The sequence below is a fragment of the Drosophila elegans genome, unplaced genomic scaffold, assembly GCF_018152505.1.
Source record: "Drosophila elegans isolate 14027-0461.03 unplaced genomic scaffold, ASM1815250v1 contig_208, whole genome shotgun sequence".
Classification (NCBI taxonomy): Eukaryota; Metazoa; Arthropoda; class Insecta; order Diptera; family Drosophilidae; genus Drosophila; species Drosophila elegans.
The window spans coordinates 21,664,898-21,725,845 of NW_024545578.1; the positions used below are offsets into that span (position 1 = coordinate 21,664,898).

Genomic DNA, 60,948 nt, shown 5'->3' on the forward strand with positions numbered 1-60,948 from the left:
ATCGCTGTGAGGATTTGAGTCGCTGTGTGATCTGTGCGCTTGGAATGCTGCTGAGCAACTGATGCTGGACTCTGCGCAGCCCAGGATATTTATACGAAACTGTGGAAAACTCAGCAGGATGGGCGTTTTTTATGATCACACAACAGGCCAAAAAACTTAATCTGCCGGATTATGCAACCCTATGCGTTCATTTTCATTTTTTTCGCGCTGTCCAGTCATAAAATTCAGGTAGATTTTCTTTTTTATACGAAGTCATTACGACGCGAGCTGCGAAAATAGTGTTCCCTAAAAAAATGCAGCAGTCCAGACCTTGACGTTCGGCCATAAAAACTCACGCCGATTTTTCCCGAGTCAACAAAAAATTAGAAATTCGGTTTATGAAAACTGTGTTTTTTTTTTTTTTTTTGGTCCGAGGCCTCGGGTCGCAAAAAAATAGGGAAAGATGGAAATGCGGCCGCGAGTTTTTCGCGAGAAACAGTAAAAAATCAAAGTAGTGCACAAGGGATCGTAAAATTCGCCGACGGCCGCGACCCAAAAACAAAAACCGTGAATTGACTTCGATCTCGGAGGCTGTCTCCCTCGCTCAGAACTTACCTTCTTGTTTTTTTTGCTGCTGTTGTTGTTGTTGTTGTTCTTGTTGTTGTTTTGCTATTTGGCTGGGCACTGCGTTTTATGACGACTTTTTAATTGCAGCGATTCGCGATCGTTTCTGCTGCACGTTTTCTCACTTCGTCTGTTACCGCAAGCACTTTTTAGATCAGTCTATGTTTTGGGGGCTTTCAACACTATGATTATGTTTTTCGGATACGTTATGGGATCTGGATCTGGATCTGGATGTGATCTGATCGGTCTCCGACGCAACGCGGTTTGGGAACTCTCGATGTGTGTAACTGACACTTCGGCCACTAGCTGACGACTGATTTCTGGCTGAGAGGTTCGACTGGCAAGAAGCGTTTCTGTGTTTCGCCTACTGGCCGAACTCTTTGGCTTTGGCTTTGGCTTATGTACTCATGCACTCATGCACTCACACCGAAGTAGATTTACCAGTTTTCAGCTCCAGCTCTCTGATAAATCACGGCCAAAACCACCACCTTTAAAACTCGGATCGAGTGAGAGAGCGATCCAGCACGCACACAAACTCACACTTCCGACTCAATTCGGGCTCGAGTGAAATGTTAGCAGAATGTTAGCCCTCTGTTAGTGAATGAGGCAAAAACACTCACTCACTTGAGATCTCACTCGCTCTATGACTCGATTTCGAGTCCCCTGTAATCCGGCCGATTTGCATTGCCCTGATATTGTTCGTTATTCGGTTATTTATTGAAGAAACTCGCGTGCTAAGGGCGGCTGAATTTCTCACTCACTCACAAACAATGCACACACACACACACCAACTCGAGCCATTGACTTCATTTTCAACAGTTGCTCATTTTATTTGGCATGGGCGGAGCCTTTTTGGCCGCTCGAAATCGAAATGGTTGCAGGTTAATTCGCTTGGAGGTCTCTAGTAAAACACCCGTCGGCTTGTGAATTGAATTACCATCGACTTTTGATTGTAAAATCGATCTAAACTTGCTTAATTCCCACATGCGCTCTGATTCATACTTCTGCCAACTAAACTTCTACATCAAATTAACTAATGAAATTATATAGTCCTAAGCAAACTAATTGAGCAATAAACAAAACCATAAAATGTTAAGTACGTTACACAAATTGATTTCTAAGACTTTTCACAGGGTTATTACCCGGATATCACAGCGTTGTGATTCATATATAATCTAAGTAAGCTTGCCCAACATCTTCTAAAATACTGAATGTATAGGTCATAAAAATTTAAATACTTTATTTGTGTTATTTTGCCTTAACACATATTTGCCATTAAATTACATAATATAAGTATATATTACAAGTACAAACACACAAAACAGGTAATACTTGCTCTTAAAGTATTTTTAGCTCCTATAATATTAGCTAACATACAGAGATGTTCAATAAAACACCAATATAAATCGATTTTAATTCCAACCCTTTTAAAGTCAATTTCCAACATAATTTCCCCTTTACCCAAACAATGGGCCTTATGGCGGCACTTAACTCTTTTTATGAATATTTATTGTTGTTTGCTCAGAGCCAAAAGGATGTTAGAGGCTACCTGTTTAACCCTTTTATACCGCTAACCTAGGTGCTTAACCCTTTTATGGATCTGCATTGTCCCGAAAGGGTTGTTCAACCAAAAGACAAGAACCTTGACTTTTCGACTACGAAGTGTGGCGTATTACAAAGTATAATATTTCAAGCGATATGCTAAACTATGTTTAAGGTATACTTTTAAAAAAAAACCTCGTTAGCGGACTTCCCAGAAGATTCCGCATTTGACTTTCATTTGTTGCATCAGGCAAAGGTTTTCCAAGTAAAAACGTGGAAATCAGACAAAAGGCTTGTAAAAAAGTCAAAAAGCAACTAGAACCATCCTTCGATTTCTGCACCTCATTTTTCCCTCAGCAACCCACCCAACTTTTTTTTCTAATCGATTCATTTTTATAGCCCTCCGTTTTTTCTATTTTCTCACACCATAAAAAAAGACGCGTTGCCGAAAATTCTTTTAAAAAATGCTTTTCAAGCGTTTTCGCGAATTTCCGCACAAGCAAATGGGTAATTTTCCCGGGTAATTAGTTAGCCCGAAAGGAGAGGAAAAAATAAGGACAATGTGACTTTAATCCGGTTTAATCCCCGGCTTAAGTTTTTTGCCGCCCGCCAACGCGTTCGCATCTTTGAGAAACAATAATAAAAAAAAAACCGAGCCGAGCCGAGTGTCGCGTCCGCCGTCATAATTATGATCCTAGGATAATCTGCAGCTTAGGTAAGCTGATCCCGCGATTAGGTAACGCAATCGCAGGCTTAGGTACCCACAAGAATTGGCCTAAAAAACTCAGCCTGCCTCGTTTGCCACGTCTGCGCGTTTTTGGGCCGTGCGAGTGTCATAAAGTCAGGCCGGCTGGCCGACCGTCCGGTCGTAACCATAAAAAGTCGAGCAGCCGATGGTCGTAACCCGAGCCAAAGCAGAGCACCACCCAGCCTTCCACCCATCCGCATTTTTTAAGCGGAAAAGGGATAAAACGGTTGCCGTTTTGGCATATGTGCTCACCTTGAGCCGTGGGCCCGAACCAGAACCAGGACCTCATATAAAAAAGTCAATTGCAGCGGACGAGTTGCGTAAAAAAGTGACAAAATTTCCAGGGAAATCGCCTCAAGGTCGCCATTTCGGGAGGTTCTCCAAAAAAAAATGGTCGATCGGTAAAAAACACAATAAAAAAAGTAACGCACAGTTTTGTGCTGACTTTTTGACTTTTCAACTTTATTTTAATTGCCCAATGTCGTAAAAAGGCAGAAGCTGTCGGAAATGCTAGCTACTAAATTGTGCCTAGGTATAACCCCTTCGGATTCGCTTGGTTCCGGCTATATGGCTATATGGTGATTTGGTGATATGGCAGCAGATATCAGCAGCCTCAAAATGTCAGGGAAGTCAAGAGCCCCGTTCGCATTTACATAGTTTTGATTGCATCATTTTGGCCAAATGACTGTATAACCAGCACATATCAATCAAATCGACCCCAGACTCCGTCCGAACTTGTTCGGATTCAGTTTTCGGACTCGTGTTCGCTCTCAAAAGTAATTTGCATATTTTTGATTTAACAGCTCGGACTTAGCATTTTGTTTTGCCTTCATTGTTATTGTAATTATGTGCGAGAAATTTGCATTTTCGATATATCCTACGCGCCACGCTGAGTCTGTCTGGCCTGGTCCACAAAGATAAGATTGAGCTGGATTCCGCTAAATATTTTATGGCCAACATTACAATTAGTAAATTAATGGCTTACGGGCCACAGATTTAGGCATAATACCTCAGATAAACCAATGAATCACATCACATCACGTTGGATAACAACGCCATCGAGCCCTGGACTGAGATCCGAGATGTGTTCATTATCTGCGATGACTGTTCAGGTTTCATTATTTAGTAAAAATAGCTTTGATGACCGGCGACGGACGACGGACGGCAGGAGGATCTCAACTTTTAGTTATATAAAATTGAAGGCGGAAAATATTTATCGTTCACAACAGCTTTTCTATCTTACATGGGTGTAAATTAAGAATTGTTCGACATAGGCACTATTATTATCTAGTCTTGTTTGGAATGTGCTGGATTTTCATTGTGAAACGATTTTGATCTAGGGAATTCGTAAAGTGGGATTCAAGGGCGCTTAGATTTCTTTTCAATTATTTAAAACAATTTTCTGTGCTATTAAATAAATACATTTTAAAATATTTCACATCACATATATTTAAGAAATTTTTAAGGTAATTTATTTTTTTTACACTATGACTAATTAATATCCTTATTTAAATATATTGCTATTTTAGAGTTTTTTTCAAAATGCATCAACAAACAAATTTACAAAAATATGATTTATCAATTTTTCTGTTTGTTTTAGGATCAGATTAAAATATTTAATACCTTTAAGTCACCTTACATCATAAATATTTTGTTTTTACTATTATTAAAAACTAAAATGTAAAAGAAGTAATTGATGTTTTTGTATAACGAATTCTTTTAATTGACTTTAGAATGTATTTTACTTGTTGTTATGTACAACATTCCTTACAGGTCATGAAATAGTTCCACTCAGCTGAGCCCACAAATCTACGCATTGAGCATTTTATAATATATTAGATTTACTTTTTGCGAACATTTGCGAAAAATTACTAATTCAGCTGGGGGGAGGGGCAATGAAAAGTCAATAAAACTTGTTTGGCTAATTTCTCATGGCATCTGGAAGTTCTCGATGTCTTTGATATGTGGTTGGTTCGGTTTCGGCTGACAAATGTCTTATGTTTAATTGTGTTTCGGTAATGTCTTCATTACGCTTTCGTTGTTCCTCTCACCTAAAACTCGTTTCAATGGCTTAGCTGGCTTTATATTTGATATATGGCCAGCGATTATTGATTCTCTCGGCGGGAATTCAGCTACGTAGTCGCTTATCACTGGATCGGACAATTGATATTGTATTGGAATTATGAAATTATGCAAATGCCGAAATATGATTATTGATGGCAGCACAAAACGCGAACACAGCCGTGTCAAAGGGGTTGAAATGGCACCTAAGACATTTGGCAAATATGAGATTTATAATCGAGTGTGACAGCATAAATAATAATTACGCTGCAATTATGACAGTAGGCTCTGCACGACACTGTGCGACGGAATTCGACGGGATAGTTCGATCTAAGCCTTTGGCCAAATCTGCGAGTTTTCCGTTAAAGGTTGGAGTTTCCCTCAGCTCGCTGTCTGTTGATGGTTGCTGGTTGCTGGCTTGGACCAACGCCAAACTTCCCACGGATCACAGTCCGGAGATCTAAGATCGCTAACGATATGTTAATATGTGGCCGAGGTACCCACATGTTTGAGATTAGACTTCTGCTCCGGGACTGGGCAAAACCAACCTAAACCAGCGGAAGTCGGAGCTGCGGTTTGGCAATCGAATTTCCAGCCAGGCGGGAAACGCGGCAAATTTTCCAAAGCGTTTCGCGGTTTTTCACACAGTCTTCCTGGCCGGCTGATCTCAATTAAATCCGCCTGTCTAACCGGCGACTCGGGACTTGTTTGATCGGATCCTGGCTTTGGAATTTTCACAGATTGCACAAGTCGGCGGGACGGTGACGAAGGATCTCGCCGACTGACTGCCTGGCAAAACAAGGACCAGTAAGCCTGGCCTAATGCTCGATAATCTATCTAAGCCACGAGCAAGTTAAGCTAACTGGGAAAAAACGCCGTCAATGGACAGCCTGGCGGGGAATTCCCCTTCTTCACTGAGCATCTTGATCTCGAGCGATCGGTCCTACGAACTCGATCTTACTGCGAACCGAGATTAGCCAACATGACTTTGGTTATACCCATGTTGGTCTATAAGATCATAATTATCACGGCGAAAGTAAGGTGCTGAAAGGAAAAAATAATCATGGTCTTCTTACGAATCGTTGTTATCCCAAAGCAATTATGTAACTTTGACATGAAAAATATTAAATGAGACGGGAAACTATCCGATATTGTATTGAACACAAAAATCAGTCTAAATTATAATAAAAGTGTTTGGATCTTTAAAACTTGTTTATTACGATAGCATAGTTAATCTGGTTAAATTTTGAGTGTCAGAAACCTCGTTTAAAGTAATAAAACTGCAAGTATATTTTTAATAAGAGTGGCATGAAAATAAAAACCAGGCAGTATTATAGTAATACTAAATTATATAACCCCTATACTTTTATTCCAAAACGGAAGTCTAAAGCCTTATTATTAAACCACATCAGTTTAATTTTGATATCTTTGTGATATTAGATCTCATCTTTTTAAGAAAATTTTCAAGCCCGAAAGTTTTAAAATTATGTAACAATAGTTTAGTTTCTATGACAAATTTTTATTTGTGTGAACTTGTTACAAATTTCTATAAATACAAAGCTCAGTAAAATATATGATTTTCATTTAAGCATTCAGTTTACGAACTTTTTCCGGCACTAATTTTCTATTTCTTGCACGATCAGTTCGATCATCAAACCCAACTTTGTTTCCCAGGCAATTGCAACAAGTCCACGGCCCACACACATTAGTTTCCTGGAAACATATTTCATTGATTATAAATATGATTTCTCTTATCGATTTTAATGATCGCCCATAAAAATTCTGACCGGATGCGCCCGCTTCCACCCCCTCTAAATCTTTTTCATTCTTGGCTTCACTGAAAGAAACTAATGATATGAGTAAAATAAAAAATCTAAAAAAAAAATGTAATACGTTTAATTTAGAAAATACTATCTAGTTAATTTAATATACCTTCGTTTTAAGTATAACTAATTTTATATTAAAGAATGTATTATTCAGGAAGTTTCTACTTTAAGTTTGGTCGCTGTCATTTCTGCCTGGAATATTTTGTACATTTTCTCTCGGTGTAGGGAGTATTCTGGCGTTCAGTGGCAACAAGTGCAGCAAACGCCCCAAAAGCGACGGCAGCGCCAGTTGTCAACGTCATCGTTAGCTTTAAGGCTGAGTACAAAAAGTACTCAGTTATGCAAAGCGCATTTATGCAACGATACCCACCAGGGGGTGGGAAAGGGAAAGGGTTGGGGAAGGGAAAGGAAAAGGAGAAGCAGAAGGGCAACCAACGATCGTCGACCATTGACCATCGAACGATCATTTCGAATACGCCTTGGCATTCAGAACGCGCTGCATTTCCTGCCCGCCAACGGGTCAAAAAACTCGCCCACACTTCATAGACCCGGCTGAAAACTGCTGAATGAAATTTAATAATGCACCAAAAAAAAAATCTTGTTTATTACAGGATACATTTAGAAGTGGATGTAATTTGGCTTATTTTTAATTGAGGCACGTATGTATGTATCCACTTGATTGAAATCAAATGAATTTTATATTATACCCAGTTAATTATTTCAATTTGTTTAGAAACCTAATACATTCTTTAATGGTGTATATATACATATATATATATGTTAAAATGCGATTGAATTAATTTAAAGATTAAATATTAGAAACTTAACCAAGAACAAAATATTTACTGGCAAGGCTCAACACATTTATTTAATTATGAACAAATACCTATTAAACATTTTACTTTTTAAAAGGTTAAAAATAAAATTATTTAAAGAGGTTTCAAAAGTAAAACACCATAATTAAAAAAGATTATTTTGTAATAATAGCGTTATTTCAGATCATCCTATGCCTTTAATTTTACCTTTAATTTTTTTCCAAGTGCTTGCATTCAAGTTGGGTCTAACTGTTGTACTGTTAATTAATTGAATGCCCTTTGGCCGATTTAAAATGCACCGCATCGACCCGTGATCGGCCATAAAGACGTCTGGCTGGCGCCGGTGGTCAGAATTTAGGGGTTTACGTTTGCCCTTCGATTTCCCAAGACGGCAAAAGGCAGCCCAAGACCGACTCCCAGTCCCACTTCATTCATGCTGATCTGTTACATTTCCAATTAGCTGCACGTTCGCTATGCTAATGACTGCATTTTTCCACCTTATCATGTCCTTCCGCCAGCTTTTCTGGCTTCGTCTTGGCTTTGCAGCGGCACTTTTGAGACGGCTTTTTTGACAAACTCACATGTCATTTGATTTTATGTTCACACGGGACAATTTATATGCTAATTTGCAGTGCGCATCAAAGGCGAGCCGTTGACGCTTGCCTCTGATGAAGGTGTTAGAGAAGTAATTACGCTGCATTTAAATGCTCAATTAGTGCGGAGACAGCGATGCAGTCGTTGTCTTTCGAGCCCCAGTAAAGCCCCCCCCTTTGGTGGTTCTTTTTCTGCACCACCCTCCCATTTTTCCCCCCACCTTGATTGGTGGAACCGCGCACATGTCACAAACGAGCGCATCAAATCTCAAACGCTTAAAATGTCGTTCCTTTTGCGGCTCACCATCGTTATCCACCCACCGTTGTGGTTCTACGGATTGCATAGATCATGGTTAAGCAGGAATAGAATAAAGAAGTTTGTGGTCGTTCGGTGAGGCTGGAACTAATAAACAAGAAATGGATTCCGAAAACTCCTAATCAGGATACGCCGGAACTGTAATATAATTTAAAAAAATTATGTTCCATAACCAACTAAACATTCAAAAGAACATACAACCAAATATATTGTTTACAGCTTACAATACAATACAGATAAGTAAAGTTTACAAAAATTGGCAACACTAAAAAAAAGGTGAAGGGCCACGAATATTAAAAATAGAATAATTTTAGTTCTAGGAATACATTATTTTTAAAAACTTGTAAGTTTTTATTTTAATAACACACAATTTTCGATTCAAATCAAATCTCATAGAAAATTAACGAGATTTGTAAATAAATATTTGTATAAATAATTCAAAAATAACTTTTTATTTGATCAAAAAAGCTTACTTTATAAACTTTTGCCTTATTGTCTAAGACAATACAAATTTTCCTAAAAGTAATATTTCCAAAAAGTAATCCTCCTTTAAGTTTTTAAAAAAATATTTTGCTTATTTTTCAAATATAATAAATTATAATGAACGATCTTTTTGACCACAGCCTGTCAAGGGAAAGTTGCAATCAGCTCTACCCACGCCTCACTTTCTCTACTCTGAATCCCTTATCTAACCAGCTGCATTTGGCTATTTCGACCATTTGGCGAACTCTTTCCTTGCAGTAACTTTCCAGGTCACTTAGTCGTTAAAAAACACACAGAAAACACTCGTATCTGAGAGATTCAACACTAAGTGATCTCACCTCGTCCACATCCTCTTCCCCTGCGAAATGCTTTTGTCAGCGACTTTCCCAAGACGCCAACTGGTCGTATTCGATCCGATCGAAGAGTAAACTCCTAAATTATAATAAACGTGTAATCGTAATGTGTGCTTATGAACATAATCTTCGGGTGATTTCGCATGAATTAGCGATGCTTAATGTCAAATCGAAACAATATCAGTGCAGTTCAAAAGCATCGCAGCTCGCCGGTCCCCAAACTGGTATCTCTGCCGTCGTAAAAACCGAGAAAAAGGAGGAAACCAATCTGAGTCAGCGATTGATTCAAATGTGCATGCGAACGCATTTCGCAAATGCCAAACACACATAAAATCCAGAGTTGACTCTCTGTAAATGGTTCACCACGAACATCCACTGGCCATCGATGGGTGCTAGGCAGAACACGAATGGATTCTGAGAATTGAACTGGGATTTCAAGTGCACAGAAATATAATTTGCATTATTTATACTCCTTAACAAAATCCCACAAAAATTTACTTGTCTTTTTTAACTGTAAGATTTCTTTGAATATTTTTATCTAAAATACCATATAAAATAATCATATTGCATTGTTTTTAAATGGTAATGAAATTGTGTAATTGTGTAATGCAAAAGACTTATTTCAAGGCGTCAAATATCAAAATAGAGTTCTGCACATACTACTAATTTAAGCGGAAACAAAAGTGTTTAAGGCTACTATTATTATTTTTGTAATACATCTTCCAAGGATAATTGCAAAAGTAAAACAAACATTTTAGCTACGATTGGTAAACTTTTTTCTGGTTTTCTTTGTGTGTCAGTTAACTTATTTTGGTTTCAAAAATTATTTATATAATTGTAGGTTAATTTAATTTTGACACACTAATTTTAATTAAAAGTTGCATTTACAGTCAAACAATTATCTTCTCTTAAGAATGCCATAAAAAACTCGAACACTAAATTAATTTAAGTATCGAATTGCCATAAATTCATCGAGTTTTTGCCAGTGTTTGGCCACCTGGGAATGGGAACTCAGCGGAGACTTTTGCACTTGTTCTGGCAGCAGCGGGCAAATAAAAACCAAATTTGCATAGCATTTTGTACACGGGACTGGCCCTGATAAACTGGGCTGCTCCAGGCAGGTGGCCCGAGCCCCCAGTGCACCGATCCTCCCAAAAGCATCCACTAAAGAGGAACATTTTGATGATCGCGTTGGACTTTTACGACACACTTTGTGGCTATTTATGCGGTGCATCTATAACCGTCTTGGGTGGTATATCGAGCATTTCGGACCGCCACTCATTAGCCGCGCTGGCCATAAATATTTTGATTTGTGGCAAACGCAGTTTTCCACAGCAACCAATGCAGACACAACTCGCAGATGCGATGCATCCGCAACTGGAGTGACGTTTTAATGAGCCAAGCCGGCAAAGAGCCGAGCAATAAGAAGTCGAACCCAGTTGAACTTTGACTCGGCTCAAGTGTTTAATGGCTTTCCAACGGCTGGCGGGGTGTTCCAGATGCAAAGTGGAATGCAAATCTTGTGAAAGCGATCGCGGCAAATTGAAAATCATATTTGTCTTGCCCGGCACTGCCTCTCTTTCTCCGGCAGCATTACAATCAAAATGTGGAACAAGTTCAGTCGAAAGGCCCTTAGGGGCCCATGCCCAAAACGATCCGTAAAAAGGCAGTTACACATCGAGAAAATGTTGAACTCCTTAATTACGAAAAAAAACCTATTTAAATAAGTTTGATCATAAATACTTTGGATGCAATAATTTTAAAATAACTAAACCTTTTGCTTTTAATGGGAAAAAACAATAAAAATAGAATTTTTGAAATACTTTTCTTAATCCCTAGAGCTGTGATTATTATTAAATAAAAATATGAAGCAAAAATATTAATTAAAAAATTAAATCTAACAATACTCTGATGAAAACAAACCAAATAACAACGAAATCGAATAAGTATTTAAATATTTTTGGCCCACAATCCTAATCCAACTTTACTTTCAAATTTCATTTAAGTTTGAATCAGTTTTTTATGGAATTTGGAAAATTATTGGGCAATAATGTAATATCATCGAAGAGGTTATTGGAATGCTATAATTAGTCGATTACATTTAAACGGACTATTTACTTTTTTGCCAATCGATTTCGATTAAATCATTAATGTAAGCAAAATATTTGCATTATAATAAATATAAAGGGACAACCGAAAATTTAAATGTTACAACTATTTTTAATACAATTTTCACACAATCTGTTTAGAATAAAGGTGTTAAATTTGTGTTAAATAATAGTTGTAATTATAATTCTTCTAAGCATTTACTTTTGAGTGTAAAAATTCAAAGCCAGGCCAAGGCGAGTCATAGTCGCAGGCTATCATCAAGCAGCCGGCCAACATCGATCTGGCCAAAAAGCAAAAGCAAAACTTAGAGGCAAAGGCAAAGGTAAACCGCACCCGCACCACCAGAGCAAGAGCAAAAGCAAAAGCAGCACCACCGAGAGCACCACTCGTGATCATTGTTTGATGTCTGCTGGATTGTGCCATTTGTGCCGTGTGGGTGTGGGTGTCTGTGGGAGTTGAATGATCTTCGCCCGAGCGCTTTCCCATGCCCACAATCCCCATCCCCATCCCCATCCCCATCCCCATCGTCATCGCCATCGCCTATGCCCAATTCGAATCCTACTTTCGGGCAGTTTTTGGAGCGAAAAGATCGGCAATTAATGATCTCGAATGTGGTTTATCTGGAGGCTGTCAAATACTATATAGTATAGCATATCCGACTGCCGCGAGATCATCTTCGTGTGTGAAGGCATTCCGAGCCGAAAGGTTTGTCAGCTCGTTGGCCTCGTGGTCACCTGGGCTTAAATTGAACCCCGAGCCGCAGACCCAATCCCAATCCCAAACCGAAACCCAAACCGAAACACCGAAACACCGAATCCCGAAACGATAGCCACGATTCGATAAGTTTTTCTCACACACGAACAAAGGCAGCGAACAAAGGGAAAAGTGGAAAGTCAGAGGCGATTGCAAAGATCGCAGCGATCAAATATGTTATGGAAAATTGAGCACATACCGCAGATCGAACGAGAGGAAGAAGAAGGCACTTCCATTGGCGAACATTGGCTCACTTTGATTTGTTTATTTCGATGCCACACGATATACAGTGAAGCCTCTCCAAAACGAACCTGCAGCGAACCTTTTCACTAAATAAACATAAACATTAAAGTAAACTTTTGTTACATGATTTTTAAACTATTAGGTATGACAAATGAGTAAAGATAAAGATGATAAAGATTAGTAATAAATTAATATTACGAAGGTATCGAAATTAAATTCATGGGGTTAATAATTAGTCCTTCGACTACAGTTTTAGACTACCCGGAATAGAAATAAAACTAAACAGTATAGGGTTTATATTGTTTAGCATTGAATAAAGAGTTATGAATAAAATTCTGTGAGGTGTATCTTTAAGACACACTTATTAAAACTAAACTTTCAGTTTTTTTTGGGTGCACCCGTTTTCTGACAATATTCGGCACGGTTAGTTAAGAATTCAACAGAAATTTAAAGAGTAACATTTAACGCATAACATTTTTTTTTAATATTTTTAATATTTGTTAAATTTTAATGTAACAAAATGTTTGTTATAAATTCAGATTCAGGGTGAACCTTAGTCCCACTTCAGTTATCCAAAAGTTTATCTAATTTATGGCGCTTGCTTATATTTAAATATTTTTGCAAACCGATAACTATAGATGTTTCTTTCTAGAATATTAATATTTACAAACATGTTTGACTGTACCTTTATTCGCAGCCCCATTCCAATGGCACACAGCTCCCTGGGCAGCAGTTTTCCGCTTGCTCCGGCTGCTTTTCTTGGCCACATCTTGACCTTTCACTGGCTCCGATTTGCCGGAAGCGCTCACCCAAAATATATCACCAAGCGAATATCTACAAAATGATGATTGGCGCAGCTTCAGCGTTTGTGGAGCTCCAACAATGAGAGGGCACAGCTTTTGTGGACTGGACTTGGGAAATTGTAAACAATATCTGTAAAAATAAAAACGCCCAACGCCGCCGAATGCACCGAATGCTAAAAAAAAAAATGTATAAAAATGCCCATTGTTGTCTTGCAAATGTAATGCAGTCGGAGTCAGTCAGTCAAATAGCCCGGAGGCACTACCTCGACTCCTCCGATTTCGGGGAGCATATTTCGGATCCGCAACCTTAGGAAGCTAGAGTTGGGTTTTCGAGGTTGGGCCCCCATCGAACTTGAGCGCTGCCCACGGAGGGTCAGATGCGGTGAACTAGTTAAATCATTTGAATAATCACCGGAGATCGATTTGGAATTGAATTTGGGTTGCATTGGCATTGTTTAACATCCTCATGGCTGTGGTAGCCCAACAGAAGGTGACCCCAATAATGGACCAAAGAGTGCAGATATATTTTGTTAAAGTGAAGTCATAATACAAGGGCCTTCCTATTTTGAATTTTTTGGCATGAAACTCAATTGTATATGTTGTGCAACATTTTTTACAGTTTTTGTAGGCAACAACATGAAAATAAAATATTTTATATTCATTAAATTAAGACTCGATCGTTTTAAACTAAACGTAAGATTATTTAAACTAACCAGTTATTATTTTATAAATATTACATAACTTCTATAATCATTAATAAATCAAACTGATATTAGAACCTTAAAAAATATTGATTAAACCTTCATTGGTTACAAAAATATTGGTATATAAAGCGTATGACCAAGGCAGTTTGTTTTAAGCAGCATAACTTTATTTTCCTATATGGAAGCAATAAAAAAAAAATAGAATTCTTAGAAGTTGTTAGAGCTTCTTACACACCAACTAGCCAAATCAGAATAGAGCAATCAACCCACCCATTTGTCACCTATCTGGCTTTTAAGAACCCACTTCTCACACGTTCCGATATGATCAAAGTGAAATTCCAACGGATGATAGACAAGTTATGGCCTAACCATAAAATGCCATAAATTACTCTATTCCGATCCCAAGTCGGGCTATCGTCGCGAGCAATCTCAATCTCCGCCAGTGTGTCCGGGCAGAATGCATCAACGTGCACTCCTTACAAATTATGTTTAATTAAAATTTCTGTATTAAATATGACACAATGCTCCGAATTCCAATGCGAAACGTCTGCCCAATACCCAATACCCAATGCCCAATGAGGAGCGACTGCGAATGCGGACTGTAATTATTATATAGCACCCAAGATCCGATCCATTCAACGGTCGAGTGCAGCATTTATGATTTTATTTTATTTATAAAATGCCCAGCGATCGCTGGCTGCGACCGATGATGATATTTACAATTTTCCTGCAGCCTGTTTATATCATTTTTTTCCCTGACATTTTTTTGTTGCCCGCTTACATTTGTCGCATAGCTGGCGGATCTTGGCCAGGCCAAAAGCGTCCTTTGTCCGCTGGCCTTTGCCTTTTGGCGGGGCTCGAAGGTTTCGCGCCCGGCGCAACAGCATCGGATGTCCATATCTGGTGTTATGACAAATGCTGTATGTAATTATTGGTCGGCCCATTCGCCCAGTGTGTGTATTCTGTAGCATCGATCTTCCTCTGCCCGGGCAGCCGCAAAAAGATATCAAAAATGTCGCATATTAATAACGCTCTCCATTGGCGGACGCAGGACACGAAAAGCGTTTTGTGCCTTAATTAACCCTTTTTAAATTGGGCATAATTAGGGTGGAGCAGGGGCACTAAAAAAAAAAGGTTATTGCATTTTTAGAATAATAAATAATGACTTGTTAAGTTGAGCCCTGTAATTTAGAATTTAGGTTTCTTTATATTGAAAACAAAACTTAGAAACTTAAGTCGATCTAAATCGAGATTAAAAAATCGCGCGTCGCACAATTCAATTAATAAGATTTTTATACCCTTGCAGAGGGTATTATAATTTCAGTCAGAAGTTTGCAACGCAGTGAAGGAGACATCTCCGACCCTATAAAGTATATATATTCTTGATCAGCATCACTAGGCGAGTCGATCTAGCCATGTCCGTCTGTCCGTCCGTCTGTCCGTCTGTCCGTCCGTTTATATGCAAACTAGTCTCTCAGTTTTAAAGCTATCTGCATGAAACTTTCCCAAAAGCTGTCTTTCTATTGCAGTTAGTATATAAGTCGGAACGAGCCGGATCGGACGACTATAGCATATAGCTCCCATAGGAACAATCGGAAAAATAAATGAAAAAAAATTATAACTTTGCTGTTTTTTAATTTTTTGTTTAGTTCTTCGACATTTAGTAATGGTTAAATATTTCCGATTTACGGTTTAAATTTCATCAAAAGCGGACGACTATAGCATATAGCTCCCATAGGAACAATCGGAAAAATAAATGAAAAAAAATTATAACTTTGCTGTTTTTTAATTTTTCGTTTAGTTCTTCGACATTTAGTAATGGTTAAATATTTCCGATTTACGTTTTAAATTTCATCAAAATCGGACGACTATAGCATATAGCTCCCATAGGAACAATCGGAAAAATAAATGAAAAAAAATTATTACTTTTCTGTTTTTTAATTTTTTGTTTAGTTCTTCGACATTTAGTAATGGTTAAATATTTTCGATTTACGGTTTAAATTTCATCAAAATCGGACGACTATAGCATATAGCTCCCATAGGAACAATCGGAAAAATAAATGAAAAAAAATTATTACTTTTCTGTTTTTTAATTTTTTGTTTAGTTCTTCGACATTTAGTAATGGTTAAATATTTCCGATTTACGTTTTAAATTTCATCAAAATCGGACGACTATAGCATATAGCTCCCATAGGAACAATCGGAAAAATAAATGAAAAAAAATTATTACTTTTCTGTTTTTTAATTTTTTGTTTAGTTCTTCGACATTTAGTAATGGTTAAATATTTTCGATTTACGGTTTAAATTTCATCAAAGTCGGACGACTATATCATATAGGTCCCATAGGAACAATCGGAGAAATAAATGAAAAAAATTATAACTTTTCTGTTTTTTAATTTTTTGTTTAGTTCTTCGACATATGGCAATGTTTAATTATTTCAGAATTATGGTTTAAATTTTATCAAAATCGGACGTCTATATCATATAGCTCCCATAGAACTAATAAAAATATATAAAATAACTATCTAATAATTGAGCTGCAAATCATCATAGCTTCACTGTTTTTCAGTATATACTCAAGTAAATCATAATTTAAATGTTTTCAAAAGTATTTAATTCATGCAATAGCTGCAAGGGTATATGAACTTCGGCTTGCCGAAGTTTACTTTCTTTCTTGTTATTATTACAATTGGCTTTTTTCTAGTAAGTTGTAAATGTAGTTTTAAAAAATACAAAATTTAATCCAGATTAATCAAGGTTGTTTAAAAATTAAATTTACTATCAGCAACATTTGTATACTTTTCTGACAAAAATGTTGTTCTAAATATTAAATTCTATATGTAACCAACTATAAAAATTAAAGGACGGCTTATTACTTGCTGTGTTATTAATAACTTTTTTACAGTGCCTCTGCATCCATCATCTCATCATTATATCATTCACATTCGTTAATATTTTTGAAATATTTTCGCGTAATTTGTTGATATCAATTTACACAGAGCCGCTCTTTAGTCTTGCCCATAATTATATCATTTCGATTGATCAATGCGCCTCGCTCCTCTGGCAGCCCTATAAATTTGTATCCAGAGCTATTATGGAATGCCACAGATACCGGACAGATTTCTCATTGTTCCCAATATATATGAGTTATTTAGTTGCTGGCAGTGTAGGGCCCAGCTCATTACTGGGCTCCAGTTAGAAGACTTTGAGAATTGGAACCCCATACAGCCCAGCGGGTGTGCCTTGTACAATATATAATTAAATATCTCTCCTCCGATTTCCCCCTCCCCATCCCAATATGTATCGTTCTTGTTCCCTTGGCAGCAGACAGGTGCAGGTGAGTTTTGTAACTTGACGATGATAAATGTGTCGCATGAGCCAGACATAAATGGTTTGATTTGGTGGCTGCTGGTTGGTGGCAGCCCCAACTCGTTCTCGTTCCTCCCATTCCATCAGAGATCGGCGCATCATCGCCTTTGGAGCATTGGAACGCCTCGATACCGATACCGAGAGTATTTAAAGCAACTTTCACACTACACTCAATTGTCTGTTTTAGGGCCAAAATGCCCTAAAAGGCCAAAACACGCGCAGACTCAACAGGCCAGCCGAGCAGTGCAAAAAACTAAGAAAAATTATAAAATCAAGTCGGTTTCTTGAGTCCTTAAAAGCTATAGATGGAGTGGTCAGATACCCTTCAAGTTTGATTAAAGAACCAATAAAACTAAAGATACAACAGTTGAAGTTTAATATAGTTACAAAAATAAACAGAACTTTAAATGTAAATGTAAATAAAATGTTTTGCAAAGCATATTTCTATAAAATAGTATTAAAGACTAGGATATTTTCAATAAAAACATGTTTTAATTATATAGGGTATCATAAAGCAAACCTCAGTATTTTGTCATAGTATTTATTTGTATGCTGCACAAATTTGGACATATGTTGCATACCAAAAACGCACAACGTAAAAGGATACTTTTTGCCCCGATTCCGAACCCGATTCTCAACCCGATTCCAATCCCATCTCGAGTCCCGGCAAACGCCAATAATTTATAAAGCGGACAATAAAATGTTATCAAACAAAAAAGTATATACAAACAAGCTGGGCAATATGGGGTATGGGGTATGGGGAATCGGGAAGTCGGAGGCAAAAGAGGAGGGACAATCGAGAGTCGACAGGCTGAACTAAATGCCGCACGCCTGCGCATTCTGAACACACTGAACTCTGCGAAATAAAAAAATAAGTAAAGAAGAAGAAAACGAGGAGGGTCCTCCTTGGCTCCGATGATATATGAAATCATATAACAGCAATCGGCAGGCCACAACAACAGGAACCACAGATCGCATAAAGTGTGTGTAGTTTATTAAGCGCGCCGAGAAAATGACACAACAACCACATTGGCCTCCTCAGTTGTTGATTTTCGCCGTATAATTTATGGGCCTTCAGCGAGTTGGCTTAGAGAATTTGCCACAGTTTATTTATGTGGCAGACAAGCCGAGCAAGAGATCCAATGCTTTAATAGAAATGGAAATGAAGTCAACTCCATCAGCTTTGATGTGCAAAACAATCGAAAGAATCGGAGCCTAAAGAAGATTGATATTTACTGGGGCAGAAGATGGACTTTAAATGGCCAATAGCATTAATTGATTATTTAAATTTAGTCAAGACAAGAACTTATTTTATCAAAAAAAAAAATGGAGACATTTATTTTTTTATTTTGCATTATTGAAATTAGAACTTTACCAAATATAAACCAATTTATTTAATTTCTTTGATAGAAACGAACGTATAATAATTAATTTAAATATTTTTTATTTTTTAAAACGTTAAGAATCATTTTAAATTAAAAATTTAAGAACCAACACGTTTTGGTCTCAGAAACGATTCGATTTATTTTACCCGCCATAAATCACTGTTCTATTAAAATATCGTAAATCAAATCCATAAAATTTACAATATTTCAATCAGTTGCTGATCATCAAAAAGCTGCTCCCTCCTTCACTTTTGCATTCCAATAAAGCGACTTCGTCACATGATATCTGATACAAAGCAAAAACAAAAGAAGAGAATAAATAAATGAGCCTCAGCCACATTTAAATAATTCGACGAGGCATTCAATCTATATTAAAAGCGAAAATTGATCATAAAATTTGCAAGGCACGTTTCGAAATTAAATCATTTTAGTTGAGCATGAGCGAAGGTTTCGTGCAGTATAAACAAAGCAGAGAACACAAAAAAGCATCAAAGCTACGGCAATCTCGACTTTTAAATGATTTTTATAACACTTCTACGGCGGTTTTTCAATAAAACAACAAAAATTCGATGAATTTTATGGCGTGGCAAAAATTTAATGACATCAATCGAACTCCCTCCCCATTGTTTCGCTTTTCTAATATACAAAAAGGCTTTAATGGATTTTTTGTTCGCCTCGGCTCGGTTTGAATCGGTTTTGTTTTTCGTTTTGCTTAAACATATAAACGGGACCATAAAAACAACAACAAGCAGAGACTCCCTGAAAGCGTGTTAAAAGTAGACTAATGGGTTTTAATTTAAGCCAACGAACCTTGTAAAATGCCAAGCTTTTCTTCCCCAATGAGCGGGGAAAAAAAGTCAACCGAATAATTGAATAATTGCATGCCGGCCAGCGAGTGAGTGTGTTTGATGAACTTTCTCCGACATCCATTCAAAATTAAATCACTTTACGCACTTTAGGCTCCGCCTTTCCAGAGCCTCGATAGCGCAGCTCTCAGATTTTTATCTCCGTCCAAAGCGGCGCCTTAAACAAACAACAATTTGCCCGTTTTTTGTCTATACACAAACGCATGTATCTTGAAGATACATTTGCGTGCCAATGGCGTAATTTACCACTTAACATATCAATTGTGCGGCTATTAATCAAACAACAGACGAGTCGGGGCTTGGGGCCCCTGACTCTGGATTCCTGCTTTGATTTGTACGCATCGGTTGTCAAACAACTGAGACAAAAGCTGAAAAGATATATAAAACTCCACGCACACATATAGACTGAAAAAAAATGTGCCATCTATCTAGGAATTTTTAAGGAATTTCTATGTAAAATAATTACTTTTTAACTTTAAAAAAGAATTTTTGTTTTGGATTTGAACACTGGTTTAGAGATTTCCAAAATTTAACTCGGTTTAGGATTAAAAAGATATATTTATTAAGTGTTAATTATAAAAAGTTTGTTTTAATCAAATATGTTTAACTTTTTAAATAGTAAGTTGCGGCGCTTTTTCAGAAAATAACCAATCTTATCGTCTTTAGATTTTTTTAAGTGCACAACCAGAGATTTTTTATATCTTAAATGTCCATCAAAGTCCACAAGCAGCGAGTCAAATCATAATAGGAGCATAAAGAGTAGAATTTTTAACACCTCACTCCTCCGCACTCGAGCTCTTTTGTTCTGCGCCCTGGACACAGTGGCCCCCCCTCGTCTCATTTTTATTTCACTTACATGGTTTTATTCAGCCCGGTCCATCTCATTGGCAGTTGGACATGCCATCAGAGGGCGATCGATAAACGCTGTGGCATTCCTTCGGTATGCGCTCCGAAAACTATTCCATTGAGGCTGTCAGATGACGCCGTCTAATTGCTTTTGTTTGCTCCACTAAGGTGCCTAACGAACTCGAGTGCACGGGGCCACAGAAATATAACAACTCAATTCGAAAAGCGAAACAAATATCTCGAACTCCTTCAGCTGATAGCTGGCGATGAGGCTGGAGATTGGCGGGAAAACACTTAAGCGCCAAAGTGTATCTTTGATCTTTCGGAGATGAAGAACTGACCCCACTCGACTGCCGTTGATGTTGACGCTCGATTTTTGGGGCAGAGGGTTTTCGATTCGATTTTGTAGTGCCGTTTTATTTGCCTGGTAGTTCTAAGGCCAGATGAGTCAGTGGTTTCTTGGATACGCAGTGAAATCTTCAGGCGCTTACAGTCAATCGATTTCAATCTTCATTATTTAAAGGTTTGTATAAATATATTTGAATACTTAATAAAAATATTAAAATATATGTAGGAAGAGTTTAAATAACTTTTAAGAGAATATATAATTTTCTATAAATAAACTTCAACTAGAGGGTAGGCTATCTCTGTATTTATAAGAAGCTAACTTCGGTGATTTTCATTTAAATTAATAATTAATACTCTCCAGAAACCATATGGTTATTTCTGTTTGTTAAGAAATTATTAAATTAAAAATCTTTCTTGTATATATAATAATTAAAGAAAATTTTGTGTAGATATGAACGCACAGTAGGACAGCCGGATATGGCTAGATCGTCTTGCATTATATATATATATATATATATATATTATATATATTAAACTTTATACCAAATTAGTATGCCTTCTGCAAGGGGTGCTTTGGCTTACATAGGATTTGCTGCGACATCTAGCGGCTTATAACTGAACTTGCGAATTCTACATGCCTTTTACACACTAATTCTACACGCTTCCTAAATGTTGCATACTTTCAGCTGCTGCTTGAAATGTTGCCTCTGTTACTTGGCCCAAAAACTGAAACTGCACGCTAATTGGCTGTTAACGGAACTATGAGTTGCTATACAATTTAAAATAAAAATAATAATAAAGAAATTACAAAATATAAATCCAGTTAACAATCCCGTAGAAATAAAAAACCACTTTATTTTCTGGCCACTTATATATTTTCAATGCGGTTTCGTGTTAGCAAAATTTGTCATTCGGGTTATTGTTATTATTGACTTATGCTTATGGAAAATTCCAACATTCTGCACACTTTGTATTTGTTATTTTTAAAGCAACAACAATCTTGAAATATGTTCAGTTATTGTTTGTATATTTTGTTTTCTGGGCAGTAGGATTAAAAATTTGCAAATTTATACATACGTACGCGCACTCTAAAAACAATAAAGTAACAATTGTCTTAGGACACATACAATTTGTCTATTTCTCATATGTATATTTCTTCTTGTATATTTATACGTTGTTATATATATGTTATTTATAATAGCCATATTATTAGTTAGAAGTAAGCATACTATCTGTACAAGATTTTCCTTTTGGTTTTATTGAGTTAAGAGTTGAGAAAGAGGATGATCCCAATGGCCCAATGAAGCCTCAATCCTTTAAGATGATTCTGAAAATAAATCAATTCATTAGAAAAAGTCAATAATATGTTGTTTTGTTTAATATTTTTCTAAATATTTAAAGAAATTAAGGGAATCCTTATAAAAATTAAAACCACCAAAAGGAGTACAAGTCGATGGTTTCACTTATATTTGAAATGCAAGCGATTTGATTTCAAAATATAAATACAAGTCGCAACAAGATTTACATTCTTAAATAAAACTTTTCAGATTATATCAATTTTAAATGTAAGATAAACGGTATCAACAGATTTTGAATAGATATATCTTAAACTATAAAAGCTAATAGAATGTCAATTTAATTTTTATGAAATTATTAAACCATTTTTTTATTTTTAAATTAAAATTCATTGAAAGCCAATTTTGTTCATTTTGACATTTTTGACTTTTTTATAGAAATATTTCTATATATGCTTTTCATTAAGCCACGATTATATTTTTTTTATAGGATTTTAGGTATTGTAATCTTAGTTTAAAACCATATACATTAATATTGCGAATTCTTGGGTTCTAGCTTCAATTTTATCCTTTTGAAACCGTAAATTATTTAAAGAAATTGATGATATATTCTTGAACAGTTGCTAGCCTGAAATTGGCTCTTTTATGGAAATTGATTAACTAAATTTTCACATTAAACGATGTAAAAATTATATGCAAACATTTTTTTTTAGTTATAACAATAATTTATTTAATAGATATTAAAACTTTTGACTTAATTCATAAAATACTCACATGCGTTTTCTTAACGATTTTCGCTTTCTGCGCAGCTTTTTGTATGTGAATTTGCTCGGTGAGATTTTGTAGTCTTCATCGAATTCGAGTTCGAGCTTAACTAGATTTTGCAAGTTCAGCTGGCAGTCCTGTGGCGGAATAGAATGGTATTAGTAAAGGCATTTACTGAGTACTATTTGTAGCAACCTCAAGGTTCTTGAAATGCCAACTGGAGTCGCCGGGGGATCCCCCATCGCTGGTCAGTTCGCTGAGACAGGTGCGCATTGTTGGCCAGCACTGGCAGCGTTTGTTTGTGATCTCGCAGCCCGTCTGCAAAACAATCGAATCGCTGTCGGAACAATTATCGTGATGACTGTAGGTCAGGGCGGTCAGGTGTTGCAGATCTGTTAAAAAAACAAATAAAGCAAATAGAGTTATTAACACCAAAGCTATGAGGAGCGGAAAACTGTTGGTGCGCGTTAATTCACATATTAAATGTTCATTAAGACCCAAAATGAACTTTGATTCTGTGCGCATTTAAAGAGATTATGATGATGTTTACTTTAAATTAGTGGGGGCCTATATAAGCCGACTCCTTTTGCATTTTCATGTTTAGTTTGGCATAATGTTCATTCGGTTTTCGTTTTTGGTTATATTTCTTCCTCTACAACTCGGATCCGCAAAGGTTTGTTCTTTTAATCTGAAACCACAATATGTACAAATTTTATCTGCCAGAGTAACTATGACATTGTTATCAAAACTCTGGACTGCGCAGCTATATCTAAGAAATACGTTAATGAAGTCAATTGTCAACTTTTGCGAAAGCGGATTGCCATAATATCGGCCCGATTTAGTATGAACCAAACCATTGATCACTTCGACATTCATGCCACGTTCGACTTGATCAAAAAGGATAAAAGTCGCATGAGCGTGGCCGATCTTAAGATGGATGGGTGCAGGTACCTAGGCTCGATGTATCAAAACAATATCGTTGGCAAATTGTTCAAAAGACTTAAAAGTGTCAGTAACTTGCCAAGCCAATGTCCTGTGATGAAGGTGAGTAATATATTAACAGGTTCCCCAAATAACTGAAGTGGAACTTCTTGAATTTTAATCAAAACAAAAACTACTTCAAACCAGTTAATAAAATGGTTATCAATAGCATATAATTTGTAAAAAGCTATTTGTTAAAACTCATGTTTTGATAAAATTGTATCCAAGTTTTTAGTTTAATTCTAAATTTTTTAGATTTTTGCTATCAGCTTAAGCAAAATATTGAATTTAAGTTGATTTTGCACAGAAGAGTGATTATTTTATTAGATTACTTTTATTTAAATTTTGTTTCGCAAAATTAATTTATAAATAACCAGAGATAACTTGGGTTTTAAAAAAAGGCTTTAAAGATTTTTAAAAGTATGCAAAAATATATTTTAAAGTAAAAAGCTCATTAAATTCAAGAAAAATCAGAAGCACTCGGGTTTCAATTAAAATGCAATTGTTATTTCATCATATCAGCTGGAAGAGTTTGTCATCAAAATTATCTTATTCAAAAGCAACTTGCTTTAGTTTATCAATCTTATTAAAACTGAGAAAACATAAATATGTTTCGATGACAACAAACGGAGAACGCAATTCAATGAAATAGAACTTCCGTTTGTTTTTTAGTCAGTAGCTCAGCTCGATGGCAAAACTTTGCCCCTCCCCAGTGTGAGGAAGATAAATATTTTCCATTGGGAAACAACTTTCAATAAATAAAAGCAAATATTTGTCAACATTTCATGTTGTGGCACTCTCGACGAGCAAAACTAGTTAAATTTGAACAACATTCTGCAGTTATTTCATTTTCATTTCCCATTTTCATTGGAAATTGCCGTACGGCCGGGACGTATTAATTCCCCAAACACGATTACACACAAAAACCAAATTGATGCCATCAAATTATGCAGGGGAAACTGTACGAGATCCGCAACTACACATTTATTTCGGACGAATTCCCACCAGGAGCTCCGGAGGCCAAATGGCAAGTGCGAATCAAATTGCTGAAGCGCTCCGAACTGGTTTCAAACATTTTCATCGAGGGCTCTGTGGTCTATAATACGTGATGTTAATGCATAATGGATGCGACTAAATACAAATGCTCCATAACCATAACCCGCTCGCTGGTGTTTCTCTCCCTTTTTTTTTTATGTATGCACTGGAAAAAAATAGATGTTCACCAACAAAGTACACGAGAGAACATCTTATCTATATATATAAAATATCAATTGTTGTTACTTTCACTAAACTTTAACATTATTAAATATTTAATATTCTTCTATTTTGCTAACAACAATTTTTGTTTATGTTAAGATTATTTCATTTATTAAATAAAATTCTTTTCTAGTAATTTATTTTTGGTAAGTAACGACTTTTATATATGAATACCAAAGTCGATTTAAGAATAAACAAGTTTTTTAAAAGTAATACTATATTAGAAAATACACGAAATATCCGCCAGAATAAGAACTATGAACAGTTCTAGTAAGTATTTTTCTTAACAATGTCTAGGCCTTTTTTTAGATTTTTAATTTGTAGGTTTTTTCCATGTGTATTTGGTGCGTTTACATATCTATTGACTTTTACTTACAAAAAAATTTTGTTTATGTTAAGATAACTTAATATACTATATAAAATCTTTTTTGGTATTATTTTTTGTAACGACTTATGTATGACTATTTAAAAAACACAATATCGAAATTGGTTAAAAAAAACAAGTAATTTTAAAATTTAATTTAAAAAAGGATTATGAACAGTCCTAGTTATATTCTGACAATGTCTGAATTTAAAAAGGCTTTCCATTCAATTTAAGATTTCGAATTTGTAGATTTTCTTCACTGTGTATTTAGTGGGTTCCACATATCTATCGACTTACCCATGCACACGCCCAATCCGCTGCTAATGGGCAGCTTGGTCACACACTGCAGGGGCGGCTCACATTGACCGGAAAATCCGCCTGGTCCGCCGCAGGACTCACCCAAAGTTTTGGCGCATATGCGACAACATCTGCGAATAGTTGGACGTATATGACATTAATATATGAGCATAATCCGTGCAATAGAGATGGATGAATCCCAGTAGTAATTGATTCGATTCCGTCTTGGATTCGATAAGCGTTAACAATTAGTTAACACACTGTATTGTGATGTGGGGGAGTAAGGGTGCCTGATGTGAATTCCTAAGCAGTACGTGACTCACGATGTGAATTGGATTGGAATTTAGAGGAGACACTCTGATGCCTGACTCTCTTAATTATATCATGGCCAATTATTGAGGTCATAGTGTGGTTACGAATTGTTGACCCATTCTGTCTGATTTAAATACTAACGCATCACAGCAATGATAATGTTGCCGACTATGCGCTATTAAATTGGATTAAAACACGTGACAATTATATTAAAATACAAAAAGAATTCCTTCATTAAAATCAATAATTATATTAATTTCAAAACGTGATTGCTACTTATCAATTGTGTGGGAATTTTAATTTATTTTTTTTACTAACATTTTTTCTTTTCAGCTGTTTGCTAGCCGATTCACCTTTACATTACAATTAGTTAATTAAAAAATAAATTTCATCATAAATAATAAGTTTTATCTATGCAATCAAAATTGTTATTATAAGCTATTAAATTTTAAGTGTATTTTGATGCTTAATTTAAGCAAACATAAAAACGATGATAAGCACAAACATTTTTGATAATTGCATTGATGACTCGCCAAAGCTTTGTTATTATGCACTAATGTTTCGGCAACCACTAAACCAAGCACGCTAAAATAATAGAAGCCTATTTCGTTTGATGATTAAACAAACAAAAGAACTTAACCTAGTTTGAATTTTAGCAGTTTGTTTTTGCAATTGATATTCTTGAAACAGTCACATTTAATGCCGAAATTTTCTATTAAGAGATAAATTAACATATGTAGAAACTTAGAAAAAAGGTATATCATGGAAATTAAATACAAATTAAAATATTTTGTATATTTCTTATATTTATTTATTTAACTTAAATTCAATAAATACTACATACATGTAGCGTACTCAAAAAGAAAGAAAATCTAATAAAATGATTTTAATACCAAACTTTGATGCACATACACCTGCGGTCATGAAAATATTAGTTTTTTAGCTTATGGAAATAGCAATTGAAACTACTGTTTAAGATCTTTTTTTTATATTTTCATAAAAATAATTTTTTTTTACCAAATGGGGCAACTAGATAAATTTACTTAATCATTATCACTAACTACTAAAAATATTTTTATTCCAACACGAATTGCATATGAAGGAGGATTTTTCGATAGTTTTTTAGATATGTCTAAATCTACTTACTACAGCATTTTATAAAGTACATTAAATAGAATTATGTACACTTTTCATTTTTCTTGAAAAAGTAGAACAATATTAAAAGATTTTTAGTCCTAAGTTTGCCTGTGCTTTAAAGTTATGCTTTTGAGCACTTTAAATTGTCCCACTACTATCATAACAAAATACAATTGACTCGGAACGAGTGAAGAACATTACATAAAACGACGGGAATAATACCTAATATCAATTTCTCCGTTTAGTTTGGCCATAAAAACGATGAAATATTCACGGGGGCACCGGCTCCCCCATTTGGTGGCCAGAAAATATCTGTTTAATTGGAGTGCTTACTTGCAGGGATCCCAGAGCATAAGTCCTTTTCCGGGGCAGTCGGGCGAGCGGATGACGTCGCACTCCTTCGGATTGCAGTAGCATTTGAGTCCGTTCACCACGTTGCTGCTGCCGCCAGATGCTGCCATTATCAGGAGCAGATAGCACCACAAGTAGATGAGCAACGCGCTCACGTTCAGGCGGCCAAAATAACATCCGTTCGGGCGCATCCTATGCGGAAGTTTGGCTTTGTTGTGCTGGTGCTGCTGCCGCTGCTGCTGTTGTTGTTTGCCGATCCCCTTCAACGTCCTTGTGCGTAGCACATCCTTCCCCTCGGCCACCCCCTGCCGCCTGCACACGCCCCTGGCACTTCCGCCCATTTATAGGCAATTTTTATTGCGCCCCTGCTGGCTCGACGGTGCGTTCCACTTCCACTTTCCGTTCCACTGCCTCCGCTGATGATGATGATTGGGCTGTCGGGCTCTGGTCCTGGCTCTGGGTCTGGGTCTGGGTTCGACTACTGCGAGTACGGGTCCGGGGTCCGGGTCCGGGACAGGCAATTTGCATGTTGACTGCAAAGAGCAAGAGCGTTCTCAAATGATTAAAATGCCATAAACTTCCCCAGCTCCCGAAAATGCTCGTGAATAGGCGTTTTACAATTGAAATTTGCGGAAATCGGTTGCCGGTCTAATTTCATTAAAATTTCATCTACGCTGCCTACTTTTCGGTGGTAATAAATTTGTAAAATGGTTCGGAATTTTGTTCGCCAAATTGAAATATCCCAAATTGGTGACGCTTTATGAGCTAATCAATTCATTAATTAATTAGGGTAATTGTGAATTTCGATAGGCAGGAATAAATAAAAGAAAATTATTGGTACAATTTCACCTAGTTTACCTTGCTTCTCGAATGAAAGCGAATGAAATATCTGTAATTATTGGGTTTGAATTATATAAATAAAAACTTAAATATTATGCGAGTATCGATAAGCAATATACTTTCTTAATTTCATATTACAATTTGTCTGACAACAAATTCGTTACTGTAGGCTAAATTTACCGGTTGAAAAAACGTGAATATTAATTTAAGTAATTTTTTTTTACGTTTTTTATGTTTTTTTTCCGAATATCTTAGCAACTTGTTCGAAAAACAAACATCATACTGTGAAAGCGAATAAGTGTTGTCCCAAATTGAACCTTAACATGACATTGATAAATATGCTTTAAGCGTTCTGTCTTAAGTGTTATCCTAGAGCATTAATAAAAATTCGATTAAAGGTGATATTTTAGTATTCTCCCTTTTCCCTGAATTATAGCTTTATAATCAAACATGTTTTTTTACATGGCAGGTAATATGTGTAGTTATATGATCAAATAACCTCTACACAACAATATAAAATGGTGAACTCAATAACTTATATCGATTTGGTAAGTAGAGCCACAAGCCTAGTTATCAATTATAATGATTTCGCCCTTCCGATTTGATTGGTGTCATTACGAGTAATTTTAATAACAAAACAGTGAGCAATCAAAGATTTAAATATCAAAATGTTTTTATTTAAGCCTTAGTATACAATGAATGAAGTATATACATTTTGTTGCACGTTTAATTTAAATTGCAAAGCGGAGAAAACTTTTCGGATATAGAATAATATTAAAATGTAATAAATGATCAAATAAGTTAAATTATTGAACAGATTTCTAAAATAAAGAATAGTTTAAATGATTGCTTGCTTTGGATTTTTTATTTTTAAATGCATTAGGGCAATAATTTGCTAAGTAGCAAGTGCCATTCATAATGTACAGTTATTAATTGAATAAATTTTAACTATGAAATGATCCCAAACTTGTATTTTTACTTTCTGTAAACTAATGCTCATTTTGCGTCTTCTTTGTTTGCGAGAAACTTAATCTGGTTTAAATTTAAAAGTCATATTTGAAAACAAGACCAACTGATTTGTTCGTTAGGTTGAGAAAGTTTCCACGACCGTTTTTGGCAATTAAAGTTTTCCCATTTAACTTCCCCAAAACCTTGACGGTGTCATACACCTTCATTTAATCAAGCTGGCTTCAAATCGCACTTCGACAACTTCGGCAGCTTAATTAACCAAACGTGGTCAGGGCCAAAATCAGTGCCTGGAAAATGAACTCACTGCCAATACAGCACAAAAAAGGAAAAATACATCGAAACAGCAAGCAAAAAACGTCGGAAATTAATTTCAACGAATCCCCACAAAGTATGCCACATGCCAAAAAGTTGTTGAAAATTCAACAATGAAAGAGATGCTACGACGCGTAGGTGAGCGAGATGGCATGAAAGGGAAATCCAATTTGTTAGAACACATGCCTAACTAATTTGTATTTAAACGTTTGATGTCCTGCGACACCCAATCCACAACCAGCCAAACAATCCTAACCTACTTCAATATATTTTCGAAATTGTTGCGCAGTTTATTTGCCTCGAAATCAATGGTAAAATAATAAACTTTTGTCAATTGCGAGTTATTTTTGTCGCTTTTGTGTGTGTTTTCTCTATTTTTCTGGCGAGTATTGCTTTCACTTTGCCTTGGCCGAAAGGACACTCAACATTATTGCCATTGCTGTTGTTTTTTCAGTTGCCTGTCAACCACTTTCAATTTGGCATTCAGTTTTTGTTGTGTTTCATTTTTTTTTTTTTTTTTTAACAACGCCACCGACACAGTCACAAAGCCTTTGCACACACAAACACACACAGGAGCACACACCTCGTTACACCTAACGATAGACGTTTAGGACTAGCAGTCGCTCTATATGCTATACGCTATAGTGGTCCTCGTCGTTGTTGTTCTGGCTATTATTGTTGTTGTTGTTGTTATTGCTATTGTTGTTGTTGTCGTTCTTGTTATGGTTGTCGCTGTCCTGACGTTTAACTTTCGGTTCCGCCGAATCCCAATGAATTTTTCATGCGCTTTTGTCTGCCGCACGCGGCCATTTATGGCAGGAGACTGAACTAACCAGCTGCCGCCGTCGCTGCATAGACCTTTTGCCAGTTAGAACGGACACATATCGCTCCGATTTGGGGATATGCTCGTGTCTTTGTTCTTGCTTCTGGGCCCTCCACAGAAAATATCCCCCTATTTTCGCTCACCGCGCAGGCGCCTTTGCAGTTGAGCCTGGAAGGCAGAGTTATCAGTCACAACACGCGAAGGACTCTCGTAGGACCCGTTTAATTTGGGTTTATACGGAAGTAGATTTCGAAATAATGTTTTTTTTTTACTTTGAGAGAAATTTTCCCATTTTTTCAATAAAGGGTTTATTCACGAATTAGACAAATCTTGGGATTTGTAAGCGTTTTCAACTTAATGTTAAACTTTATTGATAGAGTTTGACTATTTATAAATTGATTCAAACAATTAAATATTTCTTGAACTCTTTTGAATGTTTTAAACCTTTTTTCTTACTTGACTCATTGGAATTCAGCGGGTCAACAAATGATTGTGATTTTAACCCCAAATAACAGTTAAGGCTTAGATTTTTTTTAGAATTTTTGTACATGTTGATGTAGTTAAACTCCTTCCAAATCTTCAATTTCTTTTTCGTTTTAAATTCGTGGGGTTGTAATTTCAATTGCCTTTATGTACATCTCTTATCTAAGCTTGAAGTAAGTATTTGCTTATGCTTGTATTGCAACGCCTTTAAAATTTTTCTAAAAACAGCTTAGTTTGGTAACAAAGTCGAGAATTCTCGGACTATACATTTACATGTTGAATTGGAATTAAAAAAAAAAGATTTCTCTTTTTATATGCAGGTCAACTCCCTAAAATCTCTTTTGCAAATCTAGAAAAATATTAAAAAATTGAATTACCAATTAAAATATAAAAATCATCTGTACTCTGCAAAACACAATTTTAGGCGTCGCATAAACGCCGCAATAGCAAACCACTCTTGACGATTATGGCGCGAGCGATGAGAGCAAACAGCGGATGCAGAAACATCCTTCAAAATATAAAGTCATTTTTGTTTATTATAATTACAAATAAAGAGCAGGATGCAGGGGCTTTAGCCTAAGCTTAATCTGAGCGAAGCAGGCTAATGGCCAATTTAAAAGTATGAAAGTCGTTGGGTCGTTTGTCTTGTGATTATTTTGTATACGTAATTTTAAGCTGCTCGCAGTTTAGGCCACAACTTTGATGATGAGGCAACCGTGTCAGCTGCTAATAAGCATCGCTCCAAGCGATTTGCCTCCAATAAAAGCCACACACCGCACGGGCCTATCATTTTAGCCCCTCTAAAAAGCAGGCCAAAAAACTTGCAACTTTTCCAATTAGCGTAAAACAGACGTTTGAGACCAAAAGTACACGAGAGAGTTCAAGTCCGAGTTTCAGAGATGTGGGTGCACACGTTCGCCCCTCCTCCCCCTCCCCCTTCCTTCCATCCACCCACCAAAGATGAGTCCAATGCCGCAGTAAATGTTGCGTAAAACAACTGCGGACTCGGGCTGCTGGCTACCACCCAACCACCCCCTGACCACCAAAACCCCAGCACCAACTCCCCCTTCCCCCCGCAGATTTACAATTGAACAAAAGAGCAATCGGGAATTATGAGCAGGCCAAAACTTTTTTAACAACAATAATGGAACGTAAAGAAAACGTTCAACTCACCGAAAAAAAAATTGACAAAAATAACTGAACCAAGAATATGAAAAAAATCGATGCAGTGAGAAAAAAACAGGTAATCGATGCGGTATCCCATTGGGAGTCATAACATCAGATGAGGTATAAAACAAGCTTATGCTTTATTTTTTTTGGAATATCAATATTGGTTGTTGAATACATTTAAATGAAAAAAATCGTTGCCATTTTTTGCCAGAACCCTACAAAGCGAACTAAGTAAAAAATTACAAAACCTGGAAATAAATCAGCAATAAGAACATTTGCTTTTATTTAATACATATGTACATAATTACAATCATGCTAATTGAATTAATGGAACTTGGTGTTTTCATTACAATTAGTTTAAACAGACATTTGGTTTAAAATATTAATATATATTTATATATTATAAATATTTTTATATAAAAAGTAGTAGTAGTAGTAGACTTAATTAAGTTTTAAATATAGTATTTTAAATATTTGTGAAAATCACGTGCTAAGCTGTTAGGCTTAAAATTAGACTTCTTTTTTTATGAATTTTATTCCATGCAGACATAAACCTAAATTCAGAGGAAAATATAGATTTTTTTGTATTTAGATTTTTCTCTGTGCGGGTAGGTGGACATGAAAAAATATCGAAAACTTGTGCGTTCGACTTGATATGCTGCAAAAAGTAAATGTGCAACTGTGTGGTGGGTGGGTGGCAGCAGCTTAAATTGTAAGTGCCCCCAACCCACAGAGTGCAGCATTTCGCCTATTAATTCTTGAACAATTGCCAGAGGCAAAAGTTTGCCCCGATGGTCGGGGAAACAAGTCAAAAAGAAAAAAAAAAACCAAGAGTAGAGGAGGGAAAAAGAGACTTCCCGCAGTCGGTGCACACATTTATTTTCAATGTTTCATTACTTAACAACTTTTTGATGACAGTTTTATTGGCATTTAAACAAAAATTGAAGTGTTCTTTTCAGCCATACATATTTCTCTCATATTTTCGTCTTTTTTTTGTGAGTTTTCGAGTACGTCATAAAACATTAAGCACGAGAAAAACGCACACAAAAAGTTTGCTACAAATGGAGAGGCTGCGGCTGGAAAATGAGACCATCAAAGCCGGGCGGAAAACGGTGAGGGAAAGCAAGCTGGGCTACAAAAAAAAAGTTGCCATGTTTCCATCGAAACGGGGTGGCTTGTAATCTGCAATTATATCGAGGCAGTCAGATTCGGACAGAAGCAACACTTTCTGAAAAACTTGGGCAAGTTTGCTGCACAAACACAAAAACGGGATTCAAAGTTGCAGAGCTTGAGTATGCTTCAGAAATAAATAAATGTTAATTTCGAGAGACAAACTCAAATCGGGGCAAGAGGAACTAATTGAGATATTCGGTTGAAGTGCGACATAAAATCGGGCCACAATGGTAAGCACATATTTTTACTGATTTTATTATACAAATTTTTCTGTTTTGAAATTCACTGTTTGTTCCACAGACACTTAAAATGTAGAAAATAGCAGAATATAAGAGAATATTTTTTGTTTGCAAATAAAAAGGAATTAAAATTTGATAATAATATATTACAAATTATTAAATAATATTAAAAATGTAAGTAAATGTTTAAAAGATATTTTTATTAAATCCAAAAGTTTATGTTATTTTATAAAATCTATTTTCTTCTAGTTTCTAGAAAGATTATATGACTTTTAGTAAATTAAAAAACCATTCTAAAAACTTCACACCTAACCAAAACACTTAGCTATTTTTGTTTTCAAAGTTAACCGTAAAATATTTTATAACTTTTATTATCCATTGTCCCAGATCGCCGGCGACCACCCAATTAACCATTATTCCGAAATAAATTTGAATTACAAATTAATCCAAGCCAATCCTAGCCGGCAAAAAAAAAAAAAAAGAAAACCAAATTTACGCAACGGCCACACAATTTATTTTGAACAATTTTTTTAAGGGATTTGCGTCGGGGTAATTTGCGTGTTTTTTTTTTTTTGCGCTTTGGCTTTATAGTCGCCGGATTTTGAGGGCTTGTGGGGCTTGTGGTATGTCCGCAGTGGCCGAGTAATTTGCCACTCGTCCATTTTAAATTACATTAGCCGAGTCGCAGCAAAGAAGTTGGGGCGGAGTTTGGTTTGGAGGAGGAAAGTTCTGGTCAAATGCATATTTCTCGTTTCAATTACTTTGGCGGGGAAGAAATTTGAAAAGCTGGTGGCGGATAGCAGCACTAGCGGATATTTTAACCCCCAAACATCCGCATTTGCTTTAATGAAATTTGCATATAAATTGCAGGACCCAAAGTTGGAAGTTGAAAGTTGATTTCGATTATTTGATGGGCGACTTTCATGGAGTCCTCGCAATGCCATCATCATCCATTGTTCCATCTTGTTTTTTACCCGTCGTCGTCGTCGTCGTCGTCGTCTGTTGCTGTCTTCTTTCATTCCGCTGGGGTTTTTTTTTTTTTTTTTTTTGTTTTCCTCCTTTTTTTTAGGTTGTCAAAATGTCGACTTGTTTATCTTTTACATGACGCAACACAGTGGCATCGTCATCATCATCGTCGCCGCTTTGTTGCATTGCCATCCAGATCCAGAGCGTTGTGGCATGCCGCACACAAAGTGGAGCGCACTGCTGGAAAAGTATGCAGCTCCCCACTTTCCGCCCCCTTTTCCGCCCAAAAAACCCCGCCTCCATCACATAACCATGCCGCGGAAAATGAGTGAAACTAAAGCCGACTGGCTGAGTGGCATTTAATGCACAGCCAGGACGCAAAGTCGGGACAGGTGGAGATATAACCACAGTAATGTCAGCATATGAGGAATTTGGCCTTTTCACGTGGCCTCGAATGTCAGCTTTAGACGGGCAGATATCCTGGCAGGTAGTTGCACATCCTGTTTCGGTAAGAATCTGAGCCGGTTGGAAACTAAAAGGAGATATAAGATTTTTGGAATTTAAAAAAAATCATACATATGCTACTTTTGATATTATATGGTTAAATTAAATCTAGCTTCTTCAATGATAAAAGCATAGTACATTTATTTATTTACATTACGTATATTTCTTTGTTAATATTTTGTTGTATAAAATGTAAAATGGTAAAAACAAAATAACTTTTCTTTTAATTTCCTTATTTTTTTATAAAAATATTGGGCTCTTTTTTAAATAAAACATTTTCATATTTTAAAAATTCGATAAGTTAAAATGTTAGTTTATAAAATTTTAGTTGTTTCAAACAAAAGCAAACATTATTATTATTGAATATCACAATGCAAGTTTTTGCTTGACCTAATCAAAGTATTTTTCCAAACAAACCCCAGGTACTTTGGGCGCCCAGTCATGATTTAGGGCATCACTCAAGACAGCAACGTGTTGATGGTCCCCAGAGGTTTATATTAGTCTCCAAGCTATAACAAATTCCTGAGTTGGCATGAAAATTCCTCAAAGTTTCCCTAAAATATGTTTCATAAAAGAAAACTTAGCTAATTCACATGACTGCTTATTGTACACACTTGCTAAAATATGAGCGAATAACAAAAAGACAATGTGCAAGAAAACTTTAAGTAAATGCTACAATTAAGCCAAAAATCCGCTTATGTTCGGTGAAATGGATGCACTCACAAAATTCCTGAAATTGTTATTTTCTCTCAAATAAAATACAACTATTCGGGCCATTTTAAATCAAAATTTTATGGCCCCTTAAGGCCCAATGATACGCTCGCCTGCCCGAAAATCCTCTGGGGTAGCCCATCAAATGCAGGTGTCCTTTTCAAGAGGACCGATCTACCCCAGCATCAATATTTGCCAAAGGGTTTGGCTCCTGATTCCGCTTTTCCGGCTGCTGCCGGTGCCTGTGGCAGGCAAGGTAAAATGTTATATGTAATGTGTAATATAGATGCCATCTTCCATCCGCTCCTTTGTCAACTATGCCATATTTCATTTCGCACAAGTCCTAATACCTTAGATATGCAAACACTCACGACTGAGGCATTGGAGAACCGACCAGGCCGGAGCACTTAATGTCGAGCCCGTTCCGTTGATTTTGCGAGCACATGCAGCCAAAAGCCCACATTCCCCCATCCACATCCACATCCACATCCCCGCATCACCGAATCCGTCCGCATCTCCGGCATTTGTACGCTTGCTCCAGTTTCGAGCATGCAAATTCCGGGCCAGCTCCTTCATGCCTGGCCACACATGTCGGCCAGACTCCGCCCACTCCGCGCCGCCGCCCCCCGCAAACCTCCTTAGCCACCCACTACACTGGGAGAAATATTTTCAAGACATCAGTCAGCATATCTTCAGTCAAAAAAAAATGAATCCCTCAAAACACAAGCGCCGTCCAGTATTAAATCAACACTTATAAAGAAATCTATTCCATAACAGGCGAACACCTTAAAAAAAAAACAAAATTTAAATAAATAAAGCTCTAAACAATTAATCCAAATAAATAATTTAAAAATTTAATCAACATTAATGAAAAAAAAGAAGAAAGTTCTCTATGTTTCCCTGTAAGTCTTATATTTTTAACATCAATATATAAATATATATAAATAAAACCAAAAAAAATTTTGTCTCCTTACTTTCATTATTTTTTTCTTTCTCAGTCAGTTTTATTTATTTAGTATATGTATAACAATACATTATATACAATTTATATACAAATTATTTTTGAATTAGTCTTACACAATTAAATCTTTAAAAAGAAAGAACTTGAGCAGTTTTCAAATATATTTGCAAGGTGTAGATTATATTAATTTGTACCCAATAGATCCTGACAACAGATTTTATATGTCATTAAATATTTATTTAATTTTATGCTGAACTGAGAAAAAATTTCAAAGTTTTTGCTTTTTAACTACACAATTCCCTTAGTAAGCTGAAGTCTTAGGAATTTATTTTAGTATTGGGTTTAATTCATAAAATTATCTCATAAAAATCTTAAGTCATACAAAAAACATTTATTTTCTATCAACATTTTTCCCCCAGTGCGTACTCTTCCATTCTTATAGGATCCTTCTGGTTTGTCGACATCGTCATCGAGTCAATGAGCAAATGAAATTTATTTCATTATAAAACAGGCCACTTCCCAGGAGCCGTGGACCGCACACCGTAGACGAGAGCAAACCAAACCAGACCAGACCGCACAAACATTTGTTTTAGACTAAATGCCACGCCCATTGGCCGCTCTTCACCGCCTTTCACCGCATACCAGCCAGCCGCAAGAAAATTTCATTTTGAAATATGCTTTCCGAAATTATTTCGCTCTTATATGACAGGCGGGTTAAAAGCAAGCAAAAATTGTAATATTAATTTTGTGTACAACGTAACATGAAGGAAAAGGGCACGGCGCAAGACCTTTACCCAGGCCATGAGTTTTCCGGGCTTTCCTCCCCTTTGGACTGGGAAAACAATGGACGAGCAGTCCCATAATGGAATTTGGTGGTAACGGGCCTTCGGGGCCTTCGACTTCTCCGTCCGGACCCGTCGTTGTCGTCAAAAGACGTAACGGAGTCAAGGCGGAACGGAAGCAGGTTCCGGAAACGGTTAGACAAGCGTCGGAACGACGTAGATCCTTCTGCTAACTTTATTATTGCATTGCAGTCATCGTGAGTGGGCGGTGGGATTTGATAGAGTCTCTTGTACACTAAATTTGTTCGGACAAAAGTGTCGCCTGGGAGTTAAGCTCATCAACGCTTGATGCGCCACCATGACTCAAAGTCCGCAGCTAAAATTCATCCAATTGCGAAAAAGCAGGCGATAAGGCTACCGTGGTCAATCGGAAATTACAAAGTTTGTTCTCTTATTTCGCTAGGAACCCCATTAGTTTTGGGTAGACTGGGTATAATCCTTAGCTTAATGTGACCGCTTTTGGATAGGGGCAAGCCATAATTTTGGTTTTAATATATCCTGTAGTTTGTTAATCAAATAAGTTTATTTAAAGGCCGCCCATAATAAATGCATGTATTTTCTGTAATATATATTTTTATATATTTTATATTTTATAAGCTTTAAAAGGTTATTTGATTTAAGTATAACATACTATATAAATATAAATAACAAAATTTTGATCGTTTTATTTGCAAATAAATAAGTTTCGATGATCCAATTTAGCTTTTTCTATTTGCAAAAATGGGGATTGGGTAAGCATTTATTTGTAAGTAGAATGGAAAATTAAGGTTTAACTTTGAAGGAAAAGTAAAAGTTTTAAAACCAAAACTACACAAAACTACATATAAATAGAAAATTATAATTCGAAACAAATATGTTTCTTGATTTTGTTTAATTCAATCTAAATATTTGTAATTAAACGAATATACTGGAAGATTTTTCACTTAAACTTAAATTCCATTTTCTTAACTTGCTCTGTTTAACAACTTAACTGTTTATTTATTACAACTGCACAGCTCAACCCCCCTAACTCACTTGCTTAAGCTAAAGTCTTAATCGAAATTATTATAAAACCACTGTAAATACTAGAATAGCTCTATTCCCACTGCCGTAGTTTTCACTTTTCACCCCACATTTTCCACAAACGTTCTCAGATAAGAAGGGGATACATTTATTTTGAAAGATGGCCCATTGCGAAATGGGTAGCAAAAAAATGGTGAAATGGAAGTGAAAACAAAGCAGAAAAGGAAGTGGACACGGAGGATGAGAGAAAATCTGCTGTTGACTTTCTGCGAAAAGGTAATCAAAATAAATGAGCGACGTTTTTTGTAAGGAAAAGAGGGAAAATCCAAGCTGAAACGCAGAAATAACTCGTTAGCTTCAAATGATGGCCAAGAAGAGTGGGTCGAGGAAAGTAATGGTCGAAAATGTGAACCGCGATGAAGACAAGCTCTCTCGAAATTATGAATTGTTTGTCTAGTAGGTGTCAGGTGCTGGCTTTGTGCATCTAGCCGTAATCACTTGGGTAATCGCTCAAATGCACACACAAAATGATGTTGAAATTTTCCCCAGCGGTTTCCGCACTTCTTCTTCATCATCATCTCCTTACACTGTCACTGTCAAGTGTCTCTTTTATCCACTGAGACCTTTTCGTCGAGTCCAAATGGGTGGCAAAAGGTGGGCGGCTGTGAGCCTCGGCATGTGACCTTGGCGTCAGCTCACATGGGAGATAAGTGTGCCATTAAATAATAGATAATAATGTATTTATTAATAACTTATCGCACAGAAAAGTGAAGGAATTTGATGATCTGGTATTTCATTAATAAAAAGTGACGGAAAATAATAAATGTACAAGTATAACACAAAATACCTTTAACGAAAAATACGTAACAATGGATTTCATTATGATTCATATTGTATTGATTTCTTTTGCAAAAATACAAATACAGACGCTTATTAATTTGTTAGTGAAATGTCTAATCTTATCTTTTTGCTAATGACTTATCACAAAGAAAAGTGAAAGAACTTGATAAGAAATTTCATGCGAATCACAAAATATATTCTGTGAGTAAGTAATATTTTTAGGAAACAAACATTTGTAATAATTTTCTTCAAAGTAATAAAGTTATATTATTATTTAATTTAAGCAAACATTTAAGATAAACTCACTTAGTAAACTTTTTACAAAATATAAGCTATAATTTGAAACTTTTATTTAACATTTATTTGAGTTGAACACAACATATATTTTAGATAGCATTAAGGATGGTTTGGTTTAATTACAAAATTTTAATACATTTAAAGGTTGCATTTTTTTGACTGGTTAAATTATTTTACATTCCCTTTACCCATTTTACACAAAACAAAGTCGTTGTCATTCTCACATTTTCCTTTTGGTTTTTTACTTTAAACCTTTTTATTTGCTTCACCTAGCAAAGCCTTTCGTTCAACTTTCCGCTTTTGGCTTTATAACTCACTCAACTTAGGTTCCTGCCCCTCGGATTCCGTTGCGTTGCACACTTTTCCCTTTTTCTTTTCCCCCTTTTGTCTTTACCCACTTTCACTTTACCAAGTTAAGTAGAACATGTTGATTTGCTGCTTTTAATTTGTGCCCACCTTAACGTAGTCAAATTCATCTTGGCCCACTTAAGTCCATGACTTGAACATTTATTTCAGGGAACATTTTCTCAGACCCTCCTTCTTTTTCCTTTTCTTTTTTTATTTTTTTTCTTTCTCCCCCTGAAAGCGAAAAACTGGGACTTTTGCTAACAGATTTCTTGACACCTCAAAGTTTCATAGAGTTCCGCCCATAAATTATCATTTGGCAGCTACACCAGCTCCAAACAGCACCACACGAGCCACGCCCCCTACTTAAGCATACCGGAGGATCCAAGGATGATACTTTTTCGGATAGGGGAAGTCAGTAGGGTTGGATTGTAGGGGATGCATAGCATTATATGCCGCTCACAACCGCAAGTCGTTGGCTCTTATCAGCGCTTCCTGCGGGCCGATTTAGCAAAGACAGCCGACTAAAATGAATCCCAGTTAGCTCGGACCTGGCACTGGAAAATTTATATTAGAATAAATTCTCAAACAAAAAAAAATTAATAACTAAGACTAAATTACTATGACCATACCGCTCATTACTTTCTTACTTTTAATATTTTTTAAAATTTAACAATTCATTTTAATCAGCAAATTTTGTCTATTTATTGATAAAAAATACATTAACGAAAACTTAAAATAAATAATACTTCTTTGATTGTATAATGGGTAAGTCTTAGGAATTTTTTGGGAATTAAGTAAAACGGCATATGGTAATCACATTCAGAAAAAAATGTTTAATTGATGTTTGGTAATATCTCGTAAGTTCCTTGAAATATTGTTTTCATGCTTTCACTTAAAAACAATATGAATGCAATACAAATGAAAAAATATGGAGAAAAAATGTGGAGAAAAAATGTGGAGAAAATGTATCACCCATAATAGCTTTGTGATATTTTTAAGACCCGAACTGAAATTTTGTATTTGTTCAGCTATATTTCTCAGTGCATTGATGAGGCCAGAACCTCGAGTTTGAAACAAGTCCAAGTCCTAACTGTGGCTGAAAACTGCTCCACAGAATGATTCTGAGGCGCTGGCGACAAAATCCGACACGTTCTTTGGCCCCTTATCATCGTTTATTGTTGCTACATATTTTATTTTTTGGGAGTTTCGGCTGCAAAGCGCAACAACTTTCGCCCAGCGTTGGCTCGTTATTATCCTATTAGGATGTGACGGCACCCGGCAAAAGTTTTCATCCACTAGAATACACAGCACCATGCCAACTGCGTGGCTGCGTGGCTGCGTGGCCTGGCCCACATGTCGTATACATAACGCTTTTTATATACTTTCGCCTTTGAGCCGGCTCAAAGACATTACAAGCTCGTTAAAGTGAAATCAATGTTGTTGTCTCTGCCATGCTGCTGTTGTTGTTGTCTGCCGTAGCTGTTCATTTTGATTCCGTCCATCCGCTTTATTTAGCTATGTATTTTTATTTCATTATACGGATTTTGCCTGCCTTTCTGTTGTTATCTGCTGGCAGTTTATGCGACAACAACACTCCGGCCAACTGACCATGAAAACGGTCAGAAGGAACTGAAAAGCGGAAAAGCAGCAGGGAAGTGGCCAACTTAAGTAATATATACCCGCACTCGCTGCAATGTCGGAGTGAAGCTAATGGCGTCGAGATAAAGGAAAAGTATCCGATTTCTGCTCTGGCATGGTTAATGTCCTTGGAATGACTGGTAAATGGGGATGTAGTAGAGTCAATGTGAGTTAATGCCTTGAGCTTCCACTTTCTGAAAACATACAAAGGAAAGAGGACACCAGAGTGAAAAAAGTTCATATGGAAATGAAAAAAACTTAATTAAGAACCGATCCTTTAAGAATAAATAAGAACAAAAAGTATTAAAAATTATCTGAGATTAATAAGAACGCCAGGAAAGGCGATTTACTACTTTGAATAAACATTTTAGTCTTTATATTTACACCGGCAAAGAAAATCTTCATTAATGAAAAAATATTTGTTTTTTACATTACCAAAATTAAATCTTTAAACTTTCATTTTTGACACGAACAAACAGCATTAGGCATTTTGAAATATTAAAGAAAACAATACAATATACATTTCATTAGTTTTAAAAACAGGAATGGAATGATGATTTTGAGTCATAAAACTCAGATCAATTTTAACGCTTGTCATCAAATTAATGGCCCAGGGCATTTAAAACATATTAAATGTTTTGGGGTCACAATAATACGCTTAAACCTGTTAATGATAATGACAGCAATTAGGGCACCACAAATTATACTGATATTCCACATCATTTTTTTTATCACAATCTCTTAAAATCATATATAAAACACCAGTTGTCTTGACTTGATTACATTTCTGTAAGCAAACAACGTAAAATTCTTTAAATTAAGAACCCTCTTGATCACATTTAATTTCCGCATACAGCGATATTCCCCACATTTCCAATGACTCCCATCCAGATTGAATCAATATTTATGCCAGATCTGTTAATATGCAAATCCAATAATTCCACCAGCAGTATTCCCTTGACATTGTTTCAGCTCTTTCCCGACACTTGCAACTGAAGCCAACCTACGAATTCGAATCGAAAAATTACTCATTCGCCAACGCGCCGCTCATTTGGCAATTAGTCACCTGAACAATCTGCAAGTACAAGCGGATTATACCGGCAGCCGAATAAATGCATACCGAGATCTTCGCAGTCGCATGCCGTACACTTCAAAAAACGGTTTTCATGAATACAAAAAAAAAAATTATTAACATTATTTCTATTTTTAAATTTATGTATGACTTGTTTTCAACTTATAGGGCAATGCTACAACACTCAAAATATTTAAGAAGTACAATTCTTTTGGTCAAAATGTTTGGCACTTCGAACTGACGGCTTTAAATCTAAAATTCTACCTTTAAAAAAATTAAAAATATTTTTTTTAGCAATAACCAGAATTTCAAAATGCTAAGTACTTCAAAGTTAGCTGATAATATTTAAATAAATATTTCCTTGTGGGACAACTAAATTATATTTTTTAGTGCTTTTTTTATGCTAATATATTTCTTGCATATTTTGCATTTTACATTAATCCGCAACGCCACTGATACGCTGGGCGTGAGAGGGTGTTGTCATATATTCCATTTCGCATTTAGCACTTCACATTAAACATTTTGCATTTTGCATTTGCATGGCGCACACGCCTTGGCCTGAAAATGCGGAATGGAGGCAACGATCTTTACTGTTTTCGTTGGATTCGGATTCGGATTCTTCAGTTGCACAGCCCCTCCCTTCCTCACCCTCCCCAATTAATATGCGTGTGATCGATCGCTGCAGCAGTTTTTGCGAATTTACGAATACGGGAATTTTGCACGTGATGCACTCGTCGAAATTCCATCTGCTCACTTGCTCTGAAAATTTACGACCTGTTGTTTTCTGACGTTGATCTATGCTTTTTTGTTTCCATACAAATAAAAGCTTCGAGAGAGCTTGCAGAGAAGATTTTTAAAAAATAAAGAGATAAGGAAAGACTGGGGGAGAGAGAAGACTGAAAGAGAGACGAAGCCGGCTAGCCGGTAAAAGATCAACAAAAAAAGATTTAATGCATGGCTGCAAGGAATGCGGGCCAGAAGAGAGTACGAGCTAAGCTCTACTCTCTCGCTCTATTTCTCTCTTCCAAAACCCAAATCTAGTACTCTCCCAGAGAGAATGCCTCCACAAGCACCACAAGCTTTATATTTGTGTGGAACAAACTTGAAAATTCAGTTAAATTTCAGCAGTGATCGCGAGAGCTTTGTCAGATTGAAAAAAGCAAGATTTATGCACTCACAATTAATTTTCGTTTTGTGAAGTGAACTGAAACCGTGTTATAAAGAAACAAAATCCGAGCTAAGCAAGCCCAAGAAACCCCAAACAAAATTGCTTAAAATAACAAAAAGAAAAAAATGTGCAGTGCGAAAAGCAAACGGCAAATCATGTGAACAACCACAATTTATGCTCGAGTGACAAGAACAACAAAACGAATTTACGTGGCAGGTGTGTAGAAGCGCATTCCACCGATTGTACATAATCTATATACTATATGGCACTGGCGAATCTGCGACTAAGTCATTTTTCTTTCCCCGTTCGGTTTCTGTTCGCATTACCTTTTTTCGCTGATTATATAAGCCAGCATAAAAGTAGAAGGGTAATGACGGTAGCGTTGTTGGCCCATACAAACACCCAATATGGCTATACAAACAAACACCGACACGCACATTGGGACACGTTGAGCGTACATAGATAAGATAGCATAGCTAATAATATAACCAGGGGAAAACTGTACAATAACGTCATTTATAAAATATTTATGGATTTGCTATAGGTTTTTTTTTTCGGTTTTTGGTTTTTGGTATTTGGTATTTGGTATTTGTCTGCTTCCTAAGCGATTTCCAGATGCTGCCGTAGGCATATTTAAACATTATTCGCAGGCATTTGCTAAATAATAAACAAATTATAAATAGGTAACTTAATAAAAAGCCCGATAGCGAAAACAGATGAAAACGGCAAACACCAGATGAGAATACAGGGACAAATAGTCGGCGCGACTGACGGATCGTCAAATGCTGAAAGCTTTTCGTACTACATACTATGCCCGTTGTATCTTTGTATCTCGGCATCGTTTATCATGTATCTCACTCCCACTCGCTGGCCGCCTGTCACTCGGCCTGTGTCGCGTTTTTATTTGTGTTTAGTTTATATTTTTTTTTTTTTTTTTTCACTTTTTGTTTACACCAAGAAATCAAGGTTAAAAGCGCAAACCGACATGCGTAAATCGACAGAGAATTAGGCAGAGGTGGTAGGGAATTTATCGCAATGATCGGGCAATTTGATTTCATTAGCCACACTATGCCAGTACCTAACTATATATAATTCCCCCCGCTCCTCTGCGGCACGCACATCCCATTAAAGTCTTATTTAAGCTTGGCACAACGCTGCCAGCCACTCGCACCAAAAAAAAAAAAAAAAACAGAAAAAAGAAAGAAGCAGGGGCAAGCTTTAAAAAGCCGAACGGCGAAAAAGCAACGCCGAAAATAAGAAACCAGAGCAAATAAATAAAAGCCGCAGGGGGAAGTGCTTACGTGACGGAGTCGAAGTTTCAATGCCCTAAGTAAAATGGGTTAAGATGTGTTTGACAAGAGTTATATCCAAACTTTTCCGAAACAGTGCTTAAAATTTTTCTTCAAAAAAAGTATTCCCTGCTTAACGCCATTTCATCCCAATAATTTCAAAAATTTTAAATAAATAAAAAAAATTTAAAACAATTACAAGACATTTTACAATAGTAGATCCGAAAAATTGAATAACAGTACAAGGCCCGTGTTTTCAACTTCATGGTAAACTAAAAGTGGGATTAAAACTGAGAAAACGGATGAAATTTCGGAGATAATAACTTACCATACAAATGTAAAAAAGTTTTAATGATTTATATTGTACAAATGGACAATAGTACAATAAAATGTTAAGCAAGGATTATGAAACTTATTTATATATGCACTTACGTTGAAAATAGCTCTATAACATTTACACTCTTCCCTGAAATAAAAAACCTTAAGCAGATAAATAAGCAACGCCGCAAAATGAGAAACCAGAGTAAATAAATAAAACCCAGAAAAGGGATTCTAAGAGCAAGTCGAAGTTTTAATTCCCTATAAAAAATGGCTTAAAATTATTAGTTTTTCAACATAAGTTTTAGTATCTCTTTGACTATTTTTTATTTCCATTAAAGCAATTAACTTTAAAATTATTTTAAGACAACGGCTACCTTAAAAAACTTATTTGCAAATCAACAAAAGTGTAAGGAATGTTAGGAAATAAGAAATTAGATCAAGTAAATAAAAAAACAGAAGCTTGGAAAAAAACAACTTAAAAATTTTGACCTGAGTTGACCTGAAAGTTGTTGTTAGACAATTGTCTAAGTAAATATAAAAGGAATTCACTATTTTAGTCTTTTAGGCAGTAGAGTTTTTGATTAAAAAAGGTACGACCTTATCTACAATTTTACATCATTTATTTTAAATGTCAGTATGTAGCTATACCACTTTTGTTGGAAATAAACTATACAAAATTATCTCGTCATTTTCAAATCAATGCTCGATTCCAAAAAAAAATTGCCCTTCATTAACTCGCTTCTGTAGATTGTTTCGAGCTGGAAACTCTTGAAAAACCTCATAAAAGGCCGCTGGCGAACCATTTAGAGTTCAAAGCGATTCCCATTAACAGCTCAGCGAAATGCAAATGAAAGTTCAGCAATTGATTGGCAATGCTTGCCACTCCGCACCACCCAATTGCCCTGGAAAACTTTACAGACTCCACCTTGAAAGGGTATTCTGGGCAAAAAGCGAGCGGCATCGCAGCGAATTCAGAGGTCAGAGCGAGGCAAAGCGACCAAAAGCATAACAAAACCGTCATGAAACGAGACGAGACGACGACTCTGACCAATCGAACTACACTGCGATGAAATCTGATACCATCGCACATCAATGAGAAGCCAATTCCATACATCAAAAAAAAAATGTACGCTTCTGTCTCCGCTGCAAAATTGAATACAAATTTGAATAAAACTTTGCATACAATTTGTTTACATTCTGTACGAAAATATCACATCCATGAACTTCCGAAAATCATATAACTTGTATACGCCATAGCGAAAATATCGCTTCGCATAAAATACACAAGATTTGTCAAAAAATCTGTGTTAACATTATAATATTTCACCATATTCAACAAGGTGATGTGATATATATGTAGATTGTCTTGTCACATAGTTGGCTTTTTTCCTATTAATAATCCAGCCACGATAATAAAACGTAAACAAACGAGCCTCAAATCAAGCATTAAATAAAAATTAGAATAATAATCCCATAATATTTCATTCTAATTTTATGACATCGCTAAAAAAAAACAAACCAACACAAAATTTTATGATTTTTGAAAAATTCCAACATGTAATTAAATTCATTTAATTTTTTTCATATGGTCCAAAACGACGTATTTGACTCAAGATAAAACTGTGACGTAAAAACTATAAATTTTTCACCAAATTCCAGAGAAGGCAGATTTCTATAGCAATTCACATAATCATTTGACGTCATCGCTATCAACATTTAATTTAACCAATTAAAATCTCACAAGTGCAAGCATATAATGCTGGATTTTTGGTAGACTTGAATTTAACAGGCATTTGATACTAGTTAAATATAAATATGTGGGTATATTGGGGTGTCGAATTATATATTTGCCGATTAGCGTTTCTTGGTTCTTATGAAAAGAAAGACTTAAATTGAATTAACAATAAGCTTTATTATGACGTATTATATTGTTGCCTTTATATAGATATAGAGTTCTTCAATTTCTAACACAAATACGTATTAAATCTTTATTAAAAATAATTATTGAATTATAATTATTGTATTCTCCCTCATTACATATTTAAAGAAAAGATAAATAAATATGAGAGAATGAACTTCATTTAATACACTTCCGTGAATATAAATAAAACAATTAAAATCATTGCTTTTTTTGTCTTAAATAAAATAAATATTAATAAAATAAATTAATTAAAAGATTGTCTGCACCTAATATTGTCAGAAATTAAAAGATATATATCCATTTCCTAAAGGATGTCCAACAAAGGATATAGATAAGCACTTGGCCATATTTTTGAGCCGTGTATTTTTCGCTTAAAGTTTCGCGAGCCAACTGCGAGTTGCAATGCGCTGAAAAGAGATGACAAACGGTGGCTATGGCAACAGAAAGAGCCAAACTGCCCGCACATGAGGTTCACTCTTATGCCCCGTAAGCCCCCGTAAAACCCCGCTGTTAGCCCCATAGTACCCTTTGTAATCGCCCCGCCCTGCAATCCCAATCCCCCTTCTTCGAACGTACCTCTCAAGTGCGGGTTGCTGATGTTGCTGCTGCTGCTGCTGTTACTGTTGCTGCTGCTGCTGTTGCTGTTGCTGCTGTTGCCGCTGCTGTTGCTGTTGCTGCTGCTGCTGCTGCTGTTGTTGCTGGCTCATCAAAAAAGCCAAAAGTTGTTGAACGTGAAATTATTGTACGCGAACACGAGCAAATACCAAGGCAGATGTGTGTGCTCGCAAGTATTTATGCACACAGAGCCAGTCGGGTTTTGCATGTGTTGCCGCTCCAAAGATAAACAGCGGAAAAGAAAAAGCTAAAGCCAGAGCCAAAGCTAAAGCCAAAGCCGAACTGGAAGCATCGCATAGATGCATCAGATTTCGCATTCAAGTGAAATTTATGGCTATAATAAAGCTTAACTTGTGTTCGAGGTAAAAAGATGATGAACTATGCAGAACCAAGAAGAAAGGCACTGGAAGTTGGCATTCGTCAGCGTTTCATAGTTCATTTGCCGTTGCCAACTCACAATCAAGCATCAGACAACCACCTCCCACTTTTCAAACCCCCAGTCATTGTGCGGGAAAAGTTACTATGCAGCTATCGCAGTTTAGTCATCTACACAAATATGCGATTACCGCACACAGCCTGAGATACAGATACATAGAGTCAGATACAGATATGAGCTTAAAAGAATTTCCGAAGGTAATCGCTCAGTTAAACGAGTATAAATGCACTGCTCTCCAAAGCAAATAGAAATTTTTAACAGGAAAACAATTAACAAATAGATACGTTATTGGGGAACAGATCAGTTCCTTAGAAGGCAAGGCTTTCTAATTTCTTTTGTTTCTATATATAATTCCCTATGATAACAGTTTCTTATTTTTTTTCTAAAGAAATAAAAAATGTACCAAAACCCAAATAATAAAAATTATATGCACGATAAATAACAAATAGATAAAAAGCAGGTTCCACCTTGTCATTTGATTTCTAATCAGTGATAGATTACATGATCAATTTATATGTGATATAATTTCATTATTACTGAAAAGAATAATATCACTCGACGATTTTTTCAAATAATGAATAATTACTATTTTAATTAGAAATTATAAAGCATATATAATTATAACATTTTCAGTTATATGTATAAAGATATAATTTAAATATGACCCAAGTTAATATTAACTATTATCCCGTCTGCAAAGCTAAACAAATTGAAAGACATAAATGTTGTCATTATAACTTCTGCATCATTAGGTACGGAAAAAGCAATCGTAACTATTTTCTCAAACGAAATGTGGTTGATATTTCCCGTTTTGGGTATATGTTTTCTTAGTTTCGATGTATCGATGCAGCGAAAGTTCTACCCAAAAACGAAAGTATGAAGGTGAGAGAGTAAAGCAAACGAGGGACAACAGGAAGCCGAGATTAAAAGATCCGACAAAATCCGACCCAAATAAGATAAGATCTGTTTGGTAAAGCCAACGAGACGATAATTAAAATTCCTCCAGATACAAACAATATCTGCGCTGATTGTTGTCAGGCCAACTTCTCGGAATATCCCCATTCAGTTTTGGCTGCCATTTATATCCAATTTTCGGACTACTTGTTCGCTTGTTTTTCCTTTTATAAACCATTTTTTGGGTTCATTAATCTGAAATTGTTTTTTGGCTCAGCTTGGCAAAATAGACGAATTCTATGAGTAACTCTCTTTGGAGCGTTAGCACACTCCATAGGTTACTGAACCTGCATGCTCGTACTTTACGTACGTAGTTCGTCCAAAGCAAACAAATTCCCAGAAATGTTTATGGTCGCAAACACTCGGTTTCCCCATGTATATCGCAGTTGAAATTTGTAATCATAAGCGAAACTCACTCGAGAGATATATGGTACATGCAACAGGAATCTGGCAGCTCGGGTTTGTCGGCTAAATGAAAAACAACACGCCGCAATTAAAGCGTTTTTCACCGAATTTCGTCTACCTGGTCTGAGTAATGCAAATTGTGCAGCAGATATGATAAAGTCCGAAAGCTCTCATTTGCATAGTCCAATGACAAGCTGCTGTTTCATCATCCGTTTGAATTTGAAATTTTGATGAAAGGAAATTCGCTTTCCCCCCAGAAATTAAACGCAGCTTGGCTGAATGGAGCACAGAGTTCGTATCTTAGAAATCTCCGGCCTCGTTTAAAGGAGGGTGGATGGATGCGTTTAGGAATTGATTGAATGCATATGAAAAGCAAATCATCGTCCGACATTCAATGCCAATAGAACACTGAAAATAGGATTTTAAAGAGATATTTTTTGAGCACTATAGAAAATTTAAAGGCTGCAAGCTTTTCTTGGTAAATTACTTTATGAAAACATTTTTTGACAAATTAATTACTAAAATAACTATACATTTTTATTGACAAAACCATATTAAATAGTTCAAAATGCCGTTTAAGTATTACAAAGCATGAAATTGTGGATCACGTTGTTAAACTACAATTGAGGATAGATTTTTGTATTTATAATTTGTTATTTTATAATTTTGACCAGTGCACACACGCAAAATTTGTTCGATTCGGACACGGACGTGGACGTGGACATGGACAGGTCATTTATAGTGCCTGGGACATGGCGGCAGTATCCGCCCCGATTTCCCACCCCATTTTCCCCCCCTTTCCCACGACAATGTGTAGGTTGTGCACCTTTATCAGTGCCTTTTCAATGCCGGGTTCATTCAGCAAAGCCAGAAAACATGCACAAACATTTTTCTGTTGCCGGGGAAATGGTGACCCCGACCCTCGCTGATACCGATCCCCTTGTACCCGTCCCACAAATGAGAGACTGGCACTTGGTCATTAAAACTACTCGCAGAGCCGAAAAAAGGTTTCTATTTTTAGCAGTGACGAACCGGCAAACCAAAGCAAACCAAACCGAACCGAGAACCCGAAAGAATGAGAGGGCATTTCGGTGTGGAGGCACCTTCTTATTAACGCTTCGAGTGTTTACTGCCTTTTTGCTCTGCTTTTCTTGGCGAATGCAATCAAATTAGAATTCGCATTTCATCAGATGTGAAGAATAACAAATGAATTTTGAAGAGATCAGGGAGAAAAATGTTGGGAAACTGGAACGAGTGCGTGTTATTTGTTATTAAATTCAAATGAATCTGTGCTGACAATGACTTTGTATTTTTTTAGGAAGTCGTAAAATGCTGTTTTAGGTCACTATTAATTCGAAGAAAAAAGTTACTTTAATGAGAATTAATTTATTTAAATGATAGGCGATGTATGATTATTTTATTTTTAGATTTCTTTCTTTCTTAATTCATTATCAATTTAATGTTTAAATTAGTTATTAAAAAAAAAAAGGTATTTCTAAAAGGGCTACTTTTAAGTTGATACATTATTATTCTGATAATGCAATGCTTTACCTTCTGCTAGTGTAGTATTTGATTAAAAATATATCAGATAATATCAAAACCCTATGAACTTTCATATAATATGTACCAAGGATTTCCTTATTTAACTTTTATCTTAAAAAAAACTTTAAAAAAGATTTCTGAATATAGAATTTTACTTATATATTTTCCGCGTTTTGTTCTTTGCAGTTCATTTTGCCGAGAAGATGCCAATTGATTTTGATTTTCGCAAATTATAACGAGACATTTATATGATTTGATAGCGAGCCAGAAATTCGCAAACAATTCCCGGCGACCAGGCAAGGTCATATCGATTGTCATCAGCTGCTGTCGGCACCCCACCGCCCAATACCACTGAACACCGCCCACCACCCACCACCCCCTCAACCACATCGCCCCACTGAAAAGCAAACAGAGCGAATATGCCAAGCTTGCACAAGACAAGGAGGTTCCTGCACCATATGCTAATAATATATGGACTAATATTTGTTTCCAGTGCAACGACACGTAAGTGTGGGACCGTTCTACATGCACATATATTTACCCAACCTTAACAAGGGAACAATTTAATTTGTATTTATTCATGGCCATTGTCTTGGGATTTAGTGAGCTATTGGTTTAGGACTTTGTCAAACTGTATCAGTATCATCAGGTAGTTCAGCATGGCCTCCACAATGCAGAAAAGCAACACATTGTTCAGCTTAAAAAGTCCACAGGCGCTGACAGTAAATATATACTCCACATTCTTTAGATACAGGCCGTAGTAGAGCATCTGAGGGAACGATAAATTAATAAACGTGAGAATGGGCTTATAGGAGTAGATACAAATATTAATTTTACTGAAGGTATTAAGCATTATAAAGAAATAAGTTAGCAAACAAACATTTAAGAGAGTGTTTTAAAAAACGACAGATATTTCTTCGAGTAAGATGAAAATATATTTGGAATAATTGCTGGGATTTACCAAATACTTAATTCACTGTGCCATCGACATGAATAAATAAGGCTAAAAATTGTAATCAAAAACCACCGTTTTTAGAAAATTCATACATTTTTAATCAGTGTCGGTGGTTTCTTTGATGATTTTTTATACGTCTTGACCAATTATAATCGAAAAGTTATTATGATTCCAATCAGCTTGGGTAACTATTTTATGATGTGCGATTTACGAGCAGTCCATGCTGAATATAAACGACGTTTATTAATTCTAATTTTATTTTTTTTACGATCATTATAATTAGCATAAAAAGTGTTTTTATACTCATATAACACCCCGAAAAATATAATTCACACTTCGTGAATGCGTCTTTTTCACTTACAATTAAATTTTAGAATTAGCTCTTTGTACTGAATAAATTTTCTTTACATTAAACCATTTTGGTAATTGAAAATTCCTTTAAAAATTTAATGCTTTTTAATAGTTTTTTTTGGCTTATTTCAAATTAAATGTGGCGCAAAAAGTGTGTTGTCTTATGGTCTGTTAGAGAATTACGAACATAATATAACCAACTTACAGTGTGTCTTAATTGCTTAACGGTGTTTCCCGATGGAAAAACCAAACCTCCACTTTTGAGGGCTTCCCTGGTACGGCTGAATCTCCTTTCCGAGTAATAAGTGGGTAGAATTACCAGAAGCAGATTGGCGAAGAGCCCCAGCATAAAGGCTATGGCGTAATAGTTTAGCGGGAAGGATTCGCCGTATTTTCGCAATATAAACTTGCTGTATTTCATGAAGTACGTGAAGAACAGGTGAATCATGCACTCCAAGGGCACATATCCCACAAAACAGACCGCCTGAACTGCGTGCAACGAGCTGATGGAACGGTGCAGCTTCAGCAATTGCTGGTGCACATGAAGTAATCTCCATAATTCGAGGGCCAGCCATTTCTGTTGATTTCTATACAGCTGCTGGCGGTTCGGCGCGAGTCTGGCCCTGAGGGAGTTTTCCAGAATTTTCCCGGCATCATCAAGAATTCTGGCCAGCAGCAGATTCGAGTGTCGAACGAGGTGACCCAGAAAAAGCAACGCCAGCGTATATATCCCCAGGGAAAGCTGCAGGATGAGTTGGCAGGTGTAAACGAAAACCAAAGAGCAGGCGTACATGAAGTTCTTCCGCACTTCCGGCTCATCTTTTAGTATCTGGATGGGCTGAGCCGACGAGAGGATGAAGGAGCTGAGCAGGACGACCACTTCCAGGATGTGAGCCCTGGTGGCCAGACAATCCAACGAATCCCTCAGCTCTCGCGTGTGCATGAGTCGCCTCAACTGGCGGCGACATCTGAGCATTCGATTCAGGCACCCAATGATCTCCGCTTGCTTGGAGCAGTGTATCCACAGGGTGGTGGCGGCACAGCCCAGCAGCAGGGCATATCGATTGAAGCCAATCAGCAGCAGAATCATGTTTTGCCGCAGAAAGGCCATATGCTGGTAAATGCACCAGAAGGCGAAGGGCGAAAAGGCGCCCACAAAGATCAGCATCAGCCAGCCGTGGATGCGCCAGTAGAGGCTATGCCTGACCCTCTCGACTCCGCGTGGACTCCAGTTGGCTGTGGCCAGCAGGCCGAACACCCTGGTCAGACTGTACAGTAGAGACAGGGCCGACATGCCCAGCAGAAGCAGCCAGCGCGGCATCGCTGTGATTTGAATGCCACCGGACTGAGAGCGAAACTGCTAGTGGGTCACCCAAAGGCAATGACATAATCGAATCACAGCCGCAGGCAGCACTCAATGGCAGTGCACTCTAAAAAAGGGATTGCCTTTTAGGGCAGGGCTTCCGGCTTAGTTGCTTGAAAAAGTTAAAAGCTTATTACCACATTTCTTTTAACTATACAATAAATTCTTCAAAATCAGAGAACTTATTTATGCTCAAAATTTGTCTACAACTATGAAAAAGTACTATATGTTGATAAATTTAATAAATTCTTCACATTTGAATTCAAATTGTTCTTGTCGCATTTCCTTAACATCAAATTGCTTTCATTATTTTATGTTTTAAAAACTTAGACAACTTTTGAACATTTTCGTCATACATATATTTTATCTTCTTATACTAAATATTTATTTTTGTGATATTTTGCTATTTTGTTTATCCCAAAAAAGTTCTTTGGTTAAAATCTTCATTTTTTTCTGAGAACGTAAATTTTTGTAAATTTTTTTGATAAAATAAATAAACTTTTGTTCCAAGCTTTTTTGTTTAATAAATACAATTTATATTTTTCTTTAAACAGAAAGTTTAGTTGAGTTCTTTGTAAAGTAATCAGTCTCAAAAAAAGTAAGCCCAAAAGTTAATGAAAATGTTTACAAAATCAATACCCTCAATTTTATCATCTAAAAGGTAAAAGAAAATAAATTCCTTAAATTTCAAAGTGCTTATGGGAATTAACCCTTAAAATACACAAGAATACCAAAAAAAAAAATATGGAACAATTAAACGTACTTTGAAATTGAAATATTTCTACATCCAGTTGGTTTTCTCAGCTTTTTGGTTTTCTAAAAGAAAGAAACACAGTGCATTGTTTGATATTTTTGGAACATTTTAACCGACTTGCCCATTTTGTGAGCTAAGGAGTTCTCATTCATGAGCGATTCCCATTCATGAAAAATATTTTCCGAGTGTGGTTACGCCAGCTATTAGCCTGATTGAATTCCGTTTAGCCAAGGCGTTCACTCAGCCAGATAATCTGGCCAGATAACACACTCAGTGAGCAGCCCAAAAGCGCCACAACAAAAGGGTTCGCCGATGGATAGAGGAATGAATGTATGGACGGATGGATGGATGGATGGATGGATGGATGAATTGAAGCCTGATTGGGCAACAAGACAGGGAAATTCACATTTGCCAAAATACTCGGATGGAAATTAGGTAAAATCTAAGAGCTTATGGTCTGTGGCTTACTTTCCATCGGATTTGCAATGTATCTCAGAGATTGCTGCCCCTGAAATCACTCAATTTGCTAGTGGCTTCAGGTGTTTGCATCTCCAATCCCGTTTCTCACCTGTGAATGGGATTGTGCTGGGGCTAAACTGGATTTCCAATCAGTCCCGAGCCCAGATAAACTAACAATTTAAATTCCAGAAACAGTTGGTTGGTCCACTCGACTGAAGAGATTCCAAGCTCTCTTACCTCATACCTCATACCTCGTACGTCGTATCTTGTATCTGCTTATTTGTATCTGTATATCTGGAGGCCACAAAGTCAGGACGTTGTCGCTGGATTATTAAAAAAGTTTTCGCTTTTAAAGAGTTTTTCCCCCTCTTGTCTTTTTTTTTTGCATTCATGCTACATAAAATGCAAAACACTCGAGCGTCTATATGTGTGTGCGAGTTTGTACTTTCATCCTTTATGAAAACTTTCCACGGCTGTTTATAAGTTTCTCACCGAAGAGCCAAAAGTGGCAACAGAAGTGGGGCCAAAGTAAAAAAAAAAAAATAGCCAACCATGTATCTACAAGTCTGTGTGCGCTTTTGTCCTCTGCCTCGGGTCTTGTATCAGGTTGTAGCCCCTCTAGATCCAGGTTCTATAGCTTCTGGTTCTCTAGCCGGCTCCGACTTTATCTGAATAGGCAGGCAAGTGTGCGGTTTGCTTTTTATCTAGGTTAGGTGGCCGACTATTCCGACAGTTGCTCCGCAACTCGCTTTAAATTACGATGCAATGTCCTCGTCCGACGGCTAATTCATTCACATTTTTTTCGGTTACTCTACAGTACAGCAGGAAATTGGGTATATGTTTTAATTAGAAGCTTGAAACATCGAAAAATTCATTTAAGTATATATTCGATGACAATACATTTTATTCCCTCACATGTATCTTTTTTATAAATTCAAATTTCCTAAGATGAAAGAGTATTTTATGATGAACATATTTCTAAAAAGCTAGTTGGACAAGATTAAAGTTGTGTGTTTTAAGTGTGAAATATATTTCAAGATTAAACTTTTCTTATTACATGTAAGGCAAAAAGTTAAGGCTGAGACTAGAAAATTTAGCATATAAAATAAAAGCAATTGCCTTAGTTACAATTAACCATTGTATTGTCATTAAAACATAAATAGCTGTTTAAAATTCAATAAAGAGCATAAAACCAACACCTAATCGTCGAGTATTTACACTTTTTTGTGCCGAAATCAAGTTGAGCAGCATTTAAATTATTTGTGTTTTTTGGACATGCCTCGTTTAAATCTAACCTCCTGCCGCCAAACTTCAAAGTCGAACTGCGAACACGAGGGCGGCTGACAACTGTCCCAGCTGTCCCGCTGATAACACGACAGCGTCAGCGAACAAATGCGAAAAACAACGAACAAGTAAAACTTTAATTAAATAAAGTGTAAGAAGTTTGTTGAGCTCCTTCAAAGCAGCCGCCGACCCACCGAAATCCCCACAAACATTCTACAGCCTCGACATCAAAGTGCAGGCCCCAAGAAAAACCGAAAAAGTTTAGTTTTTAATATTCGACAGGCTGTTAGGGTGTTTCGTATGCTTAAATCAAGTAGATTTTTCCGGCCAGATATTTACTTTTGTCCCGGCCAGAACTTGATTGTTTACCCGGAAAAGGGAGAGACTGAGACCGAGACCGAAACCGAGGGCCAAAAAGTCAAAGGCCATGGTCAGAACGAGAAGAAAATACCCATTATATGGGCGGGTGAAAATGACAAATTAACTTGAACAATGAGCGTTTACGTTTCGAAGGAAAAAAGAAGAGCTCCATAAAAAGGAACACGCGCCAAAGGAAAAAATAAAATAATAAGAGAAAAATGTCGCAGTGAATTTAGTCTCAGGTATAGAATATAAAATTAATGGAAGGCAAACAATCAATAGCAAGTGGACAAAACTTTAATTGGTTTAACTTTATTCCATTACTTCTCCACTCGGCAGGGTCCCACTGTCCCCTGTTCCAGGTTAATGAATCACTTACCTAGATAAGCAACAGACATTCGATCCGATAAGTTGACCTTAATGCATTCACTTGTACTTGGTTGACCCTGGAAAATATAAAAGGGCTGTAATTAAAGCAAAGCTAGGGGCAAACTTGTGAAAAATATGCTGCGAGATGAGAGGACAATAAATTCAGTGTAGATTTCTGTTTAAATAAAAAGTTCCGTTTTAACTTAAAGTAAAAAAAGAAAGCTATGTAGAAAGGGGTGTTGGTTAGAGAAAAAATATTATTTTTTTATTAGTGTTTTAAGAGTACTGGTCCATTTTCCCTTTCAAAAGTATTTATGTACAGAGCATTTTTACTTGGAAAATGTTTTTAAGTTCACCAATTTGTTCAGCCAAGTTTATCATGTTCTATAGAACTGAGTGTTTAATAGTTGAACTACTCTATGAAACTAATTTTTTATTTGACTTATAAACTTTAGTTTAGTTTAACAGATAAAAGTTCTTAATTTTTTCTATCTTTTGACCTTTTTCTATCTTTTGACATAAAAAAACGAATAAAACTTTACTATCAATAACTATTAAATTTTGTACAGTTAAACCTTTGAAAAGCTTATTTTCTTACTACGCTTGATTTATTTTCTTTTTTCTTGCACGTTTATTTAATGTCAAAGGATACCGCCTTTGTAGAAAGCTTACAGCTTTTTTCTTTTTAAACTAAAAAAAGCTGCTTACCTTCGCACCATTATTATTATTTTCTATTCGGCGAACTTAAAACCCGCACTTTGCCATAAATAAGATAGCACTGCTTGAGGTGACCTCCATTAAGACCTCCCATCGCCCACCTACACTTAAGAACACCTAAGCTGCAACTGAGACCTTCATGTTTTATTGACCACCACTAACGGCTGCCATTTCCCCACCATAATTTCGTTACAGTTGACCAGGAGCCTTTGCCGGACTTGTGCGATGCGATTAAATGCCCTCCGGACGCCGAAATGCAATGCCCGGCGGATAGTGCCGTACGCCAGAACCTGGTTGCAGTGGACCTGATTAAATCGAATGCCGTGGAGCTGCCCGCCCCGGGCGATATATCCTCCGGCGATGCTGTGTCCTACGACCGAAGTCTGATATCGGAGGAGGATTACGTCCATTGCTGTCTGAACCGGAAGTGTGTGTGCAAGACATGCTACATTCCGGACTGCGATGTGGAAACGGACGAGGTGACGGTGGAACTGCTGCCGGAGAATGGTAAAACCCCCGGGCAATGTTGCGGCACCTACGACTGCCGGACGGAGCCCAATTGCACGGTGGCACGGGACACGGACTACCACTGGCTGAAGCAGTGCCAGCGTTGCAAGTGCGACTCCGGACTGAAGATTTGCCACCAGAGCTGCGACGAGCGGGCCGAGGGGGTGTGCCAGTCGAAAATACCGGGCATGTTCTACAAGGACGGCGAAACCTGGACGGACAACTGCCAGACGTGTGAGTGCGTGAAGGGCGAGCCCAAGTGCACAATGTCTCTGTGCACTGCCCTCAACTGTCCCAGCGAACGGCAGGTCAAGCTGAAGGACACCTGTTGTCCGGTCTGCTGGCCCAAATGTGCCCCGATGCCGCATGAAAAGCCAGACGATGAATCCTACGCCGATTATGTCGATGAAACGGAAACCGAGCCGGCAGAGGAGGATCCACTGCCACCGCTGTTGCCCGATCCCCTGCTGACCACCACTCAGACTCAGCAAAGTGCAGAGCTAATGGACAGCACCACCACCAGCACCACCAGCACCACCACCACTACAACCACAAGCAGCACCACCACAAGCACAGCTGCACCACTGACCACCTCGATTTGCCACAATGCCTTTGACCAGCCGAAAGTGGTGGAAGTGGTCAACCAAACCAACTATGTCTCCTACTGGCTAGCGGCCTACTCGGTTATCGCCACCATTGGCCTGATGACCATGGGCTTCTATATTTGCATGCAGCGTGCCAAGAAACGTTCCTACGCTCCGGTCTCCATTCTGGACCACAGCATCTAAGCAAGAGATCTTTCGAAATACTACTAACAACAATACTATTTAAAAGAAAAGCTACTTAGACTAAGTATTCCGTTCTGCCTTTTGAGTGTGACCAGGCGGGTCAACAAAAAGTGTGTAGAGGCCAGGCCTGGTCACTCTAATCATTTTAATCGCTTAATTAGGAGTACCAAATACCCAAGTCTTTCTAATGCCTTTGCCTTTGTTTGTTTGGTATTGATCTCATTTAAACTTTTCACTTTTCACTTGCAAAACAAAAACAAAAAATTTTACGAAAAAAAAAACACACACGAAAAGATAAGCAACGAACTTCCGCAGCAGCAAAATCAAAGTATTCTTATGAAATTACGCAAAAATATTTAATTACAAACGAAACAAGAGTTACTATTACTAAACAAACGCAAATGATGTATGTATATACTTGATGCTTTCCCCTTCCATGGAAAGTCTAATTTTTTTAAACTAAAACATTTTGATTTAAGAGAACAACCAAATCATATTTAGGAGCGAGCAAAAAGGAAAATTAAACTTGCTCGATACACTGCTTAGTTTTTAGTTTTAGCTCTTAATTTAGAAAGTATGTGATATATATGCTAATTAGCCTATGTAATTTGTCAACCAAGGCACGCTGCTGTTTAAAAAAAAAAAAATAAGAAAACAGTATTTGCAACACAAGACCCGAAAGCCCCGGAACGAAATGGAACGCACCGCAATCGCAGAAGGACGTTCAACTTTAGCTAATGTCATAACGTTGCCACATAAATGTATACTATAAAAACTTTATTTAAAATTTTATGTTTAATAATAAACCAAAATTGGTATGCAAAGCGAAGAAACCAATTAAAATGATTGTTGTATCACAATTTATGGGAATTCAAATTTATTGGTCTGCTGAAAAGCATAATTTATTTCAGTTGTCAAGATTGAATTTTATCTTTAACAAAGCTAATTTTCTCAAAAACTCAGCTCTACTTAACTGACTTGATAAGAATTCCATTTGGACTAGTTCAAAGGTTTGGTTCTCATCCAGCAAACACTTTAACTTATACTTGCTTTGCAAACCATATTCACAAACTTGCCGGCAAAGTTTTATACACATTTTAAATTCGACCTTCAGTGCCAAAAGAAGACAGAGCGGGAAAAGGTCGCTCCTTGGCAAATTGTATGCTAAGCATAATGTCAGGCCATGATATGATTTATAATATGTAATAAGTTCCAGCGCAACTTGAAGTGGGTAACATGAAATACATAAAGGTACAGATTCGGGACTTGGCGGGGTTGTCTGGGGAGACCCTGGAAAAGAATACGAATATGCATGGGAATTGGGTCTTTGGCGGCGCTTGCTCGAGCCTTCCCGTTCGCCTTTGTTGCGTGGGCGACCCACATCGCACAAATGGGAGCCCCACAATGTCGTACATTTTGTTTAGATTGTTATCAAATGCTAAAATACCGTGAATAAGGCATATACGTGAATATACACTGGAAATCAGAAAAACTCCATAAATGTTCAAAGCAATTTTACAGATTTTCAAAAGTAAATATTTAGTTAAGGAAATGCTTACAAAAAATTTCTTAATACGAAAATTTTGTTTACAATTTTTAAGATTTTTCAGTGCTCAAAAATACATTCTTGAAAATATGGCTATTTTCATATGTATGGAAAGCCAAAAGTAAACTT

At 36.6% G+C, this 60,948-nt stretch overlaps 5 protein-coding genes across 5 annotated transcripts in view; 2 read left to right on the forward strand and 3 right to left on the reverse strand.

Annotated features, from left to right (window-relative positions):
- LOC108142866 (zygotic gap protein knirps) overlaps nucleotides 1-931 on the reverse strand; it is a 3,394-nt gene extending 2,463 nt beyond the window's left edge. The window contains exon 1 of the mRNA XM_017266940.2: nucleotides 595-931. The gene's annotated coding sequence lies outside the window, so the exon portion shown is untranslated. The remainder of the gene's footprint in view (nucleotides 1-594) is intronic.
- A 20,698-nt stretch (nucleotides 932-21,629) lies between these two features.
- LOC108142817 (cysteine-rich motor neuron 1 protein) lies at nucleotides 21,630-30,477 on the reverse strand. Its single transcript, XM_017266878.1, has 6 exons — nucleotides 30,230-30,477; nucleotides 27,508-28,058; nucleotides 25,726-25,856; nucleotides 23,022-23,218; nucleotides 22,836-22,963; nucleotides 21,630-22,093 (listed from the first exon to the last, which is right to left on the reverse strand). Exons 2-6 carry the CDS (start codon nucleotides 27,864-27,866, stop codon nucleotides 22,075-22,077), a joined length of 834 nt encoding a protein of 277 aa, XP_017122367.1. The 5' UTR covers nucleotides 27,867-28,058; nucleotides 30,230-30,477; the 3' UTR covers nucleotides 21,630-22,074.
- LOC108142818 lies at nucleotides 23,227-25,501 on the forward strand. The gene is made up of 3 exons (XM_017266879.2): nucleotides 23,227-23,499; nucleotides 23,550-23,870; nucleotides 24,761-25,501. The coding sequence occupies exons 1-3, from the start codon at nucleotides 23,440-23,442 to the stop codon at nucleotides 24,914-24,916; spliced, it is 537 nt and encodes a 178-aa protein (XP_017122368.1). The 5' UTR covers nucleotides 23,227-23,439; the 3' UTR covers nucleotides 24,917-25,501.
- A 13,364-nt stretch (nucleotides 30,478-43,841) lies between the features above and the next one.
- On the forward strand, nucleotides 43,842-60,116 carry LOC108142666 (cysteine-rich motor neuron 1 protein). Its single transcript, XM_017266671.2, has 3 exons — nucleotides 43,842-44,099; nucleotides 51,553-51,870; nucleotides 58,174-60,116. Exons 2-3 carry the CDS (start codon nucleotides 51,786-51,788, stop codon nucleotides 59,271-59,273), a joined length of 1,185 nt encoding a protein of 394 aa, XP_017122160.1. The 5' UTR covers nucleotides 43,842-44,099; nucleotides 51,553-51,785; the 3' UTR covers nucleotides 59,274-60,116.
- LOC108142668 (putative gustatory receptor 77a) lies at nucleotides 51,892-54,060 on the reverse strand. The gene is given in 3 exon segments (XM_017266672.2): nucleotides 51,892-52,135; nucleotides 52,878-54,021; nucleotides 54,023-54,060. Coding segments are annotated over 3 exon segments (1,344 nt in total). The 3' UTR covers nucleotides 51,892-51,973.
- Nucleotides 60,117-60,948: the final 832 nt, after the last annotated feature.

Bases quoted from the DNA above. Each gene is read 5' to 3' on its own strand.
- LOC108142818 (XM_017266879.2), top strand. From the start codon at position 23,440: ATGTTCATTCGGTTTTCGTTTTTGGTTATATTTCTTCCTCTACAACTC. The intron at 23,500-23,549 runs GTTTGTTCTTTT...TTTATCTGCCAG, and splicing joins TACAACTCGGATCCGCAAAG to AGTAACTATGACATTGTTAT. The intron at 23,871-24,760 runs GTGAGTAATATA...CAAATTATGCAG, and splicing joins GCCAATGTCCTGTGATGAAG to GGGAAACTGTACGAGATCCG.
- LOC108142666 (XM_017266671.2), top strand. From the start codon at position 51,786: ATGCCAAGCTTGCACAAGACAAGGAGGTTCCTGCACCATATGCTAATA. The intron at 51,871-58,173 runs GTAAGTGTGGGA...ATTTCGTTACAG, and splicing joins TGTTTCCAGTGCAACGACAC to TTGACCAGGAGCCTTTGCCG.
- LOC108142817 (XM_017266878.1), bottom strand. From the start codon at position 27,866: ATGGGCGGAAGTGCCAGGGGCGTGTGCAGGCGGCAGGGGGTGGCCGAG. The intron at 25,857-27,507 runs GTAAGCACTCCA...AACTATTCGCAG, and splicing joins ATGCTCTGGGATCCCTGCAA to ATGTTGTCGCATATGCGCCA. The intron at 23,219-25,725 runs GTAAGTCGATAG...TTTTTTTAACAG, and splicing joins CGGATTGGGCGTGTGCATGG to ATCTGCAACACCTGACCGCC.